The 72,089-nt window shown below is 37.8% G+C and overlaps 1 protein-coding gene and 1 non-coding gene across 2 annotated transcripts; one reads left to right on the forward strand and one right to left on the reverse strand.

Annotated features, from left to right (window-relative positions):
- The first annotated feature begins 10,980 nt into the window (after nt 1–10,980).
- Nucleotides 10,981–15,652, forward strand: LOC118196423 (uncharacterized). The gene is made up of 3 exons (XM_085826204.1): nt 10,981–11,506; nt 12,248–12,401; nt 15,199–15,652. The coding sequence occupies exons 1-3, from the start codon at nt 11,356–11,358 to the stop codon at nt 15,650–15,652; spliced, it is 759 nt and encodes a 252-aa protein (XP_085682330.1). The 5' UTR covers nt 10,981–11,355.
- A 17,724-nt stretch (nt 15,653–33,376) lies between these two features.
- LOC146994506 (U6 spliceosomal RNA) lies at nt 33,377–33,483 on the reverse strand. The gene has a single exon (XR_015044310.1). It is a non-coding gene; the product is annotated as a U6 spliceosomal RNA (small nuclear RNA).
- Nucleotides 33,484–72,089: the final 38,606 nt, after the last annotated feature.

Consider the following 72,089-nt stretch of genomic DNA (forward strand, 5'->3'; position numbering starts at 1 on the left):
TTAAATGCACGACACCGCGCGTGGAACTGCTATAACTCAAACGACATTGGACGTGTAATTCTAAACTTAGCCCACACGGCTGGATTACACATAGCAGCTCCGAAAACCCCAACACGGTACACCACTAGGTCCACCGGAATCCTCGATTTCTTCCTGCTCGGAAATACCAGTGTCCCACTGGATATTTCCGTGCTGGATGAGTTATCGTCGGATCATAACCCGGTTAAAATGATTCTGGACATTAGTGGGTATACCAAAACAGACAACAGAGCCTTTCGGATTGACTGGCAAAAATTTGCCAAAGCTCTCAACAACATACCATACACTCTTCCTACGATAAAGTCAGGGGATGACATTGACAGTTTTATTCAGGAGATTACTCAAAAAATTTCCAGGGCGAGAGATGATGCCAAGGTAGAAGTACCTAAAAGGAAAGAGCCACGCAATAGAGAGTTAAAACTGCTTATCAAACAGCGTAATGCTGCAAGGAGAAGATTTCAGCAAACCAGACACAGGGAAGAGTGAGTGAGTGAGTGATTATGGCGCAAAACCAGAGATGATTATGACGCGCCAAACAAAAGATAAGATGATTACAATTGATGACATTAAAATTCAATAAATAAAAACAAGTAGATAAATGTACCAAATCCAGAGGATGAAGTCATATAAACACAGGTTAAAAGCACATATTAAAATTCAAGAGACAGTCTTCAAAACAAATTACATTTGGTAATAAAAGCCAATATCTTTTAAATAATAAAATAAATTAGAATTGACCTCTCTTCCGATTAAACGGTCGAGAGGTAAGTCACAGCTATTAAAATATTTCTGGCGAAGACTATTAAAACATGGACACTCAATTAAAATATGACGAACAGATAAACAAACATTACAGTTAAAACAAACAGGCTCATTTTCAGCTTTTAAAAGGTAGTTATGTGTCACTCTAGTGTGACCAATTCTGAGGCGAGTCAAAAGAACTTCCTCCTTACGATTTTTGGTTAATTCCCAGTGCTCAATTCTAGGTTTTACATGTCTTAATTTATTTTGAAGCTGAACATCCCAAAGTTGTTGCCATTTTTTTCGGATCTTTTGTTTCACAACACAACAAATGTCTGCAAAAGGGATGAGACGACTGGACAGTGCAACAGCACATTTTGCTGTGATATCTGCCAGCTCATTCCCTTTTATTCCCACATGCCCGGGAACCCAGCAGTACAGGATATCATACCCACGATTCATTAAGTTTATATGTATTTTGAGAATATCCACTATTACTGGATTTTGAGTATTAGGAAAAGCTTCTATTGATTTAAGAGCACTATACGAATCTGTATAAATTATAAACTTTTTGTAGCAGAGCCTTGAGATGTATAAAAGACTATAATATATCGCAGTTAATTCGGATGTTAAGACAGAGAAAGCATTGTGCAAGCGTCTGCCCTCCATGTGGTCTTTAATTACATATGCCATCCCCACATGATCTTTTGACTTGGACCCATCTGTATAAACTGGAAGATAACTGCTATATTTGTTCCTGTGCTCAGCGAAGAGTTGTCTGTAAATAATCTCGTTAGTCCTTGCCTTCACATGATACTTAAAAACATCAAGAAGCTGAATCCGTGCATTTTCCCAAGGTGGGATTTCAAAATTCTGTACTGCTTGGGGGTGCATATCAGAGAGGGAAAGTTCCTCAATGACAGGGCGAACTCTTAAAAGAAATGTAGGAACACAAGATGGACGTGTTTCAAATAACGCGTTACTCACATCATCAAGTAAGCACAGCTTATTGGGATGTTCAGGTTGGGATAGTATATTAAAATATTGCAAAAGGGACAATTGTTCACGCCTCAGATAAAGTGATGGTTCATTACAGTCAACATACAGGCTCTGGACAGGAGAAGTCCTGAAGGCTCCTGAACATATCCTCAAAACTTGATGGTGAACAGGATCCAGTTTTAACAAAACAGATGACCGAGCGGATCCATAAACAACTGAGCCATAGTCCAGTCTAGAGCGGATAAGCGCTCTGTAAATGCGAAGCATGGAGCAACGCTCTGCACCCCAGGAGGTGTTCGCCAACACTTTTAACATATTTAGTGTTTTGAGACACTTCTTTCTCAGGTTTAAAACATGAGAAAGGAAAGTCAATTTCTGGTCGAACGTTACTCCTAAAAATTTTACTTCGGGCGCAACTGGAATAATTGTACCATTTAGATATAACTCAGGTTCAGGATGGAGACCTCGCTTCCTACAAAAGTGCACGCACACAGTTTTCTGTTTCGAAAAAGTAAATCCCTGTTTGTCTGACCATTCTTGGATCTTATTCAGAGCCATCTGCAATTGCCTCTCTATGTATCTCATGTCTGCTCCTCGACAGCTAATCTGTAAATCATCTACATATAGTGATCCTAAGATGGTGTGAGGAAGTTCTTTTAATACAGAATTTATTTTTAAACTGAACAGCGTTACACTAAGCACACAGCCTTGAGGCACACCCTCTTCCTGTTGAAAAACATCCGAAAAAACAGAGCCAATCCTTACTTGAAAAGTTCTAGCGTTCAAGAAATTCTGTATGAAAATTGGTAGGTTGCCGCGCAAGCCACTCTCGTGAAGATCCCGGAGTATACCGTATCTCCATGCCTTATCATAAGCTTTCTCAATGTCGAAGAATATTGAGACAAGGTGACTTCTTCTGACAAAGGCTTTCCGAATAGATGTCTCTAATAGAAGCATATTGTCTACGGTCGTTCTCCCCTGTCGAAAACCGCTCTGATAAGGCGATATAATATTATTCTTTTCCAAGAAGTAGACTAGGCGGCTGTTTACCATCTTTTCAAACAGTTTGCAAACACAACTGGTAAGGGCAATTGGCCGATAGTTCGAGGGATTCCTCGGGTCTTTCCCTGGCTTCGCAATAGGAATGACAACAGCTCTCCTCCATGCACTGGGAAATGTACGCTCCTTCCACACTCTATTGTAAAGTGTGAGAAGGGCACTCAGTGACTTATAGGACAGATGCTTTAGCATTTCATAATACACGCCATCCAGACCCGGACAAGACCTATGTGTCTGCAACAAAGCTCTCTTTAATTCAACCATAGTAAAGTCTCTATTGTACGGCTCAAAGTTGGAAGAGTTGAAAGCGATGGGATTTTTCTCAGAGCGTTGCTTGATAGAAAGAAAGGCAGGTGAGTAATTTCGGCTGGAAGAAACGGCAGCAAATGTCTCACCAATTGTATTTGCAATTTCTTCTATGGAGCTAATCACTCGGCCATCTTTTTCCAGAAAGGAAAGTGAGTGGTCTTTATACATTCCGCATGCTTTTCGAACTCTTTCCCAAACCCGCTTACTAGGCGTAGAGGATGTTATTGAGGACACATATGAAATCCAGGAATCCCTCTGGCTCTGCCTTCTTACTTTCCGTGCATTTGCTTTGGATCTTTTAAAAGCTATGAGGTTTCGCAGAGTAGGATATCTACGAAAAATACCCCATGCTTTTTTCTGTTTTTTCAGTGCTTCATGACAGTCGCGATTCCACCATGGTTTTGAATATTTTAGTAGTTTTCCTGATGTTCTAGGAATCGAAAGCATAGCTGCCTGAATAATAGTATTAGTAACAGCTTCAACAGCGTCATCGATATGCGCATCTTCTACCATTTCATCTGTGAGCTCTGCAATGGAAGAGAAGAGTTCCCAGTCTGCCCTGTCCAGTATGAATCGAGGGGATCTCGACATGGGGTTTGCTCCTCTTCGTGCAAGAGACACAAAAATAGGATAATGATCGCTGTTGTACAGGTCATTTCCGACACTAAAAGTGCAAAATGGCAACAGAGATGGTGAACAGATGGCAAGATCGAGAGCGTGGAATGTCCTTGAAGGCTCATGGAAGTATGTATCTTGCCCATTATTTAGGAGACAAAGGCTGTGATCTTCGATCATCTGCTCAATTTGTCTTCCTCGGCAATTTGTATCTTTGCTACCCCAGAGTGGACTATGGCCGTTAAAATCTCCTATTATAATATAATGCTCAGGCAGCTGCTCTATTAGATTATTTAAATCTTGCTGATAAATGTGCTCATTTGGAGGCAAATACAAAGAAACAAATGAAACAACAATATCAAAATTTATTTGAGTAGCGACAACTTGGAGGGATGTCGTCAAATGAAGTACATTTGAGGGATAATCCAGTGAGGAGAGGAGACCTACTCCTCCACTGGCACGCTCACCTGCAAGGTTATCCTTCCTGACGAAAGAAAACCTCCGAAGTTTTGCATGGTGTTCTGGTTTCAGATTTGTTTCCTGTATTGCGAAGCACACAGGATGGTACACATTTATTATAGATTTGATGTCAAGCAAATTTCGGTGGAAACCGCGACAGTTCCATGACACGAGGGTGGCCATTATGAATGGTTTTTGTTTTTCCTGTGCTGTTCTTTTGTTTTTCGTGGAAGTAGATGCCTGGGAAATTCCAGACCCTCTTCCACTTCCATAAAGTCTGAATCCGCAGATTCAGAAATCATGTCATCAAGAGAGCTATTGCTGCGACTTCTATTTTTATTTGATATTTTTTGTGTGGCAGTTTTCGGCTTACTTTGAATAATTGTTTCTTTCTTTTGTACTATATGAGTTGCATTTTCTTTTTTCTTGTTGGATGTAGACGGTTGGGTTTTATTTGGTAGGGTCTGTGTGCCTATTGATGTTTGGGTGGCGACTGTACGATATGATTTAACAGCACTGGCGTATGATGAATTTGGTCGAAGCTGTGTGCTCTGGACTAGTCTTCTGGCTTCGGCGTAAGAGATGTTCCTAGTAACTTTTGCAGTCTGGATTTCTTTTTCCGATTTCCATTTTGGGCACAAGCGAGAAAATGCTGGGTGGTCACCCTTGCAATTTATACATAAAGGCGCAGCGGTACAATTATCAGAATCGTGGCCAATCTGTGAGCATCGGGCGCATGTGAGGCTGCCACGACAAGACGTCTTAGAATGGCCGAAACGCTGGCATTGGAAACATCGCATAGGGTTTGGAATATAAGGTCTTACAGGAATATTTAGATATCCGGCCTTAATATTCTTAGGCAGATCAGGCGTGTTGAAGGTAAGGATCACGTGTTTCGTGTCTATGAACTTACCTTCTTTACGCATCTTGATCCGCCTTACACCGCAGACATTTTGTTCGGATAACTCAGAAGCGATCTCTTCTTCAGAAACATACAGAAGGTCGAATTCTGAGATTACACCACGACAATAGTTCAGTGACTTATGGGGTGTTACAGTGACATTCGCTTGCCCAAGTTTAGTAATCTGAAGTAAAGAAGCAGACTGGGTGGCTGAGTGTGTATCAATAAGCAAGTCTCCGGAGCGGAGACGCTTTATGTTTCTCGGCTCACCAATACAAGACTGGATGTATTTGTTTATTACGAAAGGAGACATCTTATGCATTTCGCCAGAAGGACTAGAGATTACTAGGAAACGGGGACTATTGTTATGATTTTTTTTATTTGCATCTGTCCGTAATTTTTTTGCAGAATTTTCAGAACTAGGTTGAGCGACAGGTTGAGTGACTGGTTTAGTAGGAGACGTTTCAGAACTAGGTTGAATGATTGGTTTATTAGTAGATGTTTCAGAACTAGGTTGAGTGACTGGTTTAGTAGGAGATGTTTCAGAACTAGGTTGAATGATTGGTTTAGTAGTAGATGTTTCAGAACTAGGTTGAGAGACTGGAGTGACTTCAAAGTTTTTTAATAAAAAAATATGTGTATTTGCCATATTGAAAATAGAAAAGATTCGGGTCCGACGGCCCCGCCCACCACGGAGCCCAACAAGGGAACACAGATTCCTGTGTTAGGGCTAGCCGGACCTATACGCAAACTGAAGCCCCACAGTCGGCTTTCCCGAAAGCAGGTACTCCCGAGAGCTTGACCCCAAGCCACTGACACAAGGACTAGTGACCAGCCGATTGACACCCGTGAGGACGACTAAGGTGCCTCCCGTTTAGCTGAAGCAGAGGCCAAAGCAGTGTGTTGGGGACAGTACCTCGCCCCTCAACTACCAGGACCCTCCTTTCCAGCGACACGGGTCTCCACGCACGGCAAACACGTGGGCAGTTTTCTCGCCACTTGAAAACTAGAAACAAGGTCTGTTCTAGCCTCTCGTGACGAGCCCCAAACTCCGTAGAGAGAAACCACAAGGGAGAAGGGAAGGGAAAAAGATCCAGCCAAGAGGAGAGGAGACGGAAAAGAGGATAGATCACTGGGGCTCCAGGATCGTGACACCCGTCTCACCAAGAAGATGATCCCCTGAAGGGCTAGGGTACCTCGGGATTGCCACACCCGTACTCACAAAAGTGAGCCCCCTGAGGGAAGACACAGGGAAGATAAACAACTGCTCAATCGACTGTCGAATGCAGTCAAGTCTCTTACACGTGAACAAGCACAACACAGCGGGACCAGTTACCTTAACTCACTTTCCACAGATGATAATTCACTGTGGAAAGCAATCTCAAGGTATACTAAATGCTACAATAACATTCCGCCCCTTAAAGGCCCAATGAGGATTCACTACACTGAAACTGAGAAGGCCGAATTGTTAGCACAGCAGCTGGAAACTCAGTTTTGCACAAACAACATATCTGACACTACAACAGAAAATCTTGTTTACACCTTTCACAACAGTCTCACAACAGATACAAACATAAACAACATCCCTCCAGTCATGCCCTTGGAAGTTGTTGACTATGTCAATAATCTCAAAAAGAAGAAAAGTCCCGGATTGGACAACATCACCAACACCATGTTGAAGAAACTGCCGATCAAGATCATCTTCCTGCTTTCCAAGATCTTTACTAAAATCCTCCAACAGCAATTTTTCCCTACTGCATGGAAGACGGCCAAAATAATACCAATCCTGAAGCCGGGTATAACTGCATCAGATCCTGAGGCTTATCGGCCAATAAGTCTTCTATCATCAATGAGCAAACTCTTTGAAGCAACTCTATTACAGAGAATCAATAATCACCTAGAAAGCAACAACATCCTGATCCCAAGCCAATTTAGTTTCACAAAAGGCTTGGGTACTACAAACCAGCTTTACAGAGTTGTGGAGATGATTTCAGAAGGCTTTGCTCAGAAGAAAATTACTGGAGGACTGTTTATTGACTTAGCCAAGCCTTTCGATAGAGTCTGGCTGGAGGCACTCGTCTACAAAATACACACTCTGGGTTTCCTAGATTACATCACAAAGTCCTACCTAACAGGTAGAAATTTCGTCGTTCACGTCTCAGGAACAAACTCTACTGTACACCGCATAAGGGCTGGGGTCCCCCAGGGATCCCTTTTAGGACCCACTTACTTCAATATTTACGTGAACGACATCCCTACAACACATCACACAACACTGGCTATGTATGCAGATGACACAGCAATCCTCACACAATGTGCATTTGCTGGTTCAGCTATACAACACTTACAAAATTACATACAAGCATTATAGACTTGGCTTGTACAATGGAAAATTAAAGTCAACATAAAAAAGACTCAAGCTATTCTGTTTACTAGAAAGGAAAAATTCAAAAGAAACCTCATGATGTATGGAAATTCTATCCCCTGGGCCAAGCAAGTCCCTTACCTTGGGGTGACCCTCAGCACAACTTTGTCATGGAACCCACACATTACAAATATTATTAACAAGTTTCGACAGCGTAAAGCTAAACTCTTCCCCCTAATTTCTCGAAACAGTGTTTTATCAATAGATAATAAACTAATTCAGAAGTCAAACAACAAAAATCAGCGTTATACCTACAAAATTTTCACAGGACTAGTTTCGATGGTTTTACCGAACCATCATCTTCAGCTGCAAAACCGCAAATGAACAAGATAGTAAATAATGATTAGATAAGATAAGAAAGCCTGGACAAGAATAAGCAAGTGGCGCCATCTGTTGGCGAAACCAGAACTAAAACATAATTTCTCTAAAAGCCGAAGGCAAATTTGGATTGGAATTAGGATCGTTAACTAGAACAGAAAGATTTTTATGAATGTGAAATGCTTCTAGAAAATCCAGTTCTCCAATGGAAGATGTTTTTTGAATAATTTTGGCAGCAGAAAAATTGAAAGTGTGATTTTCGGACCAACAATGTTGAGCAACAGAAGACTTCTGTGTTTCCTTTTTTCTAACATAAGCCTCATGTTCTTTGACGCGAAATTTTAAGGCTCTCTTAGTTTGGCCAATGTAAATTAAACCACACTGGCAAGGAATCCTATAAATACCCCAGGAATTCATATCCGGAATCATTAAGATGTCTAGAAACCAGACTTCGCGAATTTCATTTCTCTTGCATCGAAATTGAGGATCTAATTTCTCTCACTCAACTCTGTTTGAAACAAACACATTTTGTTTTCCAAAATAAGTATTACAAACAAACTGAGGGATTAGCCATGGGAAGCCCCCTCAGTCCCATCCTGGCTGATATCTACATGCATTATTATGAATCAAAATTGTTTGAAACTTTAAACTTCCCGGCATGGTTCCGCTACGTAGACGATACTTTTACCCTGTTTGAAGGTAATAAAGATGATTTAAATAAAGTTCTTTCAACAATGAATTCTATTGATCCTGCTATTCAGTTCACTTTTGAACTTGAGACTTGCAATTCTCTTCCGTTTTTCGACATTCTGGTCACACGTAACACATCCAACTTCAGTACTACAGTTTACCGTAAACCTTCATCGGTTTGCCTTCCACCACACTTTAAATAATGTCATCCGACTAAACAAAAGTTAGCTTCATTTTATTCCTATGTTTTCCGTGCTCTTCAAGTTTGCTCCTCCAAATTAGCCCTTGATGAAGAACTAAATTATTTAAAAGCAATAGCTATTGACAGGGGCTTTTCACCCAACATTATTAATCAAGCAGTTAAAAAATTCTCATCTGAACACACTAAAAGCCACACTCTTATTTTAGGAGATTATAAAAATTCTGTTGTCATTCCCTTCTTTCAATCAATTAGCTATAAAGTTGCACATATTTTGCAGAAATTTAACTTTCGGGTTGTTTATTCTCCCATCAATAAAATTCCAACTTCTATACTCAAGGACCCCATTCCGGATATGAATTCCTGGGGTATTTATAGGATTCCTTGCCAGTGTGGTTTAATTTACATTGGCCAAACTAAGAGAGCCTTAAAATTTCGCGTCAAAGAACATGAGGCTTATGTTAGAAAAAAGGAAACACAGAAGTCTTCTGTTGCTCAACATTGTTGGTCCGAAAATCACACTTTCAATTTTTCTGCTGCCAAAATTATTCAAAAAACATCTTCCATTGGAGAACTGGATTTTCTTGAGGCATTTCACATTCATAAAAATCTTTCTGTTCTAGTTAACGATCCTAATTCCAATCCAAATTTGCCTTCGGCTTTTAGAGAAATTATGTTTTAGTTCTGGTTTCGCCAACAGATGGCGCCACTTGCTTATTCTTGTCCAGGCTTTCTTATCTTATCTAATCATTATTTCCTATCTTGTTCATTTGCGGTTTTGCAGCTGAAGATGATGGTTCGGTAAAACCATCGAAACTAGTCCTGTGAAAATTTTGTAGGTATAACGCTGATTTTTGTTGTTTGACTTCTGAATTGGTATTTATTCGGCATGTTATTGTGTCTTAAGATAATAAGCTACTCATTTATAAATCCATTTTGCGTCCATTACTATGCTATGCATGCCCTGTCTGGGCGTATTCATGTAACAGATACCGAGGGAAACTACAGGTGGCCCAAAATTGTATGCTACGACAAATTGTTAACGCACCTTGGTATGTGCGTAACAACAAGTTACATGATGAACTAGGAGTGCGTCCCCTCAAATCTTTTTACTATAAAATAGCCAAGAGATTTCACAATAGGCAACTCACCCTCACCAACCCTGCAATTAAGATCCCTGATTATGATCAGTATGACCTCGAAAATAAAAATCGACCACTGGCCACTCTCAATGAATGGATAATGTAAGTGTAATGCATAGCATAGTAATATTCTTCTCTCTGAGCACCTTCATTATTTTTCTTTTGTTCCCATTATTACGTATTATTTGTTCTATCATGTATGCATATCCTGTATAGTAACCTTGTACCTTTATATATTATGTATGGGCATGTAGCACTTTTGTACTCCTTGCACCACATAACTTCTACCTTGCAGGACATCAGCTCGGACAGCTTTCTGATCCTATTAGGAAAAACAAAAAACAAAAAAATAAAATAAAAAATTATGAAAATTTAAAAAAATTAAAAAAATTTAAAAAAAAATCTCATGTAAATATAAATGTACATAGTGATAAAAATGCTATACAGGTAATATCTGTCTAATTTTTTGCAATATTTCGCAATGTCTTGATATGTTCTACAAGGGGTAGGGCCTTCGGCCCAGGTACCCTGGTGTACCAGACACCGCTCCACTGGAGAGTGGAACTGCTGGGATTTTAACCAACACGGAAAAGTCATTCACACCATTGCCCAAGCGGCCAATATTCACCTCGCAGTTCGGGAAAAACCAACACACTATGGGATAGGTAGACCGTCAGTCATGGATATCTTTATCCTAAAGAAGTTAGTATGTAGAAAGTTATGTAGAAAGTCTGACGGAATTATCATCAGACCATAACCCTGTGATGATGGAAATTACTACCGACTCCTATAGTACACCACACAAACGAGCCCTTATTACAAACTGGGCAGGATATGCCATAGCTCTCAACAACACGCAGTACCCTACCCACACGATACAGTCGAGGGATGAGTTAGACGCTTTCACGGAAGAGTTCACAGATGAACTGCATGATGCTTTGCTGAAAAACAGTAAAACTATGAGAGAAGATAAACGGTACAAGAATAAGATACTTAGAGAAATTATCAGACGAAGGAACCACATCCGTAAGCAGTGGCAGAAATTCAGATGCCCTACGGACAAAATTCTATTAAATCAACTGAACCAGCAAGTCAGGACTCTACTCAAAAAACATGCACAACTTGACTGGGCCAAACATTTGGAATCACTTTCCACGGATGATAATTCTCTGTGGAATGCTTATTCTAAATTTAAAAGACGCAACACTAATATTCCGCCCATTAATGGCCCCAACGGGATCGCTTAAGGCCCGTTTACACTAGCGGAACTTTGGTCCCAAGAAGCGTAAGCTAACGTCCTAAGAAACGTAACCTAAGTCGAGCGGTTAATCTTCAAAGGGAATTGACGTAAACCCAAGAGATGGAAAATTTTAACTCCGAACCTATGAGATGAAAGCTTTGGCCAATCACAGACGTACAAACTATCACGAGGGTTTTGTTGATGCTTTAAGCGAAAAACATGGCGGAAGATTTGACTACGTCTGACTGCAAATTAATTGCAGAAGTACAACAACATCCGATTTTATGGGATAATAGAAAAAAAGAATATCGAATGAAAAGAGGACAAGACGTTGCTTGGCTACTGGTTGCCGAAAGACTGAACCGAGATGGTATGTATCCATTTATTTATTTTTTTGCTCCTTTTGGATTGCAATGTGCTCTCTTTTATTCTAGTTCTCTTTCGACTAACGCAATTGTTCAAGTACAAAATAGGTTTATTTAACGATTACACGATAAAAATTTGTTGACATATATTAAATTATAGCATTTTGGAACATTTCTGAAAATCTGAGTTTTATAAAATTTAAATAAGCTCAGTAGATGGAAGAAGAAAGCTCAGAAAATTAAAGTTTATTAACTGCTTTAAACTGTATCTAAATGTACACTGTTCTATGAAAATTATATGCAGCAACCTTCAATTATATATATTTAAAATTTTTCCCAAATTATAGCAATTCAAATGGTTACATAATTTTAGCTATTGTCTTTACATTAGTTTGCTCTTCTTTTTTGCAACATGTTACTAAAGGCTTATGAGAAGAAGAAAGTAAAAGTAGTAAGTGTGAAGATCAACAGTAGTAAAAATTTGATTAAAGTTTTCCTCCTCAATTTTCAGAAATACATTTTCTTCATTTCTCATGCAAATGTTTATTCCGAAATACATAAAAAATCCCTAAATATATAAATATCCATATATAAAAATATATAAGATCCATATTTCATTTTCGTATGGATACATTTTGAATCTCATATAATTAATATAATTGTTTGCATAAAGTATTAATAATTAAACAGTAATTAATTACAGTGGTTGAATTAAAATTTCGGCTATATTTTTTTTAATTTCACAGTTGAAGAGGTTACTTACCGGTGGCAGAATCTGCGTAAGCAATATAGCCGAAGAAAAACAAAATGCAAAAGTGGAGCTAGTGCAGAGTCTGCAGAGCAGCAATGGCATCTGATGTCCCAAATGTCATTTTTGGATCCATGTATCCGCCATCGAAGGTAAATATTCAGAACCAAATTATTTAGTTATGTTAAATATAAAATGATAAATTTTCATATTAACAAAATACAATCTTACTTGTTAGTAGTCTGTAATATTATAAAGCATAAATGGATTATTTGGAGTTATCCTAGGTTGACTAGCAATCAAAAATTGTAACTTTATTGATATAAATTTATTAAATATGTTAGATAGTCACATATGTGGATATAAACCAATTTACTTAAGAAATTCCTCCCCTTAGGCAGATAGACCTTATATGCGTTGCCATAACTCAAATTCTATCCAAATATTTATGCTCTGGAAAACAAAAACTTCTCCTACACAGTTTTTTTTTACCATTTATTGCCTCATCACTCGTTATGAATGGTTTAACACCTTGTAAATGTGTTATAATAAAACTGTATTACACATTATAGTTTTTTTCTAACGTGTTTGGGCCAACTGAAGTTCTTACCCATAAAAAATGTTGTAGAAACTTTGCTGTTCTGTACTTTTTTAATCTTCCCAATTAAAAATAGGCCAATATTTTTGCAATGTAAACTTATTAACAAAGTACAGCATATGCATAATATAAACAAAGCACTTGCTCTTTCCTTTGAAAGCTGAGTTTCTAAATATTTTGATGAAGACTCGTCTGTATATATATTTTTTTCTTTTTGTGGCCAATTTCTTTTTATAGTTTATCCCTCTATAGTTGATGCCCATATTTCTGTACTCACAAAGCTCAAAACTGATGTGTTACTGACCATTTTGATGTTCAGAAGTTTGATTTGATGTTTGAGATTATGCATACCTGCTTTAATTTTATGAAGTTACTTTGCACTTAACACATAAAGCCTGGGATTAATTATCATAATATATACCATCAGATCAAGGAGTTGTGCTTAAATTATTACATTAATTCATAATGAAAATAAATACAAAAATATATATGAAACTGAATTAAAAAATGAAGTTGTAATACTTTATTACTGAATTAACTGTTAAAATCTTTCATGGCATGAAATTTTTCAAAACATTCTCCAAAGTATAGTGATCTTTTTTTATTTATAGAATGTGAAATGTGTAAGCCAAGATTAGATAAAATTTGTCTTAAACTGTAAGATACAAAAAATTTGATAAAATTCTCTTGTGATTGTGTTTCTATAAAAAGAAATAAGAGTTATTAGTGGCTCAATATTTTCATTTATTATGTAAGGGCTTTGTATGCATATTCAAAATTTTTTCAATGAAGGCAAGAGATTCTTCTTTTTCATCTAAAATATTGATTTCTTTATAATTACTATATATACTATATACTTTATAATTACTATACTCTTTATAAGTCATTTAAAGTAATCTCTATTTAGGGCATACTACATTATTGTTACTGTCAAAAACACTACTGTCATCACAACTGTTAAATTGCAGCCTCCAATAGTAATATTTACATCCATGTTATTTAACTCATAATCCCGCTGATCTTCACTACTATAAATTTGATTTTCTATGGCTTTAATATAAATAAATGTTACATTATAAATAACATTTATTTGGATTAATGAGAAGGATGAAACTGTTTGTGCTGAGATGACAGATTGTCATAATTTTAATCTGAGATGCGATTCCACGTCCAATAATCTGTTCCATTTTTTCGTCTTAATGTCTACAAATACAGTCAAATACCGAAAATCCGCCAACTCCTGAAATCTGCGTTGCCTCTCAGAATATAAGCATTCAGTTTATATTCTGAGTTTCTTGGTTTCGAAAACCGCAACATTGAGTACGAAATATCGAAGAAAAAATACTTACCGAATAATGACGTCATAATAACTGAATAATAATGAGTCATAATGGAAATACAAAATTATTGACATAAAAGTTTAAGAAAAAAGATAAGTTTTTTTCCTTCTAATCTGCATCGAGGTAAAAAAGCAGACGATTCACTCTTTGTTCAAGTTCAATAGACGATTCACTCTTTGTTCAAGTTCATGATTCACGTTGTTGTATTTTCTGAGCTTTGTTATTTCACGAGATTGTTTAGTGCTGCCTTTTTTTTATCCGGATATTTTGTGGATAAATTAATAATATTTTAAATTTCAGCCCTTGTTAATACAATGACAGACTTAATGCATATAATAAATTATTGCAGTAATGTATGTAATTTAATTAAATGTATCTAATACACCTTATTTATTTTGACCATACTTCGGAAAATAAATTATTCATGTCATTTTGCCTTCTCCATATTTGTACGATAAAATTATTAGTGAGTAAATATGACAATTCGGTTGTATATTGCAGTACAAAAGATTCAAAGAGTGATGATGATTTCACCCCTCCCCATATTTGATAAAATATTATTTTAATTAAAAGCAAAATGTGATCCAGCACTGCTCCAAGAACGTAATGACTAGGAATTACCCCATACAACTGGATGTAACAAACTGTATTTTTTTAGAAATTATTCTTGCAAATATTAATAAACACAAAAGATTATGTAAGAAAAGAATCCAATGGGATGTTATAATTCAAATTAACAAAGAAAGCTTTTTAGTTTCAGGTAATCACACTGAAGCAAGAAGACTCTTGGTTTACATTATTTTTCATGCTAAATTTTAAGATCTATTTAAATTGTCTGCAGTTCATAAGTAACAGAAATTAAAAAATGAGCTATTTAATGCAGTAACAAATAAGATTCTAAATTTGCTTATTTCACTACCTAATTACTTTGTATCACAAAATAATCATTAATGTATTAAAAATGTTTTTCATATGCATTTGATTTTTTTTCCTTGTTTTCTTTCTAAACAGGACACAGACAAACTTTCAAGGAAACAAAGAATTCGAGGAGCTTAATTTCACAGTAGAATCTGTTGTCTCCGAGTCTTCAGATAATATTGAATATCCGACAGAACCTGAATATGTGGAGCCATCTGCTATTCACGTTATGCCCTCATGTGAATCACCTTTATCACCTGCATCAAGCTCCAGACAAATCTTAGATAATACTAATTCAAATAATAATGATGAAAATACTCCTAGAGGGAAGAAAAGAAAAAAGAGAGAAACAATTGAAAGTTCATTGCTTTCTGTTATTGATGAAACAAACAAATATTTAAAAAATCACCATCAATGTGAAAATGATGATGATGATGATGATAAACTATTTTTATTGAGTCTCCATAGTGATTTGAAAAAAATGACTGATGAAAAAAAATTGGAAACGAAAATACAATTTTTACAAATTATGGCAAGAAATAAATGAAATTATTTGTACATAACACTAATCAGTTGTTTTATTGTTTTATTTACATATTTCATAAATATTTTCAAAAAATAAATTTACACAATAAATGCTTTCCTTTCTTGCCATGGTACTGCTCCTTCTGCAGAAAAATATTCACAAAAATTATCTCGAACTGCAGATGCAGCACGGGATGAATTATTGGCCCCTAGACGGCCAAGAAGTTGCCATGTAAATTCTTCTGTTCTCCACATACCTTCTTTAATAGTGGCATTTGAAAGAAGAGAATCAGCAAAGTTCACTAGACAGTATTTCTTAGCTGCCTTTCCCAACTCATTTTTCATTAAGTAATTATGAAGGCAACAGCATGCCAAAACTACTTTATTAGCATGCTCTGGGTTCAGGGCAATTTCAGTACGAAGTACTCTCCACCTAGACGCCAATATGCCGAAAGCATTTTCAACGCACCTCCTTGCTCGAGAAAGTCTGTAATTAAAAATTTTTCTTTCATTCGACAGAAATTTGCCAGGATAAGGGCATAAAATATTTTTCCTGAGTGGAAAAGCCTCATCTCCAACAAATACAAAAGGCAAAACTCGATCACTATTTAATAATGGTGTTGGATTTGGAAATGAAAACAAAGTTTCACTAACCAAAGCTTTACCTAGTGAACAGTTACTGAAAATTCCACCATCACTGATTCGTCCATAGTTGCCTGAATCAACATAAAGGAAAGTGTAACTAGCATCTGCCACTGCCATTAGGACTATGCTGTTATAGCCCTTATAATTATAATATGTTGATTCAGCTGACGGTGGAGCTTATATTCTGATATGCTTACCTACAAGAAAAAAAAAGCAACAATTATTAATTGCCTAAAGAAAAATAATATACACTTTAATGATAAAAATTAATATAAATACTTTTTCCAATAATAAATTCAGTTCTTAAATTAGAAACTTGCAAAAAAATTCCTCTTTATATTAAAGTTTGTTTTTCATTTCACACTTTCATTTATTTATTATGAAACAATTCCAGTCTTTTGATATTTTAAGACAGCTCATATATCAAGTTAGATGATTCTGCAATATTTTATATTTATCTTTAAAAAGAATCTTCATTTGCCTAATTTTAATAAAATGCAATTTTTGTATTTCAAAAGTACTCACTGACAAATAAATATGGAATGCAAGACATAATACATACCATCGATTGCAGCAACACAGTTGGGAAAATTCCATTTATATTCAAAACCTTCTGCTATTACAGCCCATTCATCTGATGATGCTGGTATAGGCATAACCAGTGGCTGTAAGACATATGACATCACAGGTCTCGCGAATAATATGTGAAACTGAAGATTTAGAAACACGGAAAGTGTATGCCAGGTCTGTATAATTAGTTCCAGATGCTAGAAATCTACAAAAACATTCTGAATGAATAATGAAATTTTTGCAGTTTAAAAACATGTTGTATAAAAATGAACAAAGGGCAATCTGTAGTAGTATGCAAGTTTTAAAAAAGGTTCTTTTTTGGGGAGAGCTCAGTTTCAAAGAGATTGTAATTTTCTTTCTTATTATTAAACCACAGAAAATAAATGCTTTATTTATGTAACTTATTTTGATAAAATTATGTTCCTATTCATAATTTTTTAAATGCATTACAAATTTTAAAAAATATGAATTTTAAAAAGTTCAATTAGACAGAAGTATAAAATGTTCTGACAAGAACATTAATTTTCAATTATATATACTACACAAAACTGGAATTAGATGTAATAAAGACTTTCAAATAGAGCTGGTGCCAGAGCATATGCAACTAGGCTGACCACACCAGATGGCAAAATTATTAGAATTTAGGAAGGAATCAGGTGGCAGAATTTCGGATTTGTGGAGTTTGCACCAGGCGGTAAATTGTCTAGCGTCGACACTGCTTTCAAAACAAATGTATATATTTATATTTACCTTAAACAGATGGCAAGTCTCTCAGATGCTGAAATTGAATTCCTAAAACGTGTTTCTTGCTTCTGTAGTTTATCTTGCAGTAAATGTAGAAGATGATCATATTGTTCTCCCTACATGTAAATTCAATAATATTATACTTATGAGTAAATTGAACATCAGAACTATATTTAATTATCTAATTAATATAAAAACAAATACGAAATAGTTTATATTGTGCTAAAATGATTAGCCAAAGTAAGAGAAAATAATTTTGTTGTCTTGAAAAATTGCTTGAAGTATAATCTTACTATTTCTAACAATTAACACTTTTAGCGATTAATCGCATGTTATTAACAAAAATAACATAAACTCCATAATTAGAAATGATTTCAGCCTTCTGTGAAGATGATTATTTGATTATGCACCACACACTAGGGTTACCTGCCTAAAGGTAACCCTACTAACCTAAATAATGTCATCAGGAAGATTTTTTAAGGTAAACTAATTTACATTCATATCTTGGACAGATATGCACAAAATGCCTATGTTCTAAACCCTTTCATCAGGTATTGAACAGTTAATGTTCAGTGTTTTTATTTATTTAGCCACCGACGAGATATTATAGCAACCTTCAGAGAATATGGTTATCTGTGATTGTCATTACCAATGTTTGTTTATATTCTCAGGAATACTTTTGACTATTGAAGGTGCTCAACATGAGGGGCATCACTATATACTATATTGCCGAAATATATACTGTGTTGCTGCAACTATGATCAGTGAAAAATATTCAGTTATTTATCTTACAAATTTGAAAAAATAAAATATGATAATTCTGATTAAAAGGAAAATTACTCTCCATTTCAATTTCACTCTTATACTCTAATACGAGTAATTGCTTAATTTTTCAGGTAGTAGAATTTCATTAAGTAATCTATTTTGATACAATTATTCTTACATTCTTTTGGAGGTAAAGTGTTTTTCATCATATTACTACAATATTCTCCAAAAATGATTTTTTAAAATATTGAAATGATTTAATTTTATTGCTCATTTGTCAAATATAAAACACAGGTGGAACAGGAATGCAGAAAATCTTTTAAAAGCAAGTCTTTTTATGGATCTCCCAAATTCTCTAGAATATATTATTTAAAAGCCTAATTATTTTATATTTCTGGTTCTACAAAAGTATTTTCATGACAAAGTGAAGCAATACTAATAAAATTTATGACAGTAATAATTAAAAAATCTACGGATACAGAATGCTGGGTATTTTCTAACAGAGGAACATATCCTAATACACGATAGTGCATTAAAATGTTGACTGTCCAACATCTGGCACATCTAGTAATTTTACATTATACTCCATCTGATATTATGTTTCATTAAGGTAATCGAATTATAAACAACCTTCATTAATAATGCGCTTAATAAACCAATTAAACTAATTAGTTATAACTAATGCTAGTCCATAATTATATAAAAAATAAAGGCTAATCTTTGGAATATGGTAACAGGTAGTTTGGCGACATTTTGGTAAGGCGATAAAGGTTACTAGCTAGGACTTTAGCAGTGTACATGGATAAAGTCAAGAGTGTGCGCAATGCCATTTTTGTGCAATTCTGAGATGTTTTTTCAAGTGAAAATAGGCCGACGTGTACATGGATGATACCGTGTATGTGCAATTCTTAAAAACGCGGCAAGCAGTGGGCGATTCTGCTCTTTCTCCCAATTTCGCACCTAATCTTCGTCATGATTAAGCACTTTTGTGTCATAAAAATTCTAGCATAAGCGTAATTCGGCTAGCAGATTGTTGGAATAAAATGTTGAGTAAAAAAAAAAAAAAAAAAAAAAAAAAAAAAAAAAAAAAAAAAAAAAAAAAAAAAGCCTTTACTTCGTGAAAAAAAAATGGCGTCCCCCCCCAAAAAAAACTAGCAGGTTGCTGTAGCAGGGTTGGTCGCCAAAAAATCGCCGAGTTACCATAATACAAAGATTAACCAAAATAAACATTGAAATAATTCATTTTGTCGGTAATTAAATCGCAATGTAATCATTAATCCTATTTCCTTAGTATAAATTACTAAGGGAAAAAATTACTAATTTACTGATATATAAAAAGAAATATTTGACAGTCTTTCCTTCAATTTTTACTTTCAGGTTTTGCTAAAAAATAAAAATAACTTGCCGTCATTCGAGTATAATTGCAAAATAATTCTGGGTACTTCTGCCTCAGTGACGGAAACAATGCTGCATGAGCGGAATACGTATCTCGCTCTTGAAAAATTGACCGAACCCATTCCCGCCTTGGAACACAAACGCTTTTGTACAGCAAATACATACATATTAAATTACTTCTCAAATGCATAACGCGCTTTCTTTCTTCAGCTTTTTTAACTTTAGACGTTCTACCGCAAACTTTCGACATTGTACCCCAAAATAGGAAATATTGCCCATGCGCAAATCAAAGCGACTTGATTGGTTGGGGGTAGTAATTCTTAGGCTTTGAGACTTACAAGTGTAAACGGGTGGGATCCTTGGGAGTAACAACTTAACGTTAGCGTACGTTTCTTGGGACCAAAGTTCCGCTAGTGTAAACGGGCCTTTAGACTGATTTTGAGAAAGCTGAGTCTATTGCTGATCACTACGCTTCTCAATTTCGCACTCACAACATATCTAACCCCCAAACAAAACTCACAGTCGCATCACTCATCACACAATTCCAAACAAAACCACACACAAACAACACTCCCATAATCATGCCATCAGAGGTTATTAGTTATATCGAGAAGAGAAAAAATCGAAAAAGCCCTGGACTTGATAAAATTAGTAATAAAATGCTCAAAGAAATGGGAGTAAAAATGATATGCAAATTTACAAACCCACGGGCACTCTCGACGATGCTATACCACCGGATAAGAGCGCAGCCTCGGATCGCGCTACGACTAAGCCTAACGCCCCGGATATGGACACCGACCAACCAAGCATGATTACGGACGCAGAAGGAGCTATCCTACGAACAGAGATACACGACCTGGAAACAAGCACCTCTACCTTAGTGAATACCTACAAGAGGCTCAGCGCACAGCGACCTGTTACAGACAGAGATTACCACACGGTTCTCCTCCTTAAGGATATTGAAGACCAGAAGAAGAAGATAATTCAGCTGAGGGGTAAGTTAGATTTCTACTTATCACATGCAAACACCTTACAATCACAAACAAATACAAAAAGGAAACAACATGAAGCTCACTCGGACACGGAAATGGATGTGGATGGATTCAAGAAACCCACAAAAACAGCTAAACTACCCAAAATTGCAAAACCAGCAGTTAACCTTACAACCATCCAAAATAGCTTCAGTGCTTTATCGGTTCACCAGACAGGAAATTCTACTACACCCCAGGCAGGAAATAATACTACACCTGTGCGAACAAATGCTTCAGATACAAATACACGCTTACAAAATTACAGCACTCCTACACCAATCATGATCAGGCCAACAGATGGCGCCACCTACAACGAGTATTTGAAAAAAATATCAAAGCTGACCACTGCCACGTTCTACGGTAAAGTAAACGGCGAATATTTGAAATTACTTCCCAGCACCACAGACGACCATCGCCAACTTACACTTGATTTACAGAAACATAATATAGAACATTACATTATTACCCCACGCCACAAACGTCCCATCAAAGTCGTTATCAGAGGATTACCCATCACCACCACAAAAGAAGAAATTACACAGGAATTAACACACCTTGGATATTCTGTATTCAAGGTAGTGCAACTTACACGCTTCCGCACCAAGCAACCCATGCCCCTATTCCAAGTCCAACTGAACCCTACAGACAACATAGAAAACATTTACACAGAAACACATCTTGGACTTTTTATGATCACCATAGAAAAATACATTAACAAAAACATAGTCCCACAATGCCACAATTGCCAAAGATTTCACCACTCCTCAGACAACTGTTTCTTTACACCCAGGTGTGTTAAATGCGCGCAAAACCACAAAACTACAGATTGCCCTACACCTGGACACATTGATAACCCTATTTGTGCCAATTGCCAACAAAATCACCCAGCCTCATAGAGGTTGCGAGAAGTTCCCCAAATCACGCACAAACATAAACAAAACCACCACTACACATAACACCATCATTACACCTTCAGCCACAAACACGACCACAAAAACCTATGCACAAGCAATCGCCAACACAACAAAACCCAATACTCCCAATAATAACAGCACCACAAACATCAGCCAATTCTCTGACTTCTTTTCGACTCTTAAAGACATCTACACAGCATTTGGCACAGGAAAATTATCCAAACTACTACAACTTCTAAAAATCAACAAGCAAGCCATCAAGGAAGCGGAAACACCAATGGAGAAATTGTTAATACTTTTCAACATATGTGAAGAAGCCAATATCTTTAACCCACAACATGTGATTTTTCTATAGTTACATGGAACGCAAACGGCCTCTTTCATTAACTCACTGAGTTAAGAGACTTCGTAAATGAGTATAGCCCCAATATCATCTTCATACAAGAACACATGCTTGACCCAAACAAGAGAGTGAGTGAGTGAGTGAGTGAGTGATTATGGCGCAAAAACCAGAGATGGTTATGACGCGCCAAACACAAGATGGGATGATTACAATTGATGACATTAAAATTCAATAAATAAAAACAAGTAGATAAATGTACCAAATCCAGAGGATGAAGTCATATAAACACAGGTTAAAAGCACATATTAAAATTCAAGAGACAGTCTTCAAAACAAATTACATTTGGTAATAAAAGCCAATATCTTTTAAATAATAAAATAAATTAGAATTGACCTCTCTTCCGATTAAACGGTCGAGAGGTAAGTCTCATATTAACATCTCATCTTTTGTTTGGCGCGTCATAATCATCTCTGGTTTTTGCGCCATAATCACTCACTCACTCACTCACTCCTCACTGGATTATCCCTCAAATGTACTTCCTTTGACGACATCCCTCCAAGTTGTCGCTACTCAAATTTTGATATTGTTGTTTCATTTGTTTCTTTGTATTTGCCTCCAAATGAGCACATTTATCAGCAAGATTTAAATAATCTAATAGAGCAGCTGCCTGAGCATCATATTATAATAGGAGATTTTAACGGCCATAGTCCACTCTGGGGTAGCAAAGATACAAATTGCCGAGGAAGACAAATTGAGCAGATGATCGAAGATCACAGCCTTTGTCTCCTAAATAATGGGCAAGATACATACTTCCATGAGCCTTCAAGGACATTCCACGCTCTCGATCTTGCCATCTGTTCACCATCTCTGTTGCCATTTTGCACTTTTAGTGCACTTTTAGTGTTAAAAGCACATATTAACATTCAAGACACAGTCTTCAAAACAAATTACATTTGGTAATAAAACCCAATCTCTTTTAAATAATAAAATAAATTAGAATTGACCTCTCTTCCGATTAAACGGTCGAGAGGTAAGTCACAGCTATTAAAATATTTCTGGCGAAGACTATTAAAACATGGACACTCAATTAAAATATGACGAACAGATAAACAAACATTACAATTAAAACAAACAGGCTCATTTTCAGCTTTAAGAAGATAGCTATGTGTAACTCTGGTATGACCAATTCTGAGTCGAGTCAAAAGAGCGTCCTCTTTACGATTTCCAGCAAAATCCCAATGCTCAATTCTAGGTTTGATGTTTCTCAACTTGTTGTGATGCTGAACATCCCAAATTTGCTGCCATTTTTTTCGTATCTTTCCCTTGATGACACAGCAGATGTCTCTAAAAGGGATAAGGCGACTGGACAGTTCGACAGCAGATTTTGCCGCGATGTCTGCAAGCTCGTTTCCCTTTATTCCCGTATGCCCGGGAACCCAGCAGTACAGGATTTCATATCCTCGTATCATTAAATTTCTATGAATTTTGAGAACATCCACTACCACAGGATTCTGAGCGTTGGGAAAAGCTTCCAAGGATTTAAGAGCACTATACGAGTCTGTGTAAACTATGAACTTTTTGTGGCAGAGCTTTGAGATGTACAAAAGAGCATAATATATTGCAGTTAGTTCAGATGTTAGGACAGAGAAAGCATGGTGCAGGCATCTGCCCTCTATGTAATTTTCAAATACAAAAGCCATCCCCACATGATCATTTGACTTTGATCCATCTGTGTATATCGGATAATAACTGCTATATTTGTGCCTGTGCTCAGCGAAAATTTGTCTGTAAACGATCTCGTTAGTGCTCGCCTTTACGTGATGTTTAAAAACATCAAGAAGCTGGATCCGTGAATTTTCCCAAGGTGGAATTTCAAAATTCTGTACTGCTTGGGGGTGCATATCAGAGAGGGAGAGTTCCTCAATGACAGGGCGAACTCTTAAAGGGAAAGTAGGAACACAGGATGGACGTGTTTCAAATAATGTGTTACACTCATTATCAAGTAAGCACAGCTTATTGGGATGTTCAGGTTGGGATAGAATATTAAAATATTGCAAGAGGGACATTTGCTCACGCCTCAGATAAAGTGACGGTTCGTTACAGTCAACGTACAGGCTCTGCACAGGAGAAGTCCTGAAAGCTCCTGAACAAATCCGCAGACCTTGATGGTGAACAGGATCCAGTTTTAACAAAACAGATGACCGAGCGGATCCATAAACAACTGAGCCATAGTCCAGTTTAGAGCGGATAAGCGCTCTGTAAATGCGAAGCATGGAGCAACGCTCTGCACCCCAGGAGGTGTTCGCCAACACTTTTAAAATATTTAGTGTTTTTAGGCACTTCTTTCTCAGGTTTAAAACATGAGAAAGGAAAGTCAATTTTCGGTCGAACGTCACTCCTAAAAATTTTACTTCAGGCGCAACTGGAATAATTGTACCATTCAAGTATAACTCAGGTTCAGGATGGAGACCTCGCTTCCTACAAAAGTGCACGCAGACAGTTTTCTGTTTCGAAAATGTAAATCCCTGTTTGTCTGACCATTCTTGGATCTTAATCAGAGCCATCTGCAGTTGCCTCTCTACATATCTCATGTCTGCTCCTCGACAGCTAATCTGCAGATCATCAACATATAGAGATCCCAAGATGGTGGGAGGAAGTTCTTTTAGTACAGAATTTATTTTTAAACTAAACAGGGTTACACTGAGCACACAGCCTTGAGGCACACCCTCTTCCTGTTCAAAAACATCCGAAAAAACAGAGCCAATTCTTACTTGAAAAGTTCTAGTGTTCAAGAAATTTTGAATGAAAATTGGTAGGTTGCCGCGCAAGCCACTCTCGTGAAGATCCCGGAGTATACCGTATCTCCATGCCTTATCATAAGCTTTTTCAATGAATCCAGTGAGGAGAGGAGACCTACTCCTCCACTGGCACGCTCACCTGCAAGGTTATCCTTCCTGACGAAAGAAAACCTCCGAAGTTTTGCATGGTGTTCTGGTTTCAGATTTGTTTCCTGTATTGCGAAGCACACAGGATGGTACACATTTATTATAGATTTGATGTCAAGCAAATTTCGGTGGAAACCGCGACAGTTCCATGACACGAGGGTGGCCATTATGAATGGTTTTTGTTTTTCCTGTGCTGTTCTTTTGTTTTTCGTGGAAGTAGATGCCTGGGAAATTCCAGACCCTCTTCCACTTCCATAAAGTCTGAATCCGCAGATTCAGAAATCATGTCATCAAGAGAGCTATTGCTGCGACTTCTATTTTTATTTGATATTTTTTGTGTGGCAGTTTTCGGCTTACTTTGAATAATTGTTTCTTTCTTTTGTACTATATGAGTTGCATTTTCTTTTTTCTTGTTGGATGTAGACGGTTGGGTTTTATTTGGTAGGGTCTGTGTGCCTATTGATGTTTGGGTGGCGACTGTACGATATGATTTAACAGCACTGGCGTATGATGAATTTGGTCGAAGCTGTGTGCTCTGGACTAGTCTTCTGGCTTCGGCGTAAGAGATGTTCCTAGTAACTTTTGCAGTCTGGATTTCTTTTTCCGATTTCCATTTTGGGCACAAGCGAGAAAATGCTGGGTGGTCACCCTTGCAATTTATACATAAAGGCGCAGCGGTACAATTATCAGAATCGTGGCCAATCTGTGAGCATCGGGCGCATGTGAGGCTGCCACGACAAGACGTCTTAGAATGGCCGAAACGCTGGCATTGGAAACATCGCATAGGGTTTGGAATATAAGGTCTTACAGGAATATTTAGATATCCGGCCTTAATATTCTTAGGCAGATCAGGCGTGTTGAAGGTAAGGATCACGTGTTTCGTGTCTATCAACTTACCTTCTTTACGTATCTTGATCCGCCTTACACCGCAGACATTTTGTTCGGATAACTCAGAAGCGATCTCTTCTTCAGAAACATACAGAAGGTCGAATTCTGAGATTACACCACGACAATAGTTCAGTGACTTATGGGGTGTTACAGTGACATTCGCTTGCCCAAGTTTAGTAATCTGAAGTAAAGAAGCAGACTGGGTGGCTGAGTGTGTATCAATAAGCAAGTCTCCGGAGCGGAGACGCTTTATGTTTCTCGGCTCACCAATACAAGACTGGATGTATTTGTTTATTACGAAAGGAGACATCTTATGCATTTCGCCAGAAGGACTAGAGATTACTAGGAAACGGGGACTATTGTTATGATTTTTTTTATTTGCATCTGTCCGTAATTTTTTTGCAGAATTTTCAGAACTAGGTTGAGCGACAGGTTGAGTGACTGGTTTAGTAGGAGACGTTTCAGAACTAGGTTGAATGATTGGTTTATTAGTAGATGTTTCAGAACTAGGTTGAGTGACTGGTTTAGTAGGAGATGTTTCAGAACTAGGTTGAATGATTGGTTTAGTAGTAGATGTTTCAGAACTAGGTTGAGAGACTGGAGTGACTTCAAAGTTTTTTAATAAAAAAATATGTGTATTTGCCATATTGAAAATAGAAAAGATTCGGGTCCGACGGCCCCGCCCACCACGGACCCCAACAAGGGAACACAGATTCCTGTGTTAGGGCTAGCCGGACCTATACGCAAACTGAAGCCCCACAGTCGGCTTTCCCGAAAGCAGGTACTCCCGAGAGCTTGACCCCAAGCCACTGACACAAGGACTAGTGACCAGCCGATTGACACCCGTGAGGACGACTAAGGTGCCTCCCGTTTAGCTGAAGCAGAGGCCAAAGCAGTGTGTTGGGGACAGTACCTCGCCCCTCAACTACCAGGACCCTCCTTTCCAGCGACACGGGTCTCCACGCACGGCAAACACGTGGGCAGTTTTCTCGCCACTTGAAAACTAGAAACAAGGTCTGTTCTAGCCTCTCGTGACGAGCCCCAAACTCCGTAGAGAGAAACCACAAGGGAGAAGGGAAGGGAAAAAGATCCAGCCAAGAGGAGAGGAGACGGAAAAGAGGATAGATCACTGGGGCTCCAGGATCGTGACACCCGTCTCACCAAGAAGATGATCCCCTGAAGGGCTAGGGTACCTCGGGATTGCCACACCCGTACTCACAAAAGTGAGCCCCCTGAGGGATGACCCAAACAAGAAATTCAGCATTAATAATTATGTAATGTACAGGTTTGACAGACCACGAAATATGAATGCAATACACCATCAAGCAAGAAGAGTTTTTTTTTTGGAGTGGGAGTTTTTTTTTTTTTTTTTTTTGAGTTTTTTTGGATGGAAGTTTTGGAGGGAGTTTGGAGTGGATGATTTCTGAGCTATCTCGATTCTCTGTTCTGATTACCGTCCCAGTCCCGTAGGCGGGCGGTTAAGTCTTTTGTTGCTTTGAGCTGGTATTTCTACATTTGAAAATTTTTCTCTGCAGGTACCTTTGGGTACAGTAAAATGTCCTTCTTTAGGACAAACGTAGACTCATCGGATGACGACATGGAATCAGACCACTCCCGCTTCTCCGTAAGATCAGCGCAGTTCCCAATTAGGAAGGAGGATTTTCTCAAGTCACCTGTAAGGGAGGTGAAGAAAAAGAAAATCGAATTTGACTTGAACTCTGATACAGATGAAGAACTTTTGGCCAAACTTAATAAACTGTCTGAAGAGGAAACGAAACAGGTGATCAGAAAGTATCCCCAGCTTGCTGTGCGCATGGGTAAACATCTCTATGGTGAGAATTGGCCTATTTGCTGTACGAAAAAACCTCAAGGAACTACATCTCAGCTGGAAGGAAATAAACCGCAGGAAACCCCGTGGGTATCACCTAAGAAGACGGCGCGGCAACCCCTGAACACGGAAAAAATGGAAATTTCCACCGAAAACCGATTCGATACTTTGAAAGAGACTGCACAGGAGCCCGAACATGAATCCGTAGACGAAAAACCACCCCCAATTGTTTTCAAGCAGGATCTGGTGGATTGGCTTATAGTTGAACGAGACTTAAGGGAAGTCTGTACTGAAGAAATTGAAGCAAGCATGAAGGGAAAACTGATCTATGTTTACACCAAAGTTATGGCGGATTATAAGAGTGCCCTGAAATTTCTGAAGACCAATGATATCCCATTCCATACGTTTCAAACAGATAACGAAAAACCACTGAAAGTCATCATGAAAAACTTGCCGACAAAAATTACCGAGGAATCTATCTATAACGATCTTGTCCGGAGAAAATTCCCCGTACTCAAAGTCAAGCAATTTAGTCGAAGCAAGAAATTCAATTCGGAGAAGCTGCCGATCTGGCTCATCGAGCTGAAACGCAACGGTGCAGGGAATGCAATTTTTCAGATGAAGGCTCAGGTGCTGGACACTTCATCAGGCTCCTCGGCTGGAAAGCCGTATCCTGTGTATATCCCGTTCTAGTTGCATATCTTTTTCTGTCATATCATGGCATAAATACTTGGGCGAGGAGAATTCCTCCTGATAAGCAGTATGGCGTGATGTACGTTGAATGAGCCTTTCGCATAAACGCTACGGGCATTTAGTCGCGTTCGTATCAGGGGAGCAAGGCCCAAGTGTTGCTGCTTCTACGACGTCCGACACTCAAATGTCGGTGGAGTGGCATAGAGATGGTCGAAGAGGTGGAGGGAGGAGCTACTGGTCACGTGCGCCAATGATTGGTCTGGAAAGAAAGTGCACAATCTTGTTTGTCAGGCATTGGTTGGGGGCTGGACTGAGCTAAAGTAGATACTTATTGGAGGTATGTTTTAATGTCAGCACTGTGAATAAGATATCAGAGTTACAAAACTAATTATACTTAAAATATGAGGCTAAAGTTATGCAGAATGCAATAAAGTGAAAGGACCATGTTCTGAGATAGTCTGTGGCTAAATAACTATTGTTTACGGTCGTACTAGTGAAGAGATATAAATTGAAAAAGGTGTGCAAAGTTAAATTAAAATTTGGTTGACAAACTATAATAAGTGTCGGAGGACAGCTCCTGGTCTCTTTTTGTTTTCCTCAATTGTGTAGTCATAGGTCAATCTGGGGATGGAGCTATTGTTGAATTTTTCGATATTGGTAAAAAATTTTTTTGCAATTTTGGCAATACAGATACTTATGCTGTCAATATTCAATTCATTGTGTATGGCTTCGTTTCTAAAATACCAGGGACTGTTAGTAATTCTTCTTAGTGTAATATTTTGGCATTGTTGGATTTTTTGCATGTGCGTTTTACAGACATAACACCAGACGGGACAGGCGTAAGTAATAATTGGTCGCAGCATGGATCTGAATACATGAAGTTTGTTATGAATAGATAAAACAGAGTTTCGGGCAATTAGGGGGTTGAGTAATGCTTTAGTTCCCCGAAACTTATACAGGATATGTGTGATGTGTGGGGCCCATGTGAGTTTTTGGTCCAAAATGACACCAAGGTATTTGACTTGCTTAACCCAGGGGATGGTGACTTCATACATCTGAAGGGTGATGTTCAGATCGACGATTCTTTTTTTTTTGTAAAGAAAACTGCTTCGGATTTTTCCAGGTTTGTTTTAATTTTCCATTTTATCATCCAGGACTCTAATGCATGGATGTGTTCTTGTAGTGTATGTACGACTGCGGCCATGGACGCATCTTGGTATAGGATCGCAGTATCGTCTGCATAAAGTGCGAGTGTAGTGTTGGGGTGGTGTGGGATGTCGTTCGTATAAATTGAAAATAATGTGGGCGAAAGTAAACTTCCTTGAGGTAAACCCGCTAGAGTTACTTTCCGTGTGGAGTGCGTATTGTTATATCGAACGACAAAGTGTCTATCGTATAGATAGGAATTGATGATGTTTATGATGTAGTCTGGGAATCCCAGAGTGAGTAATTTGTAAGTGAGGCCCTGTAACCATACACAGTCAAAGGCTTTCGAAATATCGAGAAAGAGAGCTCCTGTGATTTGCCTCCTCTGGAAGCCGTCAGCGATCATTTCAGTGACTCTGTAGAGTTGGTGGGTCGTGGAGTGCTTCCTTCTAAATCCATATTGCTGTGGTATAAGGACGTTGTTGTCCGTTAAGAAGTCTTCAATTCTTTTTAGGATAACTGCTTCTGCAATTTTGCTGAGTGTTGATAGTAAGCTGATCGGTCTGTATGAAGTAGCCAGGGTAGGATCTTTTCCTGGTTTTAAAATTGGCGAAATGATAGCTGTTTTCCAGTTGGTCGGAAAATACTGGAGGCGGAGCATGGCATTCAGTAGTTTTGTGAATTTGCATATCATTTTAACTCCCATTTCTTTGAGCATTTTATTACTGATTTTATCGAGTCCAGGGCTTTTTCGATTTTTTCTCTTCTCGATATAACTAATAACCTCTGATGGCATGATTAAAGGAGTGTTGTTTGTGTGTGGTTTTGTTTGGAATTGTGTGATGAGTGATGCGACTGTGAGTTCTGTTTGGGGGTTAGATATGTTGTGAGTGCGAAATTGAGAAGCGTAGTGATCTGCAATAGACTCAGCTTTCTCAAAATCAGTGTAAGCGATCCCGTTGGGGCCGTTAATGGGCGGAATATTAGTGTTGCGTCTTTTGAATTTAGAAACAGCGTTCCACAGGGAATTATCATCCGTGGAAAGTGATTCCAAATGTTTGGCCCAGTCAAGTTGTGCATGTTTTTCGAGTAGAGTCCTGACTTGCTGGTTCAGTTGATTTAAGAGTGTTTTGTCCGTAGGGCATCTGAATTTCTGCCACTGCTTACGGATGTGGTTCCTTCGTCTGATCATTTCTCTAAGTATCTTGTTCTTGTACCGTTTATCTTCTCTCACAGTTTTACTGTTCTTCAGCAAAGCATCATGTAGTTCATCAGTGAGCTCTTCCGTGAAAGCGTCTAACTCATCCCTCGTCTGTATCGTGTGGGTAGGGTACTGCGTGTTGTTGAGAGCTTTGGCATATCCTGCCCAGTTTGTAATAAGGGCTCGTTTGTGTGGTGTACTATAGGAGTCGGTAGTAATTTCCATCATTACTGGGTTATGGTCTGATGATAATTCCGTCAGACTTTCTACATAACTGGGTGGATTGATATTTTTTAAGATAAAGAAATCCATGACTGACGGTCTACCTATCCCATAGTGTGTTGGTTTTTCCGGAACTGCGAGGTGAATATTGGCCGCTTGGGCAATGGTGTGAATGACTTTTCCGTGTTGGTTAAAATCCCAGCAGTTCCACTCGCAGTGGTGTGCATTAAAATCTCCACCTATGATGACCCGATTGTTTGTGTTTAATAAGGTTTGCAAATCTGTCTTGACAGAATTTGTAGGTGAGTGTATTGGGAAATAGGTGGAGATGAGTGTGATTGGTCGTGAAGTGTTTGGCGTGAGTGTAATAGCTAGGGCTTCAACTGCTAAAAGCTGTGGTAATGTTAGAGCATGATGAGGGATGGAGCGCTTGATTAAAATAAGCAGCCCTCCTCTTGCGTTGCCTCTTGGAGCATATCTGCCTTCTGTCGGTCTGTCCCAGCGATGCGTCACGTAGTTGCAGGCTCTGAAGTAGTTTTGGGGGCCAAGCATGTGTTCTTGTAGGAATACAATATCAGGGGAAACTTCATGTAAAAACTCCTTAAGCTCGTAAGCTTTTGGGAGCAATCCATTTGCGTTCCAGGTAACACAAGTTAAATGCATATTATGGTTTTGCTGATACATTGTTGTGAATTTCATTTACTATTTCATAGAACATAAATAATTTATCAACCGGGTCACTTAATTCTTTTAACTTTGGTAAATAAGTTTTAAAGACATTATTCATTAATCTTATATTGTTAATTCCTAAAATGCTATTAAATTCGGAAATATTTTTCATGAAACTCAAAAACTCGGAGCCTTGTGGCTTCTCTAGATTATCACTTGAAACATTTTCAACAGATTTGTTTACATTAGACATGTTTAAATTTTTTAATGCATTACTCAGATCAGTCAACTTAATGCTTTCACTGTTTTTACTATGTGCAGCAGAAGCCGATTTAAGGACTGGCATAGTCGGATTTTCTGCGAATAAATTCGCCTGGTTTTTCAGCATGTCTGCAAAAGAGATTCCTTTTTTTACCATATTATCCTTTTTTGGGGGATTGATTTTATTTTTGGGAAACTTTTCGCAGCCGCGGTAGGAAGCCACGTGGTTTTTTAGGCAGTTGGCACATTTCGGTTCCTCCATTTTTCCTTTCGTTGGGCAGTCCATCGTGTTATGCTCTTCTGAACATTTCACACAACGTGGGGCAAAATGATAATTATCTGATGAGTGGTGCCATTTTTGACAATTATAACATTGTGGCACCTGATTTTTTGAGATGTATTTTTCCACCGTGACCGCGAAAAATAATAAATCACTGACATTATAAATTTCCTCTGCAATTTCATTTTTAATAACCTGCACCAAAAAGAGAGGCATTGGGGCTTTAGTTCGTCGTCGTGTGAGCTGGGTTACTTTGCTAATTCCAAATCCTTTGGCAGTAAGGGCGCCGGCAATATCATCTGTATTTGTGGTTATGGATAAACCTCTAATAACCACTTTTATGGGTCTAGCGTAATTTGCACTTATAATATAATGCTCCACTTTCTTTTCCAGAAATAATGCCGTAAGCATCCGGTGATCGTCAGCTGTCCTGGGCAGAAGTTTCAGAAGTTCCCCGTTCACTTTTCCTAAGAACTTAGCCTCCGTTTTCAAAGCTAGATCTTTTAGAAAAGCCTCGTGAGTTAATTATCCAGGGTTAACCATAATTGGGGGGATAGTTTGGGTGTGACTACTAGTCGGCTGCTGCTGCACTACCTGCTCATCTGGGGTAGCAATAATGTTTACATTATCAATCTCAGCACTATCATTAAGCACATTAAATCTATTAACATTTTCCAAAACAACAGGAATTTTTTCATGTTTTTGTTGTTTAGCAGTTTTACTAGGAATTTTAAATCCATCACTATCCATTAAAGCAGAGTTACTATTATTTTTCCTTTTGTTTTCAAAATTTTTCCGTTTAAGATTAGGGTTAACAGGGGGGACAATGCCTGAAAAACAAGAAAAATCGCACTTACTTCTAATATCCGCCGCTTGTCCTTGGAGAGTTAGCAGATTCTTCTTCATAATATCCGTGATGGTGTCGGGATCCGAGACTGGTCGAAGACGTTGGCACGCTTTCATCGCTGTCTTAATTCCATCTATTTCTTTTTCCAAATCCATTAGTTTTTCACGGTAATAATCCATATTCGTTTCATCAATCTGAGTGTGCGAGGGAAGTCCGACGCAGCTCTCTGTAGTGGTAGTCGCCGCTGATGAATCACTAGTATCCATCCGTGCGCCGTCTTCGGCTGGGGTACTCGCTTCCGTCGGAGCGCTCATGTCACGCAACCTACACGTACGAGGACGATGGACCGAAAAAAAGTAAAAAATGTGGAACGCTTCACGATTTTGCGTGTCATCCTTGCGCAGGGGCCATGCTAATCTTCTCTGTATCGTTCCAATTTTAGTATATGCACTGCCGAAGCGAGTACTTTTTCAGATGAACTGTATGTTCAGCTTGACTGTTCGAATTGAAAAATACAGCCCGAAAAAGCGGCCACTGCAGTGTTTCAGATGCCAGGAGTGGGGGCACTCCCAGCACCTATGTACAAACGAAATCAGATGTTGTAAGTGCGGCGATGGCCACCGAAGTAATTCCTGTCCGAAGAATAATGATGAAACGCCAACCTGTCTTTTTTGTGGGAAAAATCATGTAGCAAGCTACCGTGGATGTGAAGTGTACAAAAAGAAATTTGAAAAACGCCAAGCATTCCGGAGAAAAGCTACCTTGACGATGACTGAAGAAAATTTCCCGTGCCTCTCCGAAGAATCGGCAGGAAAAGAAGCATCAGTTAGTAATACCCTCTATAGTGATGTCTTGAAAGGGAGACCGACCCAGCGAGCACGTAAAAATGAAGAAGATAAGATTCCCATGTTTATCGAAAAAATCATGCAGTCACTCAAGAGCATTAAAAAAGCGAAAACCACTGCGGAAAAACTTTCCATATGCTTTACAGCGGCAGTGTATCTTCTGAAGATTGCTGAAGATGAGTTCTAAGGACTTGGATTCCAGTGTCTACTTGAAACTTAGGTTTCGCAAATTTTTCTACATCGCATCTATGCCCTTAACGGGATTTTTCAAGCAGCATCGCCGAGGTCAGCTCCTGGGAGGGTGACCTCTCACGTGACTGGCCCCGGCGAATCAGGTTTTTAGCACGCTCATTTCCTTGCCTTTCGATGATTCGAAGAAGTTTTTCGTACCGGCACGGCGCTTTCTACCTGCCTCGGCGGACTTCGCAGCTTTTTCTCCATGATTAAGTACTATTATCTTGTATAATTATACTTTTTCTTTTTTCACAGTTATTTCCTGTCATCATTCGAAACAACTTAGATGTTCTACATGGGGCAGGGCCTTCGGCCCAGGTACCCTGGTGTACCATGACACCGCTCCACTGGGGATGCAAGAAGAACTGCAGGCGGAGTAATTATTTTAATTAAGCGCTCCATCCCTCATTATCAAATAACATTAACCACGCCCTCAGCCATTGAAGCTCTGGCAATTACAGTTACACCCACACACTCACAACCAATCACATTTGTCTCCATCTATGTGTATAGGGGAGCTACAACCACAGAAATTACAAATACCCTAGATACAATTTTTAAACTTAACAATCGAGTAATTTTAGGTGGAGACTTTAACGCAAAACATCAGGCATGGAACTGCAATACTATAACTGCACATGGAAGATCTATACACAGATTTGCTAACTCAGCCAACCTACAAATTGCAGCTCCGAACCACCCAACACACTATAGTCTGGGATTCTCCACTGTCATAGATTTCTTTATCCTTAAGGGAATAAATTGTAACTATACAGTGGAAACACTAGACGAGTTATCATCGGATCACAACCCTGTGGTCTTGAAATTCGATGATACTCACTGTAGTACACCACAACACCGAGCCTTTATTATAAATTGGCGTAATTACACCAAAGCTCTCAACAACACTGAGTACATACCCACAACAGCACACAATGAGGATGAGTTAGACACGCTAATTGAAACATTTACATCTGACCTTAATAACGCACTGAACCAAAACAGCAAACCACGAAAAGAAAAAAGCAATAGAAACTCAAAACTCAGACAACTTATTAAACAACGTAACTATGCCAGAAAAACCTGGCAACGCACAAGATACCCTGCAGATAAAAGAATCTTCAACAAACTACAACACCAGGTCAGGACTCTCTCCAAAGCACATGCACAATACTGCTGGGCTAATTCACTAGAATCGCTATCCCCAGACGATAATTCGCTCTGGAAAGCGATCTCTAGTTATAGTGTAAGCCACAAAACCATTCCGCCCCTTAATGGCCCCTCAGGAATCGCTTACACAGATATTGAGAAAGCTGAGTCCCTTGCGGATTACTATGCATCTCAATTTACACTCAACAACATTTCACACCCTCAAACGGAACTCACAGTTTCACAAACCCTTACACATTACTTTACAAATACACCCGCAGACAACACGATTCTAGTCAATCCGTCGAATGTTTTTGGCTATATCGAACAGATGAAAAAGAAAAAAAGTCCTGGAATAGACCATATCAGCGTAAATATGATCAAAAAAATGGGGGCACTCATGTTCTGCAGGTTAATCAGGATCATTCAATGCATCTTGAATCTCAGATATTTTCCAAAGGCGTGGAAAATCGCAGTTATCTCACCAATTCTGAAGGCGGATAAACCAGCAGACCACGTGACGTCTTATCGTCCAATTAGCCTCAAGGATCAAGGAAGTGCAATTTACGGAGTTCATAGGCAATTACGCCTTTACCTCCACATCTTCAAAGGAAATTTAATCGTCCGAAAGAGGGTATTGTCAAATAAGGTAAAAATTTTGATAAGCCGAATGACTTGGAGTAAGTGCCTTCACACTGAGTCAAAAAAAGGCAAAAAAAACTCAGAAGGTCTTAATTTTGCGCCGAAAAAGGGCCAGAATAATTTAGATAGGGGCAGCCAGAAAATTTTGACTAGAAAAATAAAAGGTGAAGTTTCCTTGAACCTTGATAAACATTTTCTTTGCATACGTCAGATGAAGGACACGCAGGGGAATTCCGATGCGCGCCCTTCGAGGTGGGGGGAGGGGGGAACCTGTTTACAGGTCGAAAAAGTGGTTCTGTCAGTGATCAGCTGGGAGGGAGAAGTTTCATTTTTGACCGCTATTCATTGCGGTTTTTAAGAGCCAAAAAGGACGCTGTTAAGCGCCTAAGAAAGTTCCTTCTTAAAGGAAGAGAGAAGTTAAAGTTAAAAGAATCTTTTTCAGTTTTTAAGAGATCTTTTCCAGTTTTATTGTAGTTGAAACATTAGAGTGTGTTAAATCAGTCCTATTTGACTGTCATGTTTCTTGTTAAAGAAACGCTAAAGAGGTTCCTCGAGTTAATACCGTGTGCATTAAAGAACTTTAGAGGCGGGGGGGGGGTTAAGGAACGAGAGGTAGTTATTCACGTGGTTATCAGTGTGCTCATATCTAGCCCGTTTAAATGGCAGAGCCGAATATTCCCTATTAAGTACCGCTCTGGGTCTTTTTCGGGAAGAAGCAACTGCAGGATCGTATACGGGTAGCATATGAAGCACAGGATTAGCGACACGTTGAATATTTTTGAAAAATTTTTCCGAAAGTCGCTGTATATAGCGATTAATGGGCATAATTTTGAGGTCATTATGAATCTCTTCGTTCCGTACAAACCACGGAGCTTTTAGAATTTGCCGAAGCATTTTAGATTGAAAAATTTGGACATGTTTTCTGTTAGTCAGTGCGCATGGGCCCCATACGGGACACGCATACGTAAGAACCGGCCTAATCATTGATTTGTAGAGCAAGATTTTGTTATCAGTTGACAGGTCGCTATGACTAGCTAAGAGGGGGCGTAGGGCGGTTTTGACAGCTGTCGCACCCGCTATGATTTTGCGGATGTGAGGCTGCCAAGTTAATTTTGAGTCTAGTAAAACACCTAGATATTTGTAAGAAGAGACCCAGGGAATGGGTTCACCGAAGAGCATTAATTTGGGTAAATTTGGGATATTTCTTCGGATGAACATGGTGGCACCACATTTTGCGACATTAATTTTGATTTTATACAGACCGAGCCAGAGTTCTTAGGTCGAAAGGTAACTCTGCAATTGCGAGATTACCTGGAGGGTGTTGGAGTGTTGAGAAATGATGGCTGTATCGTCTGCGTATAATGCAAGATCGATATTTGGGGCCTTAGGAATATCATTTACATAAAGGTTAAAGATTGCGGGGGCGAGGAGACTTCCTTGAGCCACCCCAGGATAGATTGGGCGGGGAGAGGAGAATTCGTGGTTAACTCGCACGCGGAAACTGCGTCCGGTCAAGTACGAGTTAATAATTTTAATGAGATGAGCCGAAAAACCAAGCCGCATGAGCTTGTAAATAATCCCGTCATGCCAAGTCCTGTCAAAGGCTTTGGCAACGTCTAGATAGACAATTCCAGTTCTCTCTCGCTTACGAAAGCCTTCATGAATGAATTCCACTACACGGAGTAACTGGTGTACCGTGGAGTGTTTAGGTCGGAAGCCGTTGTTCCGGGATTAGTAAATTTTGATCCCGACAGAATTCATTCAGGCGATTAAGTAAGACAAATTCATAGATCTTAGAGAGAGAGGATAACAGACTGATGGGTCTGTAATTGACGGGCAGGTTTAAATTTTGTCCCGGTTTTGGAATGGGGACGACTGCTGCAATTTTCCAGCAGTCGGGGAAATAGCTTCTCCTGAGCATTAAATTTATGAGGACCGTGATCCATACGATAAACATAGGGGGGAAGTTTTTGATCATGCGATTCGAAATAGAATCTATGCCAGGTGCCTTGTCAGGTTTCAGTTTGTCAATGAAAACCATGACTTCAGAAGGGTCCGTCGGCCTGAGTTCAGATGTGGTAGGTTGTGTGTTAGAAAATCTTTAACCCGTGCTTGTATGCGCCCCTGTGTAACCGGACGGTTACAGTAGGAGTCGCGGTTTGTTGTGAATTGAGTTGCAAGGCTGTCAGCTATGACATTTGCCTTTTCTGAGTCAGTGTAGGCCATCTGCGCGCCATCGGCCGTTTGAAGGGGCGGAATGTGTGTTTTATGTTTGCGTAATCGGGCGGCTGCGCGCCAAATCGATTTGTCTTCAGTCGTTAGGGACTCAATGAATGTTTTCCATTCCGCTTGTTTTAATAAGCGGGTTTCGGTCCTTATCTCGTTCTGTATCTTGCGAAATTGGGCGCGGATGTTGGGATCTCGTGACCTTTGCCAAATTCTTCGCAAGTAATTTCGCTGCTTAATTTTGAATTTAGTCTCAGGTGGGAGCCTAGCACCTGGATGTTTACGTGGCTTTGAAGACGCAGCTCTCGCTTCTTTCAGTAAAGACTCCAAACTTTTGATATGCCTGTCAAAGTCCGAATTGCTGGAAATTTTGATGGGAGGGAGTGAAGTTTTTTCCAAAATAAATCTAAAGTCGTCCCAATTTGTTGAGACTTGCTCCTCTAATTTTGAGTATCGATTTTGAATATCTAGGGATATCAAAACGGGGTAGTGATCAGAGTCCAATTCCTGAATCACTTTTATCTCATGCCGAAAGAATATGTTATAAAAGGCAGCCAGATCAAGAACTGCAGGGGATCCTCTATGAGGGTAAAAGTTCGGGAGGGTAGTACATGGTTACTCTGGCACCATGAATTTAGACTAATACCATACCTGTTCCTGTTAGAACAAAACCATGCGGTATGGCGTGAATTTAGATCACCAGCAATTATTAGGTGATTTGAAATATTCAAAATTTTATCAAAATCACTGACAGGAAAAGCTGGCCTTCCACGTGCTGTAGACAGTGGAGGTAAATAAGCTGAGACTATTGTCAGCGGGGAGGAATTTTGAAGGAAAATTTTGATGATTGTCGCTTCCAAAAAATTTAAATCAGGGGACGGTATCATGTGGTGCTTTAACGAACGCTTCACATAGATACAAGTGCCGCCACAGGGGTTTCTGCCCTGTGACACCCTGTCAGTACAATAAATGTCATAATTCCCAATTTTGGGAGTATTCCCTGGGGTAAGGTGAGTCTCTTGGACTAAAAACACGTCAATATCGTGCTCTACTACAAAATCACGAACTTCGTGAATTTTTGGAGTTAAACCATTGGCGTTCCATGTGCAAATGGTCAGTTCTCGGATGGTATTTGAACTGTTATTCGTACAATTGAATTTTAAGCCTTTATTAAAGGTTCGTCACTGAAAAACAGAAGACATGGGTCTAAAAAAGCCGAATTAGGTTGAAAGCTGAACATAGCTTTCATAAATATAAAATGCCCTCATTAAAGCATCTGCTTGCCTGAGTTTAGGCATTGCTTTTTTGAAGGCAAGGAGCAGAATATGCTTGTCTACCGCTGGGTCGCGGGAAATTTCAATTAAGCATTTTAGTGTAGATGAGAAGACATCGTCTGAATCATTGCTACACTCTGCTGTGGCTGACACTGCTGGGGCTGCAGGGGCTTCTACAACCGGCAGTCTTGGATTCGTGGATTTGAATCCGTGCTCAGTGGTGTTCTTCACCATCTGTGCATAAGATGGTGAACTGACGTTGCTCGGGGGAGCAGGCATGGGACGTCTTGTCTCAGCATTTGCTGGGGGCTTAGAAGAACCCTGAGGGGGGCTGTTTGAGCAGCTGCCCTAGTCCTAGGCGCGGAATTTTTACCACGAGCCCGTTTGTTGCCTGGGTATCGGGGACAAGATTTGTACGAAGCTGGGTGATCTCCACCGCAGTTGCAGCAAGTGGCTGGTACATCTAATCCTTTGGTACACTCACGTGCCCAATGGGGTCCAGAGCATCTGACACAACGGATTGGAAGGGTGCAGAGTTCCGAAGAATGGAAAAAGCCCTGGCACCGAAAGCACTGAGTAGGGCCCTTGCGGCCGCGGTAACGCTCAATGCTGATCTCTGTGCCCCACAAGTCAGTGACGGCAAACAGATGATCGAGGAAGGGGTGAGGGATAACTTGTAAATATACAAGTGGCATTGGATGTCTGGAGCCAGGCTGAGTAAGCCGAACGATGCGATGCACTTTAAATCCCATCGCCTCAACTTCCTCTTTGATATCCCCGATTTCAGTTTCAACAGGGAGGCCTCTGATAACAATTTTGACTGGCCGGTCCTGCTTTAAGTCGAAAGTTTTGAACTGGATGCCGGCTTGCTTCATCCAGCGGGTAACCTCCCTGAACTCCAGCTCTGTCTGAACAAAAATTCTGAGATAAGGTCCAGCCAGGATGCTCCGTAAGTTTGGGGCAATTTCTCTCATGAAAGACACTTGCGTCTTCCAGTTTTTGCTGCTTTTGAGATGTATTGCCGGAATCTCAGACTGCGGTGGGGGGGGGTACGTTCCGTGCCTGCTCGGAATTAACTCCCTCACTATTACTTGCAGTAACAATTTCTGCTTCGTTAGAATGCTCATTGATTAATGAATTTTTGATTTTTTCATATTTGTTGATATTCCTCTCCTTTTTTGGAGTAGCATTTTTTCCGGTGGCTGTTAATTTAGAATTTTGAATAGTACTATTTGTATCTTTAACGTTCAAAGCCAAATCATCTATTGCGAGATCCACAATAGGCGCCTTCCCTTGCTTTCGAGCCGCGGTGATAAACCCGTCTGGGTCAATTGTCTGAGTCTTTCGCTTCCGCGATGACGTCGACTGGACTGGTTTCCCCCGCACCAGGTGCGGGGGAATAGATGCCTGGGAATAGATGCCTCGTGCTTACAAGGATCTTCTGCGGTTTGAGCGGCGGCCATCTTGGCTAAGCGCTCGCTCTCCAATATATTTAAAAATTCCTCTCTGGTTGAGGGAAGATGAAAAATTGGTACATCTAGAGCGTTAGCAATGTCATTAATCTTGTGAAAAAGTGACTTACCCGCCCGGTCGAGCTGGTCGTATCCATTTTGATCCAGTGGCGTTGGCGTCTTCTTCATGAAATTCTTCTGACGCTGTATGGCCTCAAATTGCTGCTTCAGGTCATAAAACTTGATAACCAGGTCCATGCGTTCGTCATCTGGCGACGCTGATTGCACAGAGGGAGCTTGATCCCTGATTTCACTCATATCTTGGTCAATAATAACATTATTATCGCAAAAATTCGGAGAATTGCCCGGCGTTGGCGGGAGCTCGTTACACGAGCGACCGTCACCCTCGCCGTCCATCCTCGGAACCCCCTCCAATTAGCCTCCTTCCTATCCTTAGCAAAATAACGGAAAAAATGATTCTAGACAGTATAAATCAATTCATAACAGAAAAAAAATCTCATCATCCCTGCACAGTATGGATTCCGGAAAGATTATTCAACCACGATGCAACTGTATAGGGTGATAGAAAAGATTTCCAGTGGATTACAAAATAATATGCAAACACCTGCAGTCTTCCTGGATATAGCCAAAGCATTTGATCGCGTTTGGCTGGAAGGCCTCATATACAAACTTATCACTCTGGGTTTCCCAGAACATATCATCTCCATCATTAAATCCTATCTTGCAGATAGAACATTTGTCGTTCGCATTAACAAAACAAATTCTACTAGAAAACACATCAGAGCGGGCACTCCTCTGGGATGCCTTCTCTCGCCAACACTATTCAATATTTATGCGAACGATATCCCACATACACACAACACCACACTCGCCATGTACGCAGACGATACAGCGATTCTCACTCAAAGTGCTACACTTAGCTCAACAATACAAGAGATACAAGATCATATTCATGCTATTGAGTCCTGGCTGGTGGCCTGGAAAATACAGATTAACGTATCCAAATCTGAAGCTATTCTCTTCTCATGGAAAAGAAATATACCACACAGTTTCATTATGTTTAATGAAAGGATCCCCTGAGTCAAGCAGACCAAATACCTAGGTGTTATTTTGGATAGGAGACTCACATTTCTACCCCACATCAACCACTTAATCTCAAAGTTTCGAGGCAGTAGACATACACTTGCCCCCCTAATCACTCGAAACAGCGTTTTGGACTTAGACCATAAATTACTCATTTACACGGCCGTATTGCGTCCCATCCTAACTTATGCCTGCCCTGCCTGGGGATATCTCTGTAAAACTCACCTCAATAGACTTATATCACTGGAAAACAATACACTTCGCATCATTTCAAAAGCACACTGGTATGTTAGGAATGAAGCCATACATAGAGAATTAAACATTACCCAAATACATGAATTCATGAAAAAGATTTCCACCAAATTCTTCAAAACTCTACACAAATCAAATAATCCTAGCATACCAGCACACACATATGACATCAACCTTCCCGCCAATCGAAGGCGACCAAGAGCCATTTTACGAACTGTGCCTTAGTCATAAATATGTTATAAAAAATATATAATACATGTATATATATATGTATATATGAGAAAATATACCAAAAAAATATGGAAAAAATGAAAAAATAAAATGATATGGAAAAAAAAATAGAAAATACTTTGAAAAAATCTTTGACCAAAAAAAATAATAAAAAAGTAAAATTATTTTTCATTCGACTAAGGCACATTACAAAATTCAACATACATTGACAACCATTACAAACACTTCCACCAATCCAAACACTTTGCATGTGATATCCCTCAGCCAAACTACAATCTTTCGCCTCGAAGAGACGGCATTGGATGCCCGCAAGCACGTGACGACCACCAGCTCCTCCAAAACGCCAGCACGACTACTTCAGTCCCAGTCAAGACTTCACCAAGGAACGAAGCTCAGCCTTACTGCACGCCGACCGTGAAAAGCTGCCTCCGCGGACTTACCCTCCGGCTTCTAATTGCAGTCGCTTTTTATCATCCTACTTTTCGATTATGCCATACCATCGACACACCTACAAACGTATGCTGCTGAAAAGATATGCCATACAAAAACTATCAGCACTAAGGATCGAAAAGCAAAGAAAGACGTCGATAGGGATAGGACACTTCAGTCCAGGCGCCCTTCAAAAGGAACCTGCCGGTTTATGGATGATACAGATCGATTAGCTTGCTATCAACTCTCAGCAAAATTGCAGAAGCAGTTATCCTAAAAAGAATAGAAGACTTTTTAACAGACAACAACGTCCTCATACCACAGCAATATGGATTTAGAAGGAAGCACTCAACGACACACCAACTCTACCGAGTCACTGAGATGATTGCTGACGGCTTCCAGAGGAGGCAAATCACAGGAGCTCTCTTTCTCGATATTTCGAAAGCCTTTGACTGTGTATGTTTACAGGGCCTCACTTACAAATTACTCACTCTGGGATTCCCAGACTACATCATAAACATCATCAATTCCTATCTATACGATAGACACTTTGTCGTTCGATATAACAATACGCACTCCACACGGAAAGTAACTCTAGCGGGTTTACCTCAAGGAAGTTTACTTTCGCCCACATTATTTTCAATTTATACGAACGACATCCCACACCACCCCAACACTACACTCGCACTTTATGCAGACGATACTGCGATCCTATACCAAGATGCGTCCATGGCCGCAGTCATACATACACTACAAGAACACATCCATGCATTAGAGTCCTGGATGATAAAATGGAAAATTAAAACAAACGTGGAAAAATCCGAAGCAGTTTACTTTACAAAAAAAAGAATCGTCGATCTGAATATCACCCTTCAGATGTATGAAGTCACCATCCCCTGGGCCAAGCATTAGCAGGGTGTCTCTCGTGGAGGTAAGACGTGTGACAATGAGCTCCCCACAAGCCACCTGCAGCGACGCGACGCCGGAAATCATGGCCGGCAACCCCACCGATACCAGCGCTGAGATGGACACTACGGTCCCTGTCTCTGACTCCGATCCAGTTCAAGAAGTGAATCCAGATGATCTCCTCATCCAAATTAAGCAACTCTATCTGCTCAAGGCCCGGTTCACCGACTTGGAGCAGAATCTCAGCAGAGCAAGAAGATCTACACCTCTCGCAAGCTTCGACCTTAAGTGTGTTCAGCAAGAATCAAAGGTAACGCTTTTTAACCTTACCACTCTTGCCAAACGCCTTAATCTACCTTTATTTGCAATTCCCCCAACTGAGGATGAATGCATTAAAAAATTACTAAAATCGGCCAAAGAATTATCTAACGATGTTATCTCTGAAAAAAAATAATGTTAACTCGGATAAAATTCAAAATTTAGAAAAAAATCAAACCAATAGCCAAATACTAAAACCAGCAAAGTTACATGCTGAAAAAATCCTTAATAGTGCCAAAAAAATCCAAAAATTATCTTTAAATTCGCGAGAAAATAATGATTTTCCTAAAAATAAGAAAATTAGAAAAATTGATGATGAGGGTTTTCGGCGGCCTCCTCGCCATCTTGTTGCACGAGGTGCGCCGAATTCTCCTACCAAACCAGAATCGAACAATAGCCTTCCTCCATTTTGGAGTGAACAACCAGAGGAGGAATTGCCTCCCACCCAACCTGCGGTTAGTCAGTCCCCTTCAGAGGGTGAAAGAGAAAAATGATCTCGTGGAGCAACCCGGAGACGGTGTCCCCCCTACTGAAACCTCCAAGAATTCAAAAAGAAAGATACCATTCTTTTTTTGTAGAACCCAAGGATTTTGAATTCCTGACGTCTTTAGTACAAGCTACTGTGCCTACGGCCATATGTAGGATGAAGGGCAAGTTTCTGCGTATAGAAATGCAGACAGAGGAAGATTATCGTTCGTTGGCCCAAATTTTAAATAATCAGGGCGCTGAATACAAATCGTTCAATTTAAAACAGGATCGGCCCGTAAAGGCCATACTACGCGGCTTGCCCAACACCGCAAAAGCGGATAAAATTAAATCTGAACTGCAAATCTTAGGTTACTCAGTCATCAATGTAACCCAACTCCGTAGGCACAGGTCCGGCTATCCTATGCCATTATTTTTAGTGCAATTAAATCCTTCTTTAAATGTCTATGACATCTTCGAAGAAACATCAATGTTCGGAATAGAGATAAAATTTGAAAAACATATCGGGAAGAAGGGGCCGAGCCAGTGTTGGCGCTGCCAAGGCTTCTTCCATAGCTCCGCAGTGTGCACACTGCCAATCCGGTGTCTGAGGTGCGCCGGCCCGCATTACGCGTACCAATGCACCAAAGACCCGGAGGAAGCTAACACCTGCGCGAACTGCCTTGGGCGGCACGCAGCCAACTGGTTTCACTGCCCCAGAAACCCAGCAAATAAAAATAAACCCCCCCTATTAGATCGGATAGCGGGATTTCAAAATTTGTACCGGCTCCGGTTAAAGCTCCACATAGCAGCACGGACCCCTCATTTAGTGATGTCGTTTCCGGACGGAAAAATCCCGGACTACCATCATCTACGAAGGATCCGAAGCAAGCTCCTGCATCCACGCAAGCCCCGAAGAAGAGTCCTCTCCTTCAGCCACCACCACCGGCCCAGGCTCCAGCCCAAACTGTAGATGATGGCAGTTGCAGGGATACTCTTAGGAGTGTTTTCCAAATTGCATCAGAATTTGGAATAGAGCATAGAATTCTCCTAGAGGCTTTTAGAAATGCTCTCCCAAGGCTCCGAAATGTCTCCACGGGGCCTGAGAGAGCATTCTACATTTACGAGGCATACTGTGGCCTCCTAAACTAAAGGCTTCACATTCAATACTGCAACTGGTGAAGATACTCTCCTGATCTCCTACTGGAACGCTAATGGAATCAAGAAGAAGATTCACGAAGTCCGGGATTTTATAAATGAGCATCACATGGACCTCTTCCTCGTTCAGGAGACACATCTGGTTGAGGGACTTAGTGCGAACATCGCGAATTATTTCTGCTACCGAAATGACAGAGAGGTATGCATCAGTGACACTGTTCGTGCTAGTGGCGGTACTAGCATATATGTAAAACGCTCCCTAAAACATTCTAGGATACCCACGCCACCACTGGAGGCCTTAGAAGCGACTATAGTACAAATTCATATTCCAAATTGTCCCCCAATAGCATTAGCGTCCTGCTATATGCCTCCGAGACAGGGACCCGCATTTATCTCTGATCTCAGAAAATTAAGTGGTGTTGCAAATAACCTGATTATCGCAGGAGATTTAAATGCCCGTCATAGAAGTTGGGATTGTGTCACTGCCAACAACTATGGCGATAAACTCAAAATTTGGGCTCAGGACGCCCGTATTCAAATTATTGCGCCAAACACACCTACCCATTTCCAGTTTCCTGGGGGGATAGGTGCTCCGTCCATTATTGATCTGGCCTTATTTAAAAATATTCCAGTAGATTATTCGATCGAAGTGATTCCGGAATTGTCCTCTGACCATTATCCGGTTCACCTCACCCTTAAAACATCCAAAATTTACCGGCGCAAGTCTCCACAAATTGGGACAACATTCGGTACGTCTTGGAAAATGGTATTCTCCCCCCTATCAAAATTAACGATAATCAGGAGGTTGACTTAGCCATTGACAGGCTCAACCAAACCCTAGGAAGCGCATTTACAGCAGCTTCCAAATCCAAATTCAGGCAAAATTATTATAAATTACCTGATCACATTAAAGATAAAATCAAAATTAAAAACCGCCTTCGCAGAGATTGGCAAAATACACGTTTGGAAAACTTTCGAGTGCAACTGCGAAGGATCCAGAATGAGATCAAGTCTGACATTAAGAAATACACAGACGAAAAATACGCAAACTATCTTAAGTCCTTAAAGACTTCTGATAATAGCCTCTGGGTTGCTAGCGCACGGCTTCGCAAACCAAAACACGACATTCCCCCCCTAATGGGCACGGTCAATGACCGGATGGCACTAACAGACACCGAAAAGGCTGAACGCATAGCAGACAGACTTCAAACACAATTTTCACCTAACACTGGACTCATGTTCGATTCCCATCACCACAACAATGACTGAGGAACCCATCACCACAACAATGACTGAGATTTCTGCCTTAGTCAAAAATCTCACCCCTGCAAAAGCACCTGGCCTGGATAGGAATGAATGAATGAGTGAGTGATTATGGCGCAAAAAACCAGAGATGGTTATGACGCGCCAAACACGTGATGGGGTGAGTACTATTGATGACATTAAAATTCAATCAATAAAAACAAGTAGATAAATGTACCAAATCCAGAGGATGAAGTCATATAAACACAAGTTAAAAGCACATATTAAAATTCAAGACACAGTCTTCAAAACAAATTAAATTTGGTAATAAAAGCCAGTCTCTTTCAAATAATAAAACAAACCACAATTGACCTCTCTTCCGATTAAACGGTCGAGAGGCAAGTCACAGCTATTAAAATATTTCTGGCGAAGCCTATTAAAACATTGACACTCAATTAAAATATGACGAACAGATAAACAAACATTACAGTTAAAACAAACAGGCTCATTTTCAGCTTTTAAAAGGTAGCTATGTGTCACTCTTGTGTGACCAATTCTGAGGCGAGTCAAAAGAACTTCCTCCTTACGATTTTTGGTTAATTCCCAGTGCTCAATTCTAGGTTTTACATGTCTTAATTTATTTTGAAGCTGAACATCGCAAAGTTGCTGCCATTTTTTTCGGATCTTTTGTTTCACAACACAACAGATGTCTGCAAAAGGGATGAGACGACTGGACAGTTCAACAGCACATTTTGCTGTGATATCTGCCAGCTCATTCCCTTTTATTCCCACATGCCCGGGAACCCAGCAGTACAGGATTTCATATCCACGATTCATTAAGTTTATATGTATTTTGAGAATATCCACTATTACTGGATTTTGAGTATTAGGAAAAGCTTCTATTGATTTAAGAGCACTATACGAATCTGTATAAATTATAAACTTTTTGTAGCAGAGCCTTGAGATGTATAAAAGACTATAATATATCGCAGTTAATTCGGATGTTAAGACAGAGAAAGACAGAGTAAACATCCAAAATTAACCAAAATTTACCGGCGCAAGTCTCCACAAATTGGGACAACATTCGGTACGTCTTGGAAAATGGCGCATTGTGCAAGCGTCTGCCCTCCATGTGGTCTTTAATTACATATGCCATCCCCACATGTAGTAGTAGTAGTAGTAGTAGTTTTATGGCGCAAAGCTCAATAGGCCATATGCGCCAAATACAGGATTCTTTTTTTTAACATACAAACTAAAGGAACAAAAAATATAAAGACAACAGCACACTTTTAAAATCGAGGCAAGTAAAAAGATATTTAAATAATGGGATGAAAATGCTGATTATAACTTTGATAATGAGAGATGCAGTATAGATATAAAATCCTAAAACATCTGATTAATTAAAATTCCAACATAAAATCTCAGGACAAAAATCAAATTAAATAATAGAAACCTGTTTCCTTGAGGTAGTGAGACAAATTATTATTGACCTCTCTTCCGATTAAACGGTCGAGAGGCAGGTCGCAGCTATTAAAATACTTCTCACGAAGATTATTAAAATATGAACATTCAATTAAAATGTGATAAACTGAAAGACAAACATTACAAGTTGCACAAATAGGCTCGTTCTCAGCTTTCAGAAGGTAGTTATGTGTCACTCTACTGTGACCAATTCTAAGGCGAGTCAAAAGAACTTCCTCCCTGCGATTGCTAGTAGTATCCCAATGCTCTATTTTAGGCTTCACCCTTCTCAACTTGTTATGAAGTTGAAGGTCCCAAAGTTGCTGCCATTTCTTTCGGATCTTCTCTTTTATGACACAACGGATATCTTTAAAAGGGATGAGGCGGCCGGACATTTCAACAGCAGATTTCGCTGCGATATCCGCCAGCTCATTGCCCTTTATTCCTGTATGTCTGGGGACCCAGCAGTACAGAAGTTCAAATCCACGACATTTCAATTTAATATTCAACTTGAGAACATCCACTATCACAGGATTCTCAGTGCTAGAAAAGGATTCTAAAGCTTTCAATGCACTGTAGGGTGAGTGAGTGAGTGATTATGGCGCAAAAACCAGAGATGGTTATGACGCGCCAAACACAAGATGGGATGATTACAATTGATGACATTAAAATTCAATCAATAAAAACAAGTAGATAAATATACCAAATCCAGAGGATGAAGTCATATAAACACAAGTTAAAAAGCACATATTAAAATTCAAGACACAGTCTTCAAAACAAATTACATTTGGTAATAAAAGCCAATCTCTTTTAAATAATAAAATAAATTATAATTCACCTCTCTTCCGATTAAACGGTCGAGAGGTAAGTCACAGCTATTAAAATATTTCTGGCGAAGACTATTAAAACATGGACACTCAATTAAAATATGACGAACAGATAAACAAACATTACAATTAAAACAAACAGGCTCATTTTCAGCTTTGAGAAGATAGTTATGTGTGACTCGAGTGTGACCAATTCTGAGGCGAGTCAAAAGAACGTCCTCCTTACGATTTCCAACAATATCCCAATGCTCAATTCTAGGCTTGACGTTTCTCAACTTGTTGTGATGCTGAACATCCCAAAATTGCTGCCATTTTTTTCGGACCTTTCCCTTGATGACATTGCAGATATCTCTAAAAGGGATAAGGCGACTGGACAGTTCAACAGCAGATTTGGCTGCAATATCTGCAAGCTCATTTCCTTTTATTCCAACATGTCCAGGAACCCAGCAGTACAGGACTTCATAACCTCGAATCGTTAAATTTATATGAATTTTGAGAACATCAACTACCACAGGATTCTGCGTGTTGGGAAAAGCTTCCAAGGATTTAAGAGCACTATACGAGTCTGTGTAAACTATGAACTTTTTGTGGCAGAGCTTTGAGATATACAAAAGACCATAATATATAGCAGTCAGTTCAGATGTTAGGACTGAGAAAGCATGGTGCAGGCATCTGCCCTCTATGTAATTTTCAAATACAAAAGCCATCCCAACATGATCATTTGTCTTTGATCCATCTGTGTATATCGGATAATAACTGCTATAATAATAATTGTTTTTGCTGAACCGCAACAAAATTCAACTTTCCCACAGAACTATCGCCCTATCAGTTTACTTAGACATCTGTCTAAAGTTACTGAGAAAATTCTACTTTTCCACATCCAAAAAATTCACCCTTCCATGAATTTTCTCCCAGAAGAACAATTTGGTTTTCATAATCATCATAGCACTTGCCACCAACTTCTTAGAGTTATCAACATTATCACTGAAGGCTACAACTGCAAGCTTCCGAATGGCGCCATATTCCTCGATATCGAGAAATCTTTTCACAGGGTATGGTATCGAGGCCTTATTTTCAACTAATTACTCTCAATTTTCCGGATCATTTTATTAGCTTATAGCCTAGTTTCTCAGCAACAGAACATTCAGAATCAAAATCGGTACTGCTTACTCAACCACCAGAGTAATCAAAGCTAGTGTCTTACAGGGATCGGCACTTTCGCCGTACCTTTTTAATATTTAGACACAAGACATCCCTAAAGACCCTTCTGTTCATCTTGCACTCTTTGCCGATGACACCGCCATACTTACTAAATCCTGCACAGTTATCGCCGTAAGAAACCAGCTCCAAAACCATCTCATAAAACTAGAAAAATGGCTCACCCTTTGGAGGATTAAAATTAACACTGATAAAACTAAGGCAATAATTTTCCGTAAGAGAAACATGAAGTACTATCCTCCACCGCATGAAATATTTCAACGAAAAAATAGACTGGATTAATGAAACCAAATACCTTGGAGTCACCCTTGATCAAAAACTTACCTTCGGAACCCACTTCCGTTCCGTAGTACAAAAATTTAAAATCACCACTGCTACTATGCGACCTCTTCTTGGTAGAAAAAGCAACTTGTCTACTACAAACAAATTAATTATATATCGCTCCATACTTCGTCCAGCCCTCCTTTATGCAGCTAAAACCAATATTAAACAATTGCAAATTCTGCAAAATAAAATTCGACAAGAAATTATCAATGCTCCTAGGTATATTCCAAACATCTACATTCACAGAGACCTTCAAATCGAACTTATTCAAGAGTATATTAAACGATTAGCGGTCAACTTTTATTCAGTACAAACCCACAGTAATACCCTTATTAGCACTCACAGACACTCCCTGCATCCCAGTGAAAAACATCGGTACCCATGTGACATCATAACCACATAAGAATTACAACCTTAACCCATTAAACAGCTCGTCCCTCCGAACGAAATGCTTTGAAAATGGCCGTGTTGTCAGTTAACAAACCCCTGCAAAAATTCGCTTTCGTTTTCTGAAATCTCTCTAAGATGGCCCAGCCTAGGGCAATATGTTTGCTTCCCCTTAGTGTGCTGGATAAGACATAAAATTGCCTCCTCGCTAATAAATGGCAAGAAGTACTTTTTGCCTTAGTTTCGTCTCTCTTCTTTCTTTGTACTTGTAGCTTGTAGACTTGTTTCTTTAATATGCGACTTCCGAATTTTCCGAAATCTTTTTAAAATTTTAGCTTTCAAGCTTGTAAATTTTCAATTATTCGACATGTTTTATTGGGCAGTATTTTAAGAAAGATCATTATTTATTTTGTTACATAATTTTTTTTAATATTTACTTATCTATTTTATTTAGTTTTAGTAGGCCAATTTATTTTGTGAAATTAAATTTTAATCCATTTTTTTAACCGACGCAGTTTTCTTCACATTATAAGTCCATATATATTTATATTTACAATGAGAATGCAATATTTCTCAGGAATTTTTGGAAAATTTGGCATACATATTTATATTTAGCGATGAATTTTTCCCACAAGTTATTCGTTAATAGTCGAGTTCATCCTCGTAAACGCTTGATCTTTTCAGCATGGAATTGGCAAGCAATTCGCGATTGTAGCGAAATGCTCGCCCTCTGGTAGCGAATCGCTGGTACAAAATAGCGCTGAGATGAACAGCAGCGCTATTGCCAGAAATCTGTTGGTTTCGTATAGTATATTAAAAAACCTTGGTTTCGTATAGCAAGTGTTATCGTTTACTGTGAAAGTGGAATTTATGGAAAAGACGAGTGTAAAGAAGAAAGACAATACAAACTGTTGTGTACCTCAGTGTACTTCAAAAGGTTCTAAAAACCCAGAATTAAGTTTCCATAAATTTCCGAATGCAAAGAGTAGACTAAGAAAGCTTTGCTTTGGATCTAACGTTCTCATTAGCCGAAGAGACGAATGGATAAGGGTGCTTCGTATTGGAAAATCTGTTTCATCACGAATGTGTGTATGTTCCAAGCACTTCACACCAAGTGATTATAATTTGCTACGTAAGTATATTCCATATTTCCTGTAGATATATTACTGTAACATCCCTATTTGCGTTTTAGAAGTTTATAAATGTTTTCATTCGAAAGGTTATAAATTCTGTATAGGGAAAGTATGTGAAATATTAATGTCAACTTTAAAGGTCATATTGCTTTGAATTCGGCTTGTTAATGACTTTATTCGAGTTCCATGAAAGATACATGAAGAACATATCATAGGCATTCTGTTGACAGAAAATTTTGTGAGGCTGACTCAGGATTACAATCCTATTCTAAATTAACTATACTGCCTTGCCATGTAATCTGCATCATTAAAAGATAATAAGATTTTTAAAACTGTCAAATCATGTTTTATTGTCTTAAAAATTATATACAAAATCTGTGTAAAAAATCAGTGTTTGAAATATGTAAGAAGCACAGTTATGTAATATTTTATGCAGTATTATCTTAGTTTCTTTTAATTGCAAACTTAAATGTGAAACATATTTATTTTTCTTTCAGCTAATATGTCACAAAGACCACGATTAAAACCGTCAGCAGTACCAAGTCTCTTTTTGCCCGTTTTGTCAAAAGAAACAGTTGAAAGAAATTTATTGAAACACGAAAAGGCTCTCAGAAGACAAACTCGCTATGAGGAAATTAAAAGGTATGTGTGTGTATAATATATATACGATAATATACAAATTGTTAAAGACGCAGTTCTTGATTTCTTCTTGAATTTGCAGTTATTGCACAAGTATTAGAAAAACTTGTTTTTGATTTCAATGAATTTTAGTTCAGTAAATTTATATATATATGTCATAATAAAAGCAAAGGAAATGACGGAGCACTGTAGATGCGTGATTAGACCCATACTGAAGAAGAATTTGATTGCGTAGTATTTAAAGAACTTGACAGTCGAGGCAGTTTTAATTCCATTTTTATTTCCAATTGGTATTTGTGGCCACCATCACTTGGCACTCTAGTCGTGCCTTTCCACAGAAGTGAGTGAGTGAGTAAGTGAGAGATTATGGCGCAAAACCAAAGATGATTATTGTGCGCCAAACACGAAATGGGGTGAGTACAATTGATGAAATTTAAATACAATAAATAAAAACAAGTAGACAAATGTATCAAATCCAGAGGATGAAGTCATATAAGAACAAGTTAAAACCACACATTTAAAATTCAAGATACAATCTTTAAAACAAATTACATTAGGTGATAAAAGCCAGTTTCTTTCAAATAATAAAATAAATTACAATTGACCTCTCTTCCGATTAAACGGTCGAGAGGTAAGTCACAGCTATTAAAATATTTCTGGCGAAGACTATTAAAACATGGACACTCAATTAAAATATAACGAACAGATAAACAAACATTACAATTAAAACACACAGGCTCCTTTTCAGCTTTGAGAAGATAGTTATGTGTGACTCTAGAGTGACCAATTCTGAGGCGAGTCAAAAGAACTTCCTCCTTACGATTTTTGGTTGATTCCCAATGCTCAATTCTAGGTTTTACATGTCTTAACTTGTTTTGAAGCTGAACATCCCCAATTTGCTGCCATTTTTTCCGGACTTTTCCCTTGATGACACAGCAGATATCTCTAAAAGGGATAAGGCGACTAGACAGTTCATCAGCAGATAAGCTCATTTCCCTTTATTCCAGCATGTCCAGGAACCCAGCAGTACATCATATCCGCGAATCGTTAAATTTACATGAATTTTCAGAACATCCACTACCACAGGATTCTGAGTGTTGGGAAAAGCTTCCAAAGATTTAAGAGCACTATACGAGTCTGTATAAACTATGAACTTCTTGTGGCAGAGCTTCGAGATGTACAAAAGAGCATAATATAGTGCAGTTAGTTCAGATGTTAGGACTGAGCAAGCATAGTGTAGGCATCTGCCCTCAATGTAATCCTCAAATACAAAAGCCATCCCGACATGATCATTTGACTTTGATCCGTCTGTGTATATCGGATAATAACAGCTATATCTGTCCCTGTGCTCAGCGAAGAGTTCTCTGTAAACGATCTCGTTAGTGCTCGCCTTCACGTGATGTTTGAAAACATCAAGGAGCTGAATCCGTGAAGTTTCCCAAGGTGGAATTTCAAAATCCTGTACTGCTTGGGGGTGCATATCAGAGACGGAAAGTTTCTCAATGACAAGGCGAACTCTTAAAGGAAAAGTAGGAACAGAGGATGGACGTGTTTCAAATAGTGTGTTACACACATTATCAAGTAAGCACAGCTTATTGGGATGTTCAGGTTGGGATAAAATATTAAAATATTGTAAAAGGGACAATTGCTCACGCCTCAGATAAAGTGATGGTTCGTTACAGTCAACATATAGGCTGTGTACAGGAGAAGTCCTGAAAGCTCCTGAAGAAATCCGCAAACCTTGATGGTGAACAGGATCCAGTTTTAACAAAACAGATGAGCGAGCGGATTCATAAACAACTGAGCCATAGTCCAGTTTAGAGCGGACGAGCGCTCCGTAAATGCGAAGCATGGAGCAACGCTCTGCACCCCAGGAGGTGTTCGCCAACACTTTTAAAATATTTAGTGTTTTTAGACACTTCTTTCTCAGGTTTAAAACATGAGAAAGGAAAGTCAATTTTCGGTCGAACGTCACTCCTAAAAATTTTACTTCAGGCGCAACTGGAATAATTGTACCATTCAAATATAACTCAGGTTCAGGATGGAGACCTCGCTTCCTACAAAAGTGCACGCACACAGATTTCTGTTTCGAAAAAGTAAATCCCTGTTTGTCTGACCATTCTTGGATCTTATTCAGAGCCATCTGCAATTGCCTCTCTATGTATCTCATGTCTGTTCCTCGACAGCTAATCTGTAAATCATCTACATATAGTGATCCCAAGATGGTAGTAGGAAGTTCTTTTAATACAGAATTTATTTTTACACTGAACAGCGTTACACTAAGCACACAGCCTTGAGGCACACCCTCTTCCTGTTGAAAAACATCCGATAAAACAGAGCCAATCCTTACTTGAAAAGTTCTACTGTTCAAGAAATTCTGAATGAAAATTGGTAGGTTGCCGCGCAAGCCAGTCTCGTGAAGATCCCGAAGTATACCGTATCTCCATGCCTTATCATAAGCTTTCTCAATGTCGAAGAATACCGAAACAAGGTGACTCCTTCTTACAAAAGCTTTACGAATGGATATCTCCAAGAGGAGCATATTATCTACGGTAGTTCTCCCCTTTCGAAATCCGCTTTGATAAGGCGACAAAATATTATTCTTTTCCAAGAAGTAGACTAGGCGGCTGTTTACCATCTTTCCAAATAGTTTGCACAGGCAACTCGTAAGGGCAATTGGCCGATAGTTGGAGGGATTCCTTGGATCTTTTCCTGGCTTAGCAACTGGAATTACAACAGCTCTCCTCCATGCACTGGGAAAAGTGCGCTCCTTCCACACTCTATTGTAAAGAATGAGAAGGGCAGTCAGTGACCTACAGGACAGATGCTTTAGCATTTCATAATACACGCCATCCAGACCCGGAGAAGATCTATGTGTCTGCAACAAAGCTTTCCTTAATTCAAGCATAGTAAAGTCTGTATTATAAGGCTCAGATTTGGAAGAGTTGAATGTGATGGGATTTATTTCAGAGTGCTGCTTGATAGAGAGAAATGCAGGTGTATAGTTTCTGCTGGAAGAAACGGCAGCAAATGTCTCACCAATAGTATTCGCAATTTCTTCTATGGAGCTAATTACTCGGCCATCTTTTTCCAGAAAGGAAAGTGAGTGGTCTTTATATAATCCGCATGCTTTTCAAACTCTTTCCCAAACCCGCTTACTAGGCGTAGAGGATGATATTGACGACACATATGAAATCCAGGAATCCCTCTGGCTCTGGCTTCTTACTTTTCGTGCATTTGCTTTGGCTCTTTTAAAGGCTATGAGGTTTCGCAGAGTAGGATATCTACGAAAAATACCCCATGCTTTTTTCTGTTTTTTCAGTGCTTCATGACAGTCGCGATTCCACCACGGTTTCGAATATTTTAGTAGTTTTCCTGATGTTCTAGGAATCGAAAGCATAGCTGCCTGAATAATAGTATTTGTAACAGCGTCAACAGCATCATCGATATGCGCATCTTCTACCATTTCATCTGTGAGCTCTGCAATGGAAGAGAAGATTTCCCAGTCTGCCCTGTCCAGTATGAATCGAGGGGATCTCGACATGGGGTTTGCTCCTCTTCGTGCAAGAGACACAAGAATGGGATAATGATCACTGTTGTAAAGATCTTTACCCACATTAAATGTGCAAAAAGGCAACAGAGATGGTGAACAGATGGCAAGGTCGAGAGCATGGAATGTTTTTGAAGGCTCATGGAAGTAAGTATCTTGCCCATTATTGAGGAGACAAAGGCTATGATCTTCGATCATGCGCTCAATTTGTCTTCCTCGGCAATTTGTATCCTTACTACCCCACAGCGGACTATGGCCGTTAAAATCTCCTATTATGATGAAAGGCTCAGGCAGCTGCTCTAAAAGACCATTTAAATCTTGCTGATCAATATGCTCATTTGGAGGCAAATACAGAGAAACGACTGTAACAACAATATCGAAATTTGTTTGAGTAGCGACAACTTGGAGGGATGTCGTCAAAGAAAGCACATTTAAGGGATAATCCAGTGAGGTGAGAAGACCTACACCTCCACAGGCACGTTCACCTGCAAGGTTATCTTTTCTGACGAAAGAAAACCTCCGAAGTTTTGCTGGTTGATCTGGTTTCAGATTTGTTTCCTGTACTGCCAAGCACACAGGGTGATGAACTTTGACTGTACTTTTGATGTCGAGAAAATTTTGGTGGAATCGGCGACAGTTCCAAGAGATCAGGGTAGCTATTATAATTCATGTTTGTTTTTTCTGTGGTGCTTTTTTGTTTTTCGTGGAAGTAGATGCTCGGGAAGATCTAGCCCCTCTTCTACTTCCATACTATCTGAATCTAAAGATTCAGATACCATTCCATCAAGAGAGCTATTGCTGGAACTTCTATTTTTATTTGTTTCTTTTCGTGTGGTAGTTTTGGGTTTGCTTTGAATTACTATTTCTTTATTTTGTACTGTATGGGTTGGCTTTTCTTTCTTCTTCTTGTTTGTAGTCTGTTGAGTTTTGTTTGGTGGCGTCTGCATACTCACTGATGTTTGGGTAGCAACAGAGCGAGATCTTTTAAGAGCATTGGCGTAAGATGTATTTGGTCGTAACTGTGTGCTTTGGACTAATCTTCTGGCTTCGGCATATGAGATGTTCCTCATAACCTTTGCAGTCTGCACTTCTTTCTCCAATTTCCATTTTGGGCAGAGGCGTGAAAATGCTGGGTGCTCACCCTTGCAATTTATACAAAGAGGCGCAGCGGTACAATTTTCAGAATCGTGGCCAATCTGTGAGCATCGGGCGCATGTGAGGCTGCCACGACAAGACGTCTTAGAATGGCCGAAACGCTGGCATTGGAAGCATCGCATAGGGTTCGGAATATAAGGTCTTACAGGACAATTTAAATATCCAGCTTTAATATTCTTAGGCAGATCAGGCGTGTTGAAGGTAAGGATCACGTGTTTCGTATCGATCAACTTACCTTCCTTACGCATCTTGATCCGCCTAGCACCGCAGACATTTTGGTCGGATAGCTCGGAAGCGATCTCTTCTTCAGGAACATACAGAAGGTCGAATTCCGATATTACGCCACGACAATAATTCAGTGTCTTATGTGCTGTTACAGTGACATTCGCTTGCCCAAGTTTAGTTATTTGTAGTAAAGAAGCAGACTGGGTGGCTGAGATTGTATCAATAAGGAAGTCTTCGGAGCGGAGACGCTTTATATTTCTTGGCTCACCAATACAAGAATGAATATATTTATTTATTATGAAAGGAGACATCTTATGCAGCTCGCCAGAAGGACTAGAAATGACTAGGAAACGGGGGCTATTGTTATGATTTTTTTCATTTGTATCTGTGTGTAATTTTTTTGCAGTAGACTTTTCAGAAATAGGTTGAGTGGCTGGTTTAGCAGTAGATGTTTCAGAACTAGGTTGAGCGACTGGTTTAGCAGTAGACGTTTGAGAACTAGGTTGAGTTACTGGTTTAGTAGTAGACCTTTCAGAAATAGGTTGAGTGACGGGAGTGACCTCGAAATCTTTAATTAGGTATATATGTGAAGAAGCCATAGTGAAAGAAAAAATGATTCGGGTCCGACGGCCCCGCCCACCACGGAGCCCAACAAGGGAACACAGATTCCTGTGTTAGGGCTAGCCGGACCTATACGCAAACTGAAGCCCCACAGTCGGCTTTCCCGAAAGCAGGTACTCCCGAGAGCTTGACCCCAAGCCACTGACACAAGGACTAGTGACCAGCCGATTGACACCCGTGAGGACGACTAAGGTGCCTCCCGTTTAGCTGAAGCAGAGGCCAAAGCAGTGTGTTGGGGACAGTACCTCGCCCCTCAACTACCAGGACCCTCCTTTCCAGCGACACGGGTCTCCACGCACGGCAAACACTTGGGCAGTGCCACTCGAAAACTAGAAGCAAGGGATGCTCCAGTCTCTCGTGACGAGCCCCAAACTCCGTAGAGAGAAACCACGAGGGAGAAGGGAAGGGGAAAAGTTCCAGCCAAGAGGAGAGGAGATGGAAAAGAGAATAGAGCACTGGGGCTCCAGGATCGTGACACCCGTCTCACCAAGAAGATGATCCCCTGAAGGGCTAGGGTACCTCGGGATTGCCACACCCGTACTCACAAAAGTGAGCCCCCTGAGGGGCCTTTCCACAGAAGATTTACATTTTTGATATTGTTGAGATAGAAAGCAAGCCAGCGAAATTACATCTTAGCAGAGTAGAGGGCAAAAGCTGAAGTGCATAGTTATGAAAGATGGAAGCACGCGAAGAGAAAAGTTTTGGTTTACAAATTCGGTGATTGGTCGTAAGATAGCATGATTAATTTTAATGACGCAATGCAGATAAGTTATTACGATTTTAGAATAAAGAGGAAGAATTAATGTTTATAGTTATAATTCTGATTCATACATTTTTATCTTACATATTCCCCCCTTCAAAAAGAAAAAGGCGTAGCGACAGAGAAGCCTTTTTAAAGAGAAAGAGGTAAAGCACTAGCAAATGTTTAAATAAATAAATAAATAAATAAATAAATAAATAAATCGTAAAATTTTTGTCCTGTACAGTATAATTTATAAATATCAATTTTTTTAAAATAAATTTTTCATTTTTAAGAGTCCTATTGAATTTTTCAGCATTTCAATCCAAAAGTCTTTTTGTTTGAGGGTTCACATAATCATAATTCTTCAGGGAAGGTTCTTGTTAACACAGAATATCACAAAAACTTTTACATAATCATTACTTATAATTAAATGTAATGCACATAAATATTTATGATACTTATTTCTATAATGATAAATTATAATTTAACATCATAAATAATAGGATTAAGATTTTTCGGAATTTATGGTTTCACCGTTATCATCTTTCATTTATAATTCCTGATTTTACCAAACTGGAAGCCTCGCAATACTTCTAAACAAACATATCCATCAATAGGGATGTCCTCTTGAGCTAACCAGTGTGTTCTATGCACTAGTGGCCCAGGGTGCCTAGGCAGTTACTTGAAAAGGCCTCCATTCCTTGCATTAAGGTAACTGGCCTTTGAGAACTGCACTAATACATTCCATAATAAAAAAATATAATAATAATAATATAAAAAATTTACATGCATTCATAAAATGAGAGCCTCCAACATTATCTTGCATGAAGAGCGTAAAAGGAACAACTGTACAGAGGTAATTACAGGCCTCTGTTTTAGGAACCCAGTACTCCCTCGACATACACTATACTTAACATACAATCACCCATAAATTTAACATGCATTTTACCATAATTTCATATTACGTATCTGTAATAATTTCACTTACTTTTTACACCAACTTCATTTTTAGAATAGTTATAAAATTCGTATTCAAAATTCTCAACAAAATTTCAAAAACATAAAAACTAATCTTAATATCCTTCCCTATGAATAATTTAAATAGCTTAAATTTCGTTACTTAATTTGCTCACACATAACAATGAAAAATTAGAAAAATTAATGAACAAGAATTTCAGATTTTCTCAAAACAAATTGCAGAAATTTTAACCAAAGTTGAAATGAAAACTATAGAATCCGCAGCACATTAAATAATTTAGTTCCTGAGCTAAATTCACACGAATGTTATAATTTTTGAGCTGTTGAAAAAGCGGAAGTGCAAATAATTTTCTGTCGCACATACTTGCAAACACTAACTCATATCGACCTTGAACCTGCTGTAATGCTTAATTCCTAAACCGTAATTCACTGATGATTTCCTTTTCACTAGGCATTCGAACTTCTCAATTTATCGAGAGATTACTTTCAATCTATAAACACTACGCATGATTATTTTTTTGAAGCACTTGCAAAACACCACAGCAGAAGAATGATCTGTTATTTTTTAAACACTGATGATTGGTGTATCATCTATGCTAAATTTGTTATCTCCACAATATTATTGGCCAGGAATTGTTCAAGATGTTAGAAATTATTGTAAACATTGTGAAGTATGTCAGTTTAATAAGAAAAGTAAACAAAAGAAATTTGGTTTAATGCAAAATTTACCATCAGTTAGTGAACCTTTTGAAATATTATCTATTGATACTGTAGGTGGTTTAAATTATTATAATTCTACTAAAAAGTATATTCACATAATTATTGATCATGCAACTAGATATATCTGGACTTTTGCTTCCAAAAGTGTAACTACAGATACTTATATAAATTGCTTAAAACAAATTTTCCAAATTCAGGTCCCTAAAAAGATTTTAAGTGATAGGAACGCTGCTTTTGCATCTTCAAAATTTAAGCACTTTTTAAGGAATCATAATGTAAAACAATTGCTAACTACTGCAAATAGACCCCAAACTAATGGTAAAATTGAACGTGTTAATCAAACTATTATAACTAGATTAAAATGCAAACTAAATTCTTATCACGGTAATATAGCATGGACAAAATTATTACCCCAAGCAACTGAAGAGTATAATAATACCCTTCATTCTGTATCAAAATTCCCTCCATCATATGTAATGTATGGAAAATTACCTTATGATTCCTTAATTCAAAATCAAGAATTGTATCCGTCAATAGAAGAAGCCAGAAAAATAGCTCAAAAGAGATCTGATGATCATCATAATGTAAATAAAGAAAGATATGATATTCATTTTAAACCTAGTAATTTTAAAATTGGTGATTTAGTAATGTATGAAGAATTTCAATACCCTAATACACGTAAATTATCTCCTCCATTCTCAGGACCTTATAAAATTTTAAAGCAATATTCTGAAGTTACTTATGAAATAGATAAACCTAATCCTTTAACTAAAAAGAAATCAGAAATTGTTCATTCAACTAGATTAAGACCTTTTAATCTAGCGAGTTTAAGTTAACTGTCCGAAATAGTAGAATTCCTATCTCTGTTCAAAATTAAAATTAATTTTTTAAAAATTCTCTTTTAAACATTTTCCTGATTATGACCTTTAATACCTGATTTAGACTTAAACCCTAGCTATGACAAGTTATTTTCCCAACTGTGACAAATTATTCTCCCGATCTTGACCTTTTATATCTTTCACATAATTTGAATTATTTTGTAGCAAAAATTTTCTTCTTATTGTAGAATAATATTTGTTTCTAATTTACAACATTATAAAAAAGACCTTAACTTGATTATACAAGTTATCCATCTTATAATTTTGATTTTATATGATCTTTTATTTTTCTAAAACCAATTTGAGGTAATGTACAATGCCAAAAACCAGTTACCTTCTATTAGGCAACGGAGGTTTTTCGATATTTGTACCTAGCACCCCCCAACCATCAGCAAGTAATCATGCTGATCTGTTGGCGAGGACATGCCATAGTTTTAAAGTCGAAGTGTTCATGTTCTAGTGTATAATTGTATTATTTATATTGAATTGTTTTTTGAATAAGTATAATATTTTGTATTGAAATGTAAAACATGTCAATCTTTACGATGAGAGGAAAGAATGCATCATATTTGTGGACTATCTGGCATTTAGAGATTTTACCAGATATTTTCATTCTATTCAAACTCTTTTTATGAAAAAGACTTCCCCCCCCCAAAAAATGGACATTTTTAACAAAATTGAGGACTTTTGTAATTATAACTTATTTATTTATCAGTATTCCATATTTATTATGTTATAGTCTTAAAATTAGTCATATATTGTATATTTATTTATAACTCATTGTTTTAATGTTCAAAATTTCATATGCTATAAAGTCAAAATTTTATATGAGTCATGAACTATGATAGGCCATAGTTAAAGCTTGTACGCTATGTTCTGGATGTTTTCATGTCTTTTTCTCATACTTTTGCTTCACTCCTGTACTAATGCTTTTCTCACCCCGGCCTCTCGTTTTGACGGGGGGGAAGATGTAAAATATAAAAAAAATACGATGGCTTTGCTCTTTGCGAACCAGCAACCTTTAATTAATTTTATGCAATTCAGGATCGTCCCCTAACCCAGTACCTGCTAGAACATTCACGCCTATTACATAACCTCCTCATATAAATGCTGTGTCATAAGTTCTCTACATTTTTCTAGAAGCTACTCTGTTACATAACCATTCATATAAATGCTGAGTCATAAGTTCTCCTAGACAGATGCCTTCTCGCCTTCGTCCTGCTAACGCTTCCGCTATGCTCCTCTTTCTTTGTTAGAACGTTATGACGTATTACAGTTTAAAGTCAGTTGTATCTAATAGTTCAATTACTGAATAAGTTATTTGATTAACTTCATCTGGAAAAAGTCATCTGCTATAAATTAAAATAAAGATATGCTTGCTGTTAAAAGTGAAAAGTCCTGAGTCGTCATTTTTCCCCGTACTTCAATCATCCCAGTTTCGTCAACCATCTGCCAGAACGTGTAATGGAATAGCCTCACCATTCGCCCACGATGTGATGGAATAACTGAAAACATTACATATATATAACATATTATTATGATTTTTTGTCTGTTGTAATCTTGCATGATCAGACATATACAATAAACTTATGATTATAATAGCTTTCAATTCATATTTGAGTTTTATGTTAGAGTTAATTAAAACTAATTTTGCAGTTGTCATTCTTTTAATGTTCAGCTGACTGCAACTTTATTCATTCTAACAGGTATAATCCAGTTCAGTGATGTCAAACGTACAATGCAAGAATCCATTCTAGGTGACTTGCATCATGCAATTCCAGAATCGTTGATAGAGACAAAAAATTGCATTATCCAAAAATGTTTCTCTCTTGCATCAGTTTTGTCATTGTCAACATGGGCTGCACTTACCCCAGGTATATTCTTGGCAGAAGGATGATTCTATATGTGATGTGGTACCAGATTTCAGGTACGGTTTTTCGAATTTTGACATGTTGAGCTCAAAAGGTTCCCCATCAGTGATGTAGTTTCTATCGATAGTTGAGTACAAGCTAGAATTTGATGCCATTAATTGAATTAAAATCATACACTGTTTTATGTTTAAGAATATTAAAATGACATATTTCTGAATAGCTAAATTCTAGTTTTATTTATATATTGTAAATTGTGAAGTATAAAATGCAAAAATAGCTTCATAGCAGCAATATCACTTTGGTTTAATTGCACACTAACCTTTAATCTGAGATAAATTAAAGTGAGCAAATATTTAAGTATCCCAATTTGGATTGTTCTTATAGTAATTGATATTTGAATATTATGTTAATATTCAGGCCCACCAACAATCAAGTGATTATCATTGGTAGCTGGGCTGGCTGTATGGGGTTTTTTGTCATTTAGAAAATAATAACGTAAAGTTTATTTTTTATTAATAATAGTAATTAATTATTGTTTAATTGTTCTTTATTGTTTAATTATATACATACAATATTTGAGTAAGATATAACTGTTTTTTAAACACATGAAATTATAAACTATGTGGGTAATTGCATCACAAAAATATGACATGAACTTTTCTTTAAGTCAGTTATTAAGCTTATCTCTGCTTCTGAGAAAAATCCTCATATTTAGCCATATTAAATTTATTCTTATGACTGAATGGTATAAACAATATATTTTAAATTGTTTTAGAAATTCGAGCACAGAATTACAGAAATTATAATGCTGAATATTATAGTTTTCTTGCCATTAGAAAACTAGAAACAAGGTCTGTTCCAGCCTCTCGTGTCGAGCCCCAAACTCCGTAGAGAGAAACCACGAGGAAGAAGGGAAGGGAAAAAGTTCCAGCCAAGAGGAGAGGAGACGGAAAAGAGGATAGATCACTGGGGCTCCAGGATCGTGACACCCGTCTCACCAAGATGATCCCCTGAAGGGCTAGGGTACCTCGGGATTGCCACACCCGTACTCACAAAAGTGAGCCCCCTGAGGGTGTTTAATTTTTTTAATATTAAATCGTGTGTGTGTTTTAAGTAATATGTAACAGTTTTGATTATTATTTATTTAATAGTGGCTGACATGACCACAATCAGAAACATGATAGACAGACTTCACATGCTGCAGTTTCTACAGGTTGTTTATTTAGTTACGGTAAAGCACACGAGGGCTATCTGCCTAGGGAAAGGGATGCCTTCGGAAGGGAAACTGGCACGCATACAGATTACACATGGAGAAAACCACAAAAACATCTATGCAGAACACCCTGGAATCAAAGCGGGTCGGAACAACCAGGGTTCAGCAATTTTATCTCGTGGGTGCTGGTGGGCCTCTGTTTCTACAGATGGCATCATAAAGTAAGAACATGTAAGTTCTAGAAATATATATTCAATTATGTAAAAAAAAAAAAAGCCTTATCCAGAATTACAAGAATTCTACTGTATCTGCTGAAAATAGATAAAACTGAAAACAGATATAGAATTTTTAATAGATTTTTTTATTATCATTTTATTGTCCTTATAGGAGACATTCAGTATTTATAGCACTGAGAAATTAGTGAAGGAAAATAAAAAAATGTTTAAAGAAACATATTTATTGTATAAACTACTAAGCAAATTACTGTACTTACTTGTACATTTTCAGCAAAGAATTGTTGTGTTTCTGGCTGAAGATCGAACTTATACATCAGAATCAAATTCTTTTCAAAAACTTTAATTAATGTACCAACTAAATCTACGTTAGAGACATTGATATTGTTATCTGCATTCAAATTTGGCCTGTAAGAGAAAAAAAGTTAACAAATGAAACTGAACATTTCTTCATATCTTTGAACTATTTTGAGATGGAATAATTTCAGTTAATTAATAGGAGGTATTTTCTACATCTTATATTTCTACGTTTATATTAAAATTACATACTGTTAGACATATTTAAATACATTTTTTAAAACAAGTGATCTTTTGAAAATTTTTTGTTTTGGGTCTTGACTGCAGTTCAACTTATGTCAAAAATGTGATTGTGTTTCACTTTTAATTTCAAATATAAAATGTGAAAAGTATTTAGAATAGTATATTTAAAGAAAAAACTACGACATTTAAAATTAGGCCACACAGTTTTTTTACAGGAAATAGCATTAAATGTCCGAACTGTTTTTCTGTTATTTTTATCATAAAAACTAGTATATTGAGAGTGTTATTTATACATAATAAAATTTATGTAATCTTGTATTCTGAAAGTCTTTTATACTTATTTGATAAATGATTGTTATCATTAAAATAGTTGAACTTATTTCTAAATCATGTTCATATTAATTAGTGTTACAATTATATTTCTATCTGATATGCATCATACTTACATTTCCGTTAGTTCTTTTCGAGAAACCTTGCCCGATGTTTTGCATATGCAGAGTCTTTGAAGAATTTGCATATTTCTTCACGTACCTTTCTCTTTTTCACTTCACAGAAACTGTGCTCTGGAGGTGTTTTCACATGACAGAAATCCTGCACAGGAACAGGAGTATATAAATGCTTATACTTCCTAGTGTTCCAACTGCATTCCATATCTGTGGCAGATAAATCCTCCAGCTCATTAATATCGTTCCTGCACAAATTAAAGTATGTTGGTAAAATTATTTCCTCGATTTTAATTTTATAAAAACTGTCATGAACTATTTATTTCCATTAAAATATAATAGAAATATCTATCTTTCTTTGGGGAAATTGCATAAAAATTAATTCTTTAAATAAAATATAAAATTTTAGGAGGAAAGTAAATTAATACAGAAAGAAATTTAAAATTTTACGAGAAAGACAAACATGCAGTAATTTTAGACCTAAATTTTTTATTTTCCCACACGAGTTATTCGGGAAAGGCATCTATTGCTGCTACTGACTTTCAATTTTATACAGATAATATATCGAGAAATGATATAAAAATAATTTTATTATGCATGTATGTATGCACGCACGTATGTACAAATATTTATCTACATTTCTGAAACTGGTCAGAAATATACATACATATGTACCTACATTTCTGAATCCGGTCCTAATAGCAGAAAAGTACAAATATCTTTGACCACTTTGTTATTGGATTTATGTCAAATTATCCATTTTGATGACAAATTTTATAATATATAAAATCACAGCATGTAAAAAATACATATTTTAATTAGTTAAAATATCTAATCAATGCAAATACTGATACTAGATAACATAAATTTTATATCAAGAACGGTTATTTGTTTGTTTAATGAATAGAAAAGCAATAGCTGAGTGAAAAACGTAACACATTTGACTAATTCAAAATTATTAAATCTTACTTACTCATGGCAGAATAACATAACAGAAACACAATGTTTGCAACATTCTCCTGCTCCAGCTTTGCAGCTACAATGAAAGGACTTAATTTTCCATCTGCTTTCATTTTCAATGAATACTCCATTAACCACGTGCGGCGGTGAAGAAGTCGAACTTGATTGAAGACATAATGCTTGTATCGCGATTTCTTCATCTTTCCGGGCCTTAATACCGCACATTATCAGTCGTTTCGAAGCCAAAATTGCTTCCCCTTCTTTTATACAATTACTCGAACTGGTACCTTGTATAAATTCCAAAATTATTGAAATCTGCAGTTTTTTATTCATCGTAATACTAGAGCTTCTACAGCAGCTAACTCAGTAAAAACAACTCAGACTTCAAGTCTATTAGCAATTGCAGACGAATTTGAAACGCCCTCTATCGGTCAATACAATCGCCAATAATCTTCCTAATGTTTTTTCGGAATTTTAAAGCAATTTCTAGAATTTCGGCAGTTCGCTAAAAATATTTTGGTAAGTTTAGCTATTATGCAGTTGCTAGTAATGATGAATTTAAAACCAAAAATGTATTCTTTCATTGATTTGAGAGATGGTATTTCGAATTTAAGCGGAAGTTTAAATGAATTTGATACAATCTTACCACAGACTAGAAAGAATTATTTCTCTGTCTTGGATGGATTTTCTCACTTTTCCGCATTTTATAGATTAAATGCATGAAGCAGACAGACAGACAGACAAAGTAGACAGATGTCTTGTTTTGCACCCGCTAAGTCTTTCTGCACCGATGGGCGAAAAATCAAGCCTAGGTGCGAAGGAAAGGTATATATAAGGCTCCTCTAAATAGGTATATAGGAGCCTTAGGTATATAGAAAGGGGGCAATTTCGTATTTGAGGAGAGTAAAACGGGAACTTCATACATCTTGCACGAGTTCAGAAGGTCAGGAAGAAAAGATGGGACAAAATAAAATTTAAAATAAATGGCCCAAAAATAATAGAGAGGGAAAAAAAAAAGGCCTATAGAAAGAAAAGGAAAAGAAGTAGAAAATATCCTAAAATACGATTGTGTCCATGAGTGTAGTTAAAAGGAGGAAAATTTGTCTTCATTTACAATAAATAGTGTCTCACAAGTGTGTGTGTGTGTGTGTGTGTGTGTGTGTGTGTGTGTGTGGTGAGTGTGTTTGGTAATGATGAATAGATGTGTTACTGAGGGAGAAAAAAATATTGACGGTGTTAAATTGCTTCGTATCAAGGTATTTAGAATGAAATACAAAGTAATATGTATGCTGAGTAGTAATATGTATTGCATCTTGAGATATCAACAAAAGTCATCATACAAAGTATATATTAATTTAACTAAAGTAACTTGTGCTATTTTCGTTCACAACATTTTCATACATTTTTCAAAAAACAGCAGCAGACAAACAAGATAGAACCATATACAATACAAGACCACAACCGTACACACACACACACACACACACAAAAAAAAAAAAAGGATATATACATATATATATATATGTGTGTGTATGCAAATTACTGAGTATATGTATTAAAAACACAACTTAAACATAGTATTTATTAATTTATATATCATAATTTATTACAAGATTTATTATTTTGCTATCATAATTTATTACTACTTAATTAATTAATTACACAATTAATTACACAATGAGGGACACTGTTGTTTATATAAGCTCATAGTTCTAAGAATTTATTTAAGGCAGTGACGAATAATCCATCCGTTACATATGGACATTTAACAGATAGCAAGGAACAGTATGAGAAAAAATCGGTGAGGTATAATATTATTTAAAGGCAAAAAATATTTAAGCGATCTAAAAAAAAAAAAAAAAAAGAATCCAGAGGATCCGAGAGGAAATAGCGCGATGCCGTGAGTCCCCTATTTTCCCTCTCACGAGATTCCTCAAAGCAAGATAAGGGGGCTTTGTAAGTGACGACAGACGTGCACTGATAACGTTGGCGTCTGTTCTGCTTAACAAAGGAAGCCACAGGCAATGAGCAATTTCAAGTATTTTTAATGCTAAAAACTGATTAAAAGTTAAAATTTATTGATTTAAAGGCACATATTTATAGAAATTTGATTGAGTTTAGATGAAAGAAGGGTACTTATCTTAAAATTCCAGCCTAACTGTATTTTATAATGTATCTAAAGAAATTTTAGGAGTCGACAATATTAAAGTTTCAGTTTATGAGGATAATCAGTCTGTAATTAAAGCAATATTAAATGAAAGTAATTGTGCTAGACTAAAACATTTGGACATTAAACTAAAGTATATTAGTACTTCCTCACATTGTCCTCTGTTTCATTCTCATCAACATTGCAACTGAAAAACTTTTGAAAACGTGTAGGTATTGTAGAAAAATCAGTATTTCAAAGTAATTTAGTTGATAATCCCCAAGGGGAAAGGAATTTTTTTTCACTTTTTTACGGAGCGATGTGAACGTCCAGCCGCTTGCCTCGGTGATCGCAGCGCCCTCCTGCATGAAGCAGACACGCACAAAAATCCATTTTGATTCTGACGGTTTCAGTTAAATGAATTGAAAATATATATATATTTTTTAACTTTGTATATGCATAAATTTAAAATCGTGGGACTCCCACTTACAAATTATATGACTACATTGCAGTATTTAAGGTAATAACTGAAATTACAGTACTAAAATGACATAGAATATAAGAATAATTATAATCAATTTAAATAAATTTCTATTCAATTGTATTCTATTTAAATAAATTTCTATTTTCATTTAAAATTTGCCATTATTAGCATCCCCGCAGTTTTATGTAATCATAGGATTTACCGAATTATATTAGGTCCTTAACATAATTTCAAGGACTAATAGAAAAGTGATAATACGGAAAGACTGTGTCTTAAGTACCAGTAGCCAAGTATTTGTAATTAAATAATTAAATAAAAATAAATGCTGAATATCACAGCTCTTTTACTTATTTTTAGTCATATAATAAAAGATAAACAAGAATACTATTACATCGGTTATTTCACAAAAGATTCCCGTCAGCGTATTTCCAAACCCTACCCCACTTTTCGAATTTTTGACGTCATGGACAAATCGACTAGTTTCGCCTGGATAGTAATTCTTGAGCATGCGCTGAAGGGCGAGAAGTAACATAAACAGAACTTTGGCTTGCGCTTGTAAACAGTATTAAGTATATTGTCTGAAAGTGTATTCGTTTATGTAATTGCATAATTTTAGTGTTTCTGTAATAAGAAAACTTCATTCAGATAAAATTTATTTCAATATTATTATTATCTGGTTATAGGATTATACGAGATGCTGAATATTCTAGGTACTATCGTAATCTTCGCATAACCTTTCACATTGGATTTTGCCTTATCATTTTAAAATATATTCGTAAAGATTTAAAAAAAGGTGAATCAGAGGCCGATGATAATTAAGTAGAGGCTTTATTAAAAGATGGAATTTCACGCACATGGCAGAACACGTTTCTACATATCACACCATGACCAAGAACATCTACAACTGTTGCCAGATCAACCTAAGCAAAACTATAAAACAGTTACGGTTAAAATACATGACATTAAAACAAGAACGAGGAGTACGTGTGATTATTCTCAACACCCTCCTTTAATCACATATTATTTTACATTTATCTATTAAATAACATAATCTTGGTTTAGGCAAGCATTTAGTAAACAAATCAGCTAACTGATTTTCACTAGAAATATATACAAGATTTATATCATACAATTTTACAATATCCCTAATATACTTTAGTTTAATGTCCAAATGTTTTAGTCTAGCACAATTACTTTCATTTAATATTGCTTTAATTACAGACTGATTATCCTCATAAACTGAAACTTTAATATTGTCGACTCCTAAAATTTCTTTAGATACATTATAAAATACAGTTAGGTCTTGAACAGCTTTTGCTAAAGCTAAAATTTTTGCCTCAGTAGAGGACAGAGCAATAGATGTTTGCTTTTTAACAGACCAAGTTACAGGACAATCATTAAAGAAAATAATATACCCTGAAATAGATTTTCTATCATTTGTATCTGACCCCCAATCAGCATCAACATAAACATTTATCATAATATCAACACTATTATTACATTTACAAAATAATAATTTCAATTCAGATGCCCCTTTTAAATATCTAAGAATTTGCTTCAGACCAGCCCAAGCATTGTTAGTGGGTTCTTCTTGTATCTGACTCAGACAGTTCACAGAAAACAGAATATCAGGACGAGTTGTCATAGACAGATACAGCAAAGCACCTACAAGTTCACGATAAGGGCCATGAAATCTTTCACCATTCACAAAATTTGATGAAGTTGACTTAGGCACTAGAGGAGTATCAGATGGCTTACAATCTAACATTTTAAATCTATTTAACAATTTTTCAACATAAGATTTTTGGCCTAAAGTAAGTTTGTTCTGTGAATATTCAAAACTTATTCCAAGAAATTCATTTGCAACTTCAGCCTTGGACATCTCAAATTCATTTCTAAGTAATTCAATCACAATTTTTACCTCTGAATCATTAGAACCAGCAATTAGCAAATCATCCACATACAGCACAATAAATATTTCACTCTGTTTAGTTCTTCTTACAAAAGTACATGCTTCACAGTTAAGTTGTTGGAAGTTTAAAAGAATTATAAAATCAGTAAATCTCTTGAACCACTGCCTCGGTGCTTGCTTAAGTCCATAAAGACTCTTAAGAAGCTTGCATACACGACCACTGTTGTCACTGTAGCCCATTGGTTGTTCCATGTAGATTGTTTCTTGGAGATCACCATTCAGAAATGCAGTCTTTACATCTAATGCATAGATTTCAAGATTCTTTTGAACAATGATAGCCAGCACAAGTCGAAGTGATGATGTACTAATTACAGGAGCATAGGTCTCAAAGTAATCAATACTGTTCAAAGCCACGAGCAACCAATCTAGCTTTGTAAACATTGTTTCGTTTGATGCGCAACACCCATTTACAGGATATTGGCTTTT

Source organism: Stegodyphus dumicola, chromosome 11, assembly GCF_044657685.1.
Source record: "Stegodyphus dumicola isolate Sdum_Otavi_A_Nest chromosome 11, ASM4465768v1".
Lineage (NCBI taxonomy): Eukaryota > Metazoa > Arthropoda > Arachnida > Araneae > Eresidae > Stegodyphus > Stegodyphus dumicola.

Coding starts and splice junctions, on each gene's coding strand:
- LOC118196423 (XM_085826204.1), top strand. CDS start 11,356: ATGGCGGAAGATTTGACTACGTCTGACTGCAAATTAATTGCAGAAGTA. Junction 11,507..12,247: donor CGAAAGACTGAACCGAGATG/GTATGTATCCAT, acceptor TTAATTTCACAG/TTGAAGAGGTTACTTACCGG. Junction 12,402..15,198: donor CCATGTATCCGCCATCGAAG/GTAAATATTCAG, acceptor CTTTCTAAACAG/GACACAGACAAACTTTCAAG.